The sequence below is a fragment of the Rhincodon typus genome, chromosome 20, assembly GCF_021869965.1.
Source record: "Rhincodon typus isolate 14 chromosome 20, sRhiTyp1.1, whole genome shotgun sequence".
In the NCBI taxonomy this organism is placed as follows: Eukaryota; Metazoa; Chordata; class Chondrichthyes; order Orectolobiformes; family Rhincodontidae; genus Rhincodon; species Rhincodon typus.
The window spans coordinates 48,418,413-48,490,501 of NC_063351.1; the positions used below are offsets into that span (position 1 = coordinate 48,418,413).

The window sequence follows — 72,089 nt, forward strand, 5'->3', positions numbered from 1 at the left end:
GTCTCAGAAATCTGTATCTTAAACAGACGTCCTTCACCAGGGATTACTCTGGCCTACTCAGAAATAGCAGTGGAACATTGTCATTGTCCATTGGCCACTGTATTTAAGGTGCTGCCATCCTGTTTCATCCAAAGGCTGGAAAAGTCACTATGTTAATGTTAAGGGAAGAGTGTGAAATCCTCACTTAGGCAAGAATATTCACCATTTTGGTAAATTGGGTATTCATTTCATGTTGCTTATTTACTTCCAGCACTTCACCAACTCAGGAAGCTCAAAATTCTCACCAGCCATATTAATTCCTCGCAAATGCGAGATAAAACAACAAATAGTGATTAGAGACTTCATTGTTGCCAGTATTAACAGCTGAATGTATTTTAAATGTAAAACCAGTGGATAACTGTATGAAAACTTTTAAGATTTTGCCAGCTAATGAGGCTGCGACTTATTCCCAAATTTAAGCATTAATTACTTACAGGAAAAAGCAAAATAATTGAGAACTATAGAGTTCCATGCTTTTGAAGATGAATAGAAAATGTAATTTTGCTGACCGATTTCACACAACAAAGCTGTACGATTAGACTGAGGCACCAAATCAGCCTTTCCACTTCCACAAGGGACGACTGAGAGAGAAAAACAATGATAATGCAAGATGTGTCATTCTGAGGCACAACATGTAACAGGAAAATATTCTTCTGTAAAAAAGTCAGGACAGTTTGATGTTGGTTCGTCGGTTACTAATTATTTATCTTAAAATATCAACAGGTGGTGAACAATAGTGGGCTAGCCAAATTAAAATCATGATTTAAATGAAAGCAAAAGCAAAATACTACAGTTGCTGGAATGCTGAAAGAAAAACATAAAGTACTGGAGAAATGCAACAGGCCTTGATGCGGAGAAAAACAAAGTTAACTTATTGACTTAAATACATCTGTTCTTCAGAACTAAACATGAGACATGAGTTCTGAGGGAGGGTCACCAGACCTGAAATGTTAACTCTGATTTTCTCTTCACAGGTGCTGCCAGACCAACATTAAGGAGAGAAAAACCAAAAGAACTGTAGATGCTGTAAATCAGGAACAAAAACAGAAGTTGCTGGAAAAGCTCAGCAGGTCTGGCAGCATCTGTGGAGAATAAAATCAGTGTTAACGTTTCGGGTCCGGTGACCTGTCCTCAGAACTCCTCAGAGGAAGGGTCGCTGGACCCGAAACGTTAACATTGATTTTGATTGATTCTTGCTCAATTACATTCTTCTCAGTCATTACATATTCATGAATAGATAAAACACACAATTTGAAGGCAGGCAGGAGGTTCATTTGCAGAAACATGGGAGTTGTGCAGAATGTAAGTGCTGTGATAGGACCCTGGGAAGCAGGTGGAGACCTGAAGGAATTGTTCTCTGTGGTCACAAACGAGGTGGACATTGAGGGAATGAAATCTCTTTCTGTTCAGGAATCTGGTTGGATGGTGACTTAGAACCCTGAGCACCATGTGCATGCAGCTGATGTTTCCTTGTTGCTGAGGGAACCCAGCAATGTTGCTAATCTGACAGCTCGGTCACCTTGCCTCTCTTGGTCCTTGGTGAACTGGATAGAATCTGTTGCTTTCCTGCAAAGGACATCAAGGCGCTCATGAATGAGCTGCCAAATGGGAGATGCCACAGATGTCCCAAGTTGAGGTTTGGAAGGAGTTACGGGGAGGAAGTTCAATGCTGCTGTGGTCTTTGGCAGCACAGTAGGTAGAGTGTTCCCTCCCAAGTCAATGTGCCTGTAGATCTGTCTGCAGGAAATGACAGATGTAGCTGGGGGTTAACCTGGTTATGCAAAGATACCACTAACATTGCCTTTCATTCATCTGCAGGGTGTTTTCAGTATGTCCTCTCTCAGTGTACTTCCTGATGACCCTGGTTCACTTCTTCATATGCTGCTTGCTCGATCATCGCTGACCCCTGTCCCTGCAGGACTCATATCTCTGCTTCTGTTGACATTGTTCATTCCTTCTTCCCCTTTAATTGCCGTCAATCCAGCAGCTGGGCTATGTCAGGCAAACATCAGAGTTGGAAGCACTGATCTATGAGGAAATGTCAGAAATGAGATGATGTTTTCCATTTTCGATTTTGACATGGTCACTCATCTCTTTGGCCCTTATCAGGCTACTCATATCATGAGCAAAAACCTGCCCTACAGTCACCTCTACATGGTGAGGGGCAATATCCATGTCCGTTTTCCCCCTCCTGATGGTGCCGGTCTACAAGATATTTGATCTTTCCACACAAGTGGCAATTAACACAATTTGACGTTCAGTAATCTTCATTATTTCCTGCAACACAACATTACAGTCTGAAAACCCACAGGCTGTACAGAGGTTTCATCACCATGTCCCTACCTTTCATATATATGGGCCTGTGAATCTCCAGCATGGCTGAATGTGGAATAATTGACCCCTGCCCTCAGGTGCCTTCCTTGTTAAATGGTTAATGGATGATGGAACATAGCTGGTATGTTGGTGATTGGATGTGTAAGAGCTTATTCACTTGAAGAAGAAGTAAGGCTCTGAAAGCTTGTAATTTCAAATAAACCTGGTGTCGTGTGATTTCTGACACTCTCCACCCCTGTCTGGCACCAGCACCTCCATATCATCACTTTTATTTGGCAGTAAATGCTTCCTTTCAGTGCAAATTCTTTATCTGAGTGCTCACACTATAAAGAAAATATGCTGGAGATCACAGTGGGTTGGCAGCATCCATGGAGAGAAAGCAAGCTAATATTTTGAGTTTAGATGTCTCTTTATCAGAGCTGTAGTGAAAGGTGGAGGGGGCAGCATTTATGCAATAGTGGGAGGAGGGCAGTTGGAGTGCTGGGGGAGAAAGGGTGTTGATAGTTCAGATTAAGTGATGGGAATGTGAGAATGGCAGGACAATGGTGTGTCTAACTGCCAGACTGGGAAGAACAGACAGCCCCACTGGGGTGGGATTAGGGGACAGAGGGTGACAGAGAAGTTAACAGCAAAGCTAAAAGAAAGGGAAGGAATGAGTTCACAATTTGAAGGTGTTGAATTTTGAGCCCAGAGGGTTGTTAACTGCCTAGTCTGAAGATGAGATGTTGTTCCTCCAGTTTGTACTGTGATTCACTGGAACACTGCAGCATGCTGAGGACAGACAAGTGGGCAAGAGGCTGTGTTAAAATGACCAGCTACGGGAAGGTCGGGGCCAAGCTTGCCTTTTGGGCTCAATATTAAGTTCAACATTTTCAAATTGTGAACTCATTCCTTCTTTTCCTTTTAGCTTTACTGGTTACATTCTCTGTCACCCTCTCTTCCCTTCCCCACCCCAGTGGGACTATCTGTTCTTCCCAATCTGGCAGTTAGACACACCATTGTTCTGCCATTCTCACATTCTGCACTATCAACATCCTTTCTCCCCCAGCACTCCAACCGTCTCCCTCCTACTATTGCACAAGTGCTGCTCCCTCCACACTTCACTTCAGTTCTGATGAAGTGTCATCTAGACTTGAAATGTTAGCTTGCTTTCACTTCAAGAATGTTGACTGAACTGCTGTGATCTCCAGCAATTTTTATTTTCAGTTCAGATTCCAGCATCTGCAGTAATTTGTTCACACAATAACATTCTTCAGTTTGTATTTAGAATCTCCCAGTTGGGCGTGTTTGCACTGTGCAGGAACATGTCAAAAGCAGATCTGGGATCTTGCTATTTGCACAGTGCATTCTCTGAAAGGCCTTATTTTGACAACCAATTTAGAGAAAGATGATGGTTGTAAACTTTTCCTTACACCCTCCACCTTCGATTCTCCCAATCTAGAGGATAATTTAGCTCCGATAACTCGAGATGGCCTATTCCTTTCCTTTGGTATATCCTCTGTCCTTCTTCAATCTCCTCACGTGACTAAATAAAAACTGAAAGACCTGAAACGTTAGCTCTGATTTTTCTTCACAGAAGCTGCCAGACCTACTGAGCTTTTCCAATAACTTCTATTTTTATTTCTCCTGTGACTATCAGCTCTTTCACCATCTCCCTCAATGTGCCTGCTTTAGCCCCATCCCATTCCCATCCCAGATTTTCATGACCAGTCTAACCTCTGAATCATCCATAATTAGTTCATCTACATGTTCCTCCTCCCCAGCTCACTGAATTACCCCATCATGTTACCCACTTTTCATTTGCACCTCCTTCCCTTTATATCCCTCTTTCCCCTACCGCTGTGACTCTTACCTCTGCATTCCAAGCACACCCTCCATTCTCTAGGATTGTTCCAGTGTCCCTACAACCATACCCTTGAAGTTCCATTCAGGACTGTTGCTTTCCACCTGGCCCACCTTTCTGTGACTCTTTCCTGTTGAGCCCATTTTTCATTTCGGGCCCCTTTCCAGCTTTGGTTTGTTGGCATCAGTCACTTCCTTACTGATGCAGGCTTGTGGGCCTGGTCACCCTTCACTCTTTACACTGTAAGTCTTTAAATGCAACAACAAACAAGACCACATTATGACTGAGACTTCATTTGAATTGGTCGACCAAAAGAGGCTTCAGCCATTATACTGTAACCATGTACACAAAAGGGGCATTGGTTATGAATGGGGGATGAAGTGTACATGCCTTAAATATTTGCCAGGGTTGGAAGGTTTGAGCTATAGGGAGAGGCTGAATAAACTGGGGCTAGGTTTCCTTGGAGCATCAGAGGCTAAAGGGTGACCTTATAAAGGTTTATAAAATCATGAGGTACATAGATAGAATGAATAGCCAAAGTCCTTACCCCAGAATCTAAAGCTAGAGGGCACAGGTTTAAAGTGAGAGGGGAAAGCTTTAAAAGGAACCTGAGGTGCAACTTCTTTACGCAGAGGGTGGTGCGTGTATGGAATGAGCTGCCAGAGGAAGTGGTGGAGGCTGGTACAATTACAACATTGAAAAGGCATCTGGATGGGTATATGAATAAGAAGGGTTTAGAGGGATATGGGTCAAATGCTGGCAAATGGGACTAGATTAATTTAGTTTATCTGGTTGGCATGGACGGGTTGGACCGAAGAGTTTGTTTCTGTACTGTACATCTCTATGGCACTGTATAACTCCAGGTTTCTGAACACATGTTTCCTGTTTCTCGCTAACAAAATTGTAAACGCAATACCAGTGGGTGCGAGTGTCAATGAGTAAGCAGTTTTTGCTGGCACTGGGCAACTACACATGTGCGCCTATTTTCGGAACACATGGTTCCCAGCACTGACATCATCATGTAGACATTACATGTTACAAAGTTGAGGTCATCTCCCCCGTCCCCCGATAACTAAAACCCAAATGCCCAGATAGGCGCACCTCGCCCTATAATCTGTAAAAGAGACCCCAGTCTGTTAAAAAGGAATGGTGAAATGAAATCACCACCTGACACTCTTTTTATACTCAACAAGTAACAATTTATTCATCTAACTCTAACAGTGAATAAATTAACTAAATTATTAACAAACCAAATAAATCCCTTCTAACAATTAACTGTTCCCCGGATAAAACAGGATTCTAATGGTGTCATGTTCCAATAAATGCAAGTCCCACTTATATGAAGCAAAAAAAGGAAATTAGAATTTAGTCTCTCGAAATTACAGCCAAGTTATGTCTTCTGGAATGTTCTGTGTCTTCTCCAAAGAGTTCTTCCATCAAAAATGCCTTCTCGGTGAATCTTTCCATCGGGAATGCCTTCTCTGTCGAATTCTTTTGTCAGGAACATTAACTATTTGTGCTATAGGCATCTTTAAATTAGATGGAGCTTACTCTAAGCCTTAGAGAATCCTGTGAGAGCCAGTGATTCTTTCTTTTAGAGCTGAGAGCTATTCCCTTGGCAGATGACAGTTGGCTCTCCCCCAGTTTTCCAAATACTGTCATCTTTTATACCCTTGATGACATGTCAGTTTCTTACAATAGTATTGTTCCTATATAGAGATAGTAGGAACTGCCGATGCTGGAGAAGCTGAGATAACAAGGTGTAGAGCTGGATGAACACAGCAGGCCAAGCAGCATCAGAGGAGCAGGAAAGCTGACGTTTCGAGTCTGGACCTTGTTATCTCAGTATTGTTCCTATGTTGTCAAAACCATCAGGTTTAAATTTAATTGGTTTTTGGGATCTAAGGGCCTGGTTTAAATTAATTGGCTAAATCCAAAAGTCTGTTGTCTTGGTGAAAAAGCTGCTTTGCCTGCTAACAGTATAGTCTTTTGATACAAATGCTTCAATTCAGGTGCTCTATGCACCTGCAAACCCACAGAAATCCTTTTTGAATCTCTAAGCATAGAAAAAGCACATCATCTATTAAAGGGACCACACAATGCTTTCCCTATGGCTGTTAACTTGGGCCAGTCAGGGATCCCTGGCTAACAGATATAAACAGGAGATTCAGAAGGGCTACTCAGTCAAGCGACTATCTTTGAGCTGGCTTGTCACAGCCCATGTACAGAGCACATGTAAAGAAAGGCAGACTTGGTGATAGGAATCCAGCTTCTGCATTTATTTCAAAGCATTTTCTCATAGAATCATAGAATCCCTACAGTGTGGAAACAGGCCATTCGGCCCAACAAGTCCATACTGCCCCTCCGAAGAGCATCCCACCCAGACCCACACCCCTACATCTGCATTTCCCATGTCTAACTTAACCCACCTAACCTAAACATCCCTGGGCACTATGGGCAATTTGGCATAGCCAATCCACCTTGCCTGCACAACTTTGGACAGTGGGAGGAAACCGGAGCACCCGGAGGAAACCCATGCAGACACGGGGAGAATGTGCAAACTGCATACAGACAGCGTCACCCTGTAAATCTAAAGCATAAACATCAGTGACCCCCTTCCCATTCTGGACCCTTTCCCAGTCCAAAAATCTACTGGGGAAGAATTCAGAGCTTTGTGCACAGAGAAGCTCCTTGGTTGTCACACTTCTGCTGTTGGGAGCCTTGGGACCCACTTTGCAGAAGTTTTTCAGTGCTTTACACTCACAAAATGAGTAAGAGAAAAAATTGTTAGACCTGTTGTAAATCATGTGACAAAAAATCGTCAATACGCACGCTTGCCTAATCTAGTTTCAATTCCATGATTTGTTGGAGTGAGTTAGTTCTGGGTTGCATCACATTAATGATGTTATCACTCTTTCTGTACACCCATGAAATCACACAACTGGCTGAATCTAGATGATTTTTTTTGGCTAAGTGTCTGTTTCATCAAGTTCCATGAAGATTTTCTCTCTGTGAGGCTGAATGGGTTTACTCACCACATCTTACCAAATTTCTTAATGGTCTACACTGCCCCTGTGGTGCCTTTCTTGTCTGACTCTAGCCCATTCTACGACTCACCCAGAACAACTCACCAATGCTGGGAAATTCTCAAATGGACTGGCATCCCTGGCACCAGTGACATTGTTAAAACGCCATTGTGCACCTGGAGAAGCACTGTTAGTCTGGAACTGTCATGCATGTTCCTGGATATCTACCCCAGACTTTGTAGTCTGTAATTATAACTCATTAGATTGTGTTGGAAAAAGACAATCAAAGTTCTAAACTGGGGGGAAGGCCGATTTTAATGTGATCTGGAATAATTTGGCCAGAGTGGACTGGGAGCAGACACTTGGAAGTAAATTGGTGTCAGAGCAATGGGATGCATTCAAGAAGGAATCAGGGATACTACAGGGCCAACATGTTCCATCAAAGTTAGTGGATGGGAACATCAAGTCTTGAAGAACCCAGGTTATCAAGTGATATACAGGATTGGGATAAAAGAAAAAAGCTTACGGCAGATACCGAGGATTTGTAACAGCAGAAGTTCTGGATGACTACAAAATGTGCAACGGGAAACTTACAAAGGAAATTTGGAGAACAAAAAGGGCCATGAAAGACCAATGCCAGGCAAAACAAAGGAAAAGCCTAGGTTGTGGAGCTAAGTTTTAAATATAGCACCAGAGACAAGCACGTTCATTTCCGTTGTGGCATGATTCCATGACACAGGTGTGGGAGAGGATCATTGCATGATGAATAAACTGGAGACCAGAAACAGAACTTCCTCCAAACATTACACAACAATTAGCCAGTATTAGATTATTACATTTCACACTTGAATTCAATGAATGCTTTAACCTATTTTGTCCCTACCCACACATTACAGCTTTAACCTTATTACTTTAATTCCGAGAGTTGTGTGTTCAGATACTGTTATTATTGAAGTACATTATCCCTATGCCGCTATATGAATCCTAAATTGCAATTAAAGTGGAAGTGTATGATGCTATTTTCAAAATAGCTGATAATTATTGAGAATTTGCTTAGGGTCTCTAGTGTTTTAGTTTGTAATGTAAATGCACTAAAATGTAATTTTAAAATGATTCACATCAATGTATGCAACTGTTTTATTTATTTTTATTGTTGATAAATAAATTTAATTTTTATTGAGAGCATTCAAACATAGTTAATGATCTTACAATATAATGAATGGCATCTCAAACTATACCTCGTTGATGATTTTATATTAATTCAACATATTACCATTTACACAATGTGTGAATATATTGCATATATTTACACAATCAATGTTGCTGAGGGTTTTTAATTATGTCACTAACCTCATAATTTATGCCAGTTATCTTAAAGTTTTTCATCTTTCTTCTTAAATATATCTCTTCAACTTGCCAGAATTATCCACGAGTATTTAATGTTTCAAATTAACAAGCAATGTTGGTGCATACTGCAAGTTGTTCGAGCAATATTTATGCAAACCATTTCAAATAATCTAAATTTCTTTAGACCAATCCAAACTTGTCTCAAAATCAAAATGCAAGTGTGATCAAAATTATGAGAGGACTTGATAGAATAGATTGAGAGAAGCTGTTTCCATGAACAGCTGTTCAGGAACGAGAAGGCAGAAATTCAAAGAGATAGTAGGAACTGCAGATGCTGGAGAATCTGAGAAAGCAAGGTGTAGAGCTGGATGAACACAGCAGGCCAAGCAGCATCAGAGGAGCAGGAAGACTGACGTGTCAGGCCTAGACCCTTCTTCAGAAATGGGGGAGGGGAAGGGGTTCTGAAATAAATAGGGAGAGAGGGGGAGGCAGATAGAAGATGGATAGAGGAGAAGATAGGTGGAGAGGAGACAGACAGGTCAAAGAGGCAGGGATGGTGCCAGTAAAGGTGAGTGTAGGTGGGGAGGTAGGGAGGAGATAGGTCAGTCCAGGGAGGACGGATAGGTCAAGGGGGCAGGATGAGGTTAGTAGGTAAGAAATGGGAGTGCGGCTTGAGGTGGGAGGAGGGGATAGGTGGGAGGAAGAACAGGTTAGGGAGGCGGGAATGAGCTGGGCTGGTTTTGGGATGCGGTAGGGGGAGGGGGAGATTTTGAAGCTTGTGAAATCCACATTGATACCATTGGGCTGCAGGGTTCCCAAGCGAAATATGAGTTGCTGTTCCTGCAACCTTCGGGTGGCATCGTTGTGGCACTGCAGGAGACCCAGGATGGACATATCGTCTGAGGAATGCGAGGGGGAGTTGAAATGGTTCGCGACTGGGAGGTGCAGTTGTTTATTGCGAACCGAGCATAGGTGTTCTGCAAAGCGGTCCCCGAGTCTCCGCTTGGTTTCCCCGATGTAGAGGAGGCCACACCGGGTACAGTGGATGCAGTATACCACATTAGCAGATGTGCAGGTGAACATCTGCTTGATGTGGAAAGTCTTCTTGGGGCCTGGGATGGGGGTGAGGGAGGAGGTATGGGGGCAGGTGTAGCACTTCCTGCGGTTGCAGGGAAAAGTGCCGGGTGTGGTGGGGCTGGAGGGGAGTGTGGAGTGGACAAGGGAGTCACATATATATATATAAAACATATGAGATGAGGTCAGGAAGCAGCAGCCAATCAGGGGGCGGGCTCCGGGGAGACGCCCCCTCCCCGCCCTTCTGCCGCTCACCCTAAACTGCTGGCCACGCCCACGCCCCCGCGTCTCCGCCCCTCCCCACCCACAGAACGCGTTGATTGGCCAGAGTGGAGGGGGCCGCGCGGTGGAGTGGTGGAGAGGCCTGTCAATCAGATCACACCCCGCCCTCCGCGTGTGTTCGGTTGTCGCTGGGGCGGGCGGTCGTTTCCCGGAGACCGAGAGAGCGAGTGTGTGTGTGAGAGAGAGAGAGACCGGGGATCGGGGATCGGGGATCGGGGATCGGGGATCGGGGATCGGGGATCGGGGACCGGGGACCGGGGACCGGGGATCACGGAAAGAGAAACCGGAATCGAGACCCCGGGAGAGACCGGGCAGTGAGACCGAGTGAGCGGCCTCGGGGAGAGTGAGGGCCCGCCCGCCTGAGTGACCGACAGGCCCCCGGGGCTTGGGGGGTGGGGGCAGCCTCCCCACCGTCAAAGGTAGGTCAGTAAGTCCCTGCCTGTTCGTCAGGAACCGGCCCTGAGTTTCCCCCTGGGCTTTGACATCCTTTCCCCAGCCTGAGTGAGGGCTTGTCCTGACAGTGAGAGGACCCTGTATACAGTGATTTGTCCTCATTGCTGTATCCCCACAGCACTGTCACCAACTCACATTCAAGGTCACAACTAATGCCATGCCTTGCCTTGGTTCGCTATCGCGGCTGTGTTTTTTAATCTCAGGAATGGATTCCTACGTGCTGCAGGTTATTAACTTTTCCATGAAGCAAGGATGTTTTCATGCGCGCATTGCAGCATCTGACAATTTCCCCTTTCCTCTTACATACCAGCAAGCTTTGTACTTTGGTGCCCTTAGGGACCAGCAATATTGTGATTACAGTATCTCTCGTTTGTCTTGCTGGTAAACTTCCTCAAAGGCTGCCTGTGTGCATTTCTCCAACGCCCTAACGGCATAACCACTGTGTTGGCCATGATGCTTCTCTGTTCTGACTGTAACAAACAACTGTGGATGCTGAAGATCTGCTGAGTTTCTCCGGTGAACTTGTCTGAACAGCTTGATCAAAGCACTAAAGCGAGTGTTTCTCTGCAGGTCCACAAGACTGCGTTGTTAAAGTTCCCATATATATCAATCCTCTGAAGTTATTTGAATGGATGTAAACTCGTTGTGTAATATCCCATATAAAACTTGAAAATTTTAAGGATCAAAGACTTGTTTCTGGATTCTTGATATAATACTCACCCAGGCCACCCAGTTATAGGAACGATATTGTTAAGTTGGAGAGGGTTCAGAAGAGATTTATCAGAATGTTGCCAGGTATGGAAGTTTTGAGTTATAAAGATTTTTTTTTAACTGGACGGTAGGAGGTTGAGAGGCGACCTTATATAAGTTTGTAAAATAATAAGGGCATAGATAAAGTTAATGATAGTTGCCTTTTCCCTAGGATGGGGGATTTCAAGACTACAGGGCACGTTAAGGTGAGAGGCGAGAGATTTAAGAAAGACATGAGGGGCAAATTTTTTTACACAGAAGGTGGTTCGCACGTGGAATGAACTTCCTGGGGAAGTGGTGGATGTGGGTACACCATTTAAAAGACATTTGGATGAGTGCATGAATAGGAAAGGTTTGGAAGGATATGGGCCAGGAGCTGGCAGGTGAAACTAGTTTAGTTTGGGATTGCATTTGACATGGACTGGTCAGATTGAAGGGCCCGTTTCGATGCTGTATGACTCTGTAAGAGATTCGAAATTTCATAGGATCCAAGAATAGTACCATTACAATTAGCTGTTAGTATGATGTAATGTTATCTTGGGTTTTAAAAATTAATTTAACTAGGACTATAAATAACAAACAGACACTTGTACAAAATAAAGAACTGTGCACATCATAAATTTGAAACAACAAATAGAAATTGCTGGAGGAACTCTGTAAACCTGGCAGCACCTTCACCAGTTCTGATAAAACATTAACTCTGCTTTCTTGCCACAGATGTTACCAGACCTGCTGATTTTTCTCCAGCAATTTCTGTTTTATTGTTTCAGAAAGATACTTATTGATGATATTAAAGTATTAAGAGGGTGATCCTACAAATGGATACTGATATGCAGCTGGCATTCACTAAAACATTTTCACAAATGCCTTTTGATGAATGTTAGCTGAGTACATTTAAAGTAGTTTGCTTTTCATTTTATGTATTTTAATAACTGCCAAAAGGAAAATGGCAGCCACTTTAAATTTTAGTCACTGCCACATTCAGTGTTTAGCTTGAAATATAAACGCTGCAGCAGATCAAATCTGTAACTTTTGTATTAAGCTGGCAAGATATTTTGCCTAAATATGTTTCATTTGTATAACCTTCAAAGAGTAGATATGCTTAAATTAGCTGGCATAACTCATAGAATCCCTACAGTGTGGAAACAGGCCCTTCAGCCCAACAAATCCACACTGACTCTCAGAGCATCCCAACCTGACCCATCCCCCTATAACCCACCTAATCTACCTCTCCCTCAACACTATGGGCAATTTTCCATGGCCAATCCACCTAGCCTGCACATTTTTGGACTGTGGGAGGAAACCGGAGCACCCGGAGGAAACCCATGCAGACACGGGGAGAATGTGCAAACTCCACACAGACAGTCACCCGAGGGTGGAATTGAACCTGGGTCCCTGGTGCTGTGATAACTGTTGACTTTAATTGGCAGATGGTCAATTAATATGAAAATAATACTCATGTTAGTAACAGCTTTTATTTGATCTTCAGTATGTATTTGAAAAATGTAGCAGGCATCCTTGGCAGCATGTTTGTTTGATTGTCTTATTTAATTTTGTACAATTATGTACATCAAAGGGTGCCAATGCAATATCTTGGTTTTGCAGGTGCTCAGGGATTGTATCTCAGTTTGTTTTTCCAAAGTAGGTCAACATTGGATTATGAATATTCTTTTCTATGTTTGAGGGAAAATATTTACATTTCATTTCTACTGTAAACCTGCTATATTTTCTATGTTCCTGCTTATCTACCCTTAAGAAATCTGGCTCAAAATAAATAGCCAGTACCCTAGATTATTGTTTTCAGAAATATTGGAGACTGTAAACAAACCTATAATATATCAAATAGAGTATATACAGTTTCTCTTGGGGTTCCTTTTGTTTATTCCATTACAGAACAATTGGCTAGGAAAAGGGTATATCCTGCAATTGGGGATACCTTTTCTGCTGAATCTGCACAAACCATACTAAGTAGGTCATGGTTCTGGTTAATTAAGACATCACTTTCGTATTCCTACCCTCTTGATGTATAGGTCAGTGTTCTATCAATGTCTTTAACAGCATAGTAGCTTATAGTGTTTGAGCACGTAGACACGTGAATCCCTAGACTCTCCACATTAAGAAAATATTTCAGTTGTTCTTTACTTATATCCAGATGAACAATTTCACATTTTCCCATGCTAATGTTTAGCAATTTTTAGACTTTGTACTTAGCCTTTCTCTGACTCTCTGTAGCTCCTTGCTCCAAGACTTACTCAGCTTGTTGCGTTCATATCTTTGTGTCAGAAAGTTATGGGCTCAATTCCTGCTCCTTGAGCACAAAAATCTAGAGTGGCTTCTGTACTGCTGGAAATACCAACTTGATTGAACTTTTTGAAGAAGTAATGATGAAGGCAGAGCGGTGGACATAATCTATATGGACTTCAGTAAGGTGTTCGATAAGCTTCCTCATGGTAGAATGGTTAACAAGGTTAGGTCACATGGAGTACAGGGAGAACTAGCCATTTGGATACAGAACTGGCTCAAAGGTAGAAGACAGAGGGTGGTGGTGCTTTTCAGACTGGAGGACTGTGGCACACAGCTGGTCACAAAGATCAGTGCTGAGTCCACTGCTTTTCATCATTTATACAAAATAATTTGCACGTGATCATAGGAGGTATAGTTCGTAAGTTTGCAGATGACACCAAAATTGTAGATGTAGTGGACAGCGAAGAGGGCTACCTCAGAGTACAATGGGATGTGCCAATGGGCCGAGGAGTGGCAGTTGGAGCTTGATTTCAATAAATGTGAGGTGCTGCATTTTGGAAAGTTAAATCAGGGTAGGACTTATACTTAATGGTAAGGTCCTGGGGAGTGTTGCTGACAAAGAGACCTTGGAATGCAGGTTCATAGTTCGTTGAAAGTGGAGTCGCAGGTAGATAGGATAGTGAAGAAAGCGTTTGGTAATCTTGCTTTTATTGGTTAGGGCAATGAGTATAGGAGTTGGGAGGTCATGTTGTGGCAGTACAGGACATTGTTGAGGCCACTATTGGAATACTGTGTGCAGTTCTGGTTTTCCCGCTATAGGAAGGATATTGTTAAATTTGAAAGAGTTCAGAAAAGATTCCAAGGATTTTGCCAGGGTTAGAGGGTTTGAGCTATTGGAAGAGGTTGATTAGGCTGGTGCTATTTTCCCTGGAGGTCCAAAGACTGAGGGGTGACCTTGTACTAGTTTATGAGGGTTATAGATAAGGTGAGTAGCCAAGGCCTTTTCCCTGAAGTGGGGGAGTCCAAAACTAGAGGGCATAGGTTTCAGGTGAGAGGGAAAAGTTTTAAAATGGACCCAAGGGGCAACAACTTATACAGACGGTAGTGCATGTACAGAAGGAACTGTCAGAGGAAGTTGTGGAGAATGGTAGAATTACAACATTTAAAGGGCATCTGGATGGGTATATGAATAGGGAGGGTTTAGAGGGATATGGGCCAAATGCTGGCAAATGGGACTAGATTAATTTAGGATATTTTGTCAGCATGTACGAGTTGGACCAATGCTGTTCAGCTTTATGACTCTTATGATGCTGGACATATGAATAGTAACGTATAGATCTGTGTGTGCATGCATGTAGCATGTTTTATTTATTATGTACGTATATAAATGCTAAAACAAGGCATTTACATCAGAAATTGAAGGTTGTAGAATTTGACAAACTAATAGTGAAATTTTAAATACACAGAAAATGCTGGAAAAGTTCAAGTCTGGCAGCATCTGTGGACAGAAATCAGAGTTAACGTTTGAGGCAACCCTGAGTTTTGAGGAAGGTTCACTCGACCTGAAACATTGACTCTGATTTCTCTCCACAGATGCTACCAGACCTGCTGAGCTTTTCTAGCAGTTTCTGTTTTTATTTCTAATTTATAGCATCTACAGTTCTTTCAGTTTTTATTTTGTGAAATTTAAGAATTGAGATGTTGTATTTTGCTAAATCAAGTGACTTACTGGTGTTTAATAATGGTAGAGCCCCAAGTTTTGAACTACTTGCCTTAAAGCTATTGTGCACTTCACTGGAATCATTTTTGCTCCTGACAGTTTTCCACTGACCTTTTAATTTCAATTTTCTTTTCTCAGTAGAAATGTCTGAAAAGTTGAGGTCAAATATCAATTTAAAAGAACCACGATGGGACCAAGGAACCTTCCTGGGGAGAGCCAAGCACTTCTTTATGGTGACGGACCCCCGCAATGTTCTACTTTCCAGTGAGGAGTTAGAGGCAGCGAGGACCATTGTTGAGAACTACAAGTAAGATTGTGGACCATAATATTGCATGGTGTCATTTTAATACTTCTCTTTATCAGCTTAAAAAAATGAATATCACATCACGGCCAATGCAATGGAATTCTAGTTAGCTTCCTGTTCTATTCAACGTTCTTTTATCCTTCTGTTTTGTTATCAAGGCTGTACGTAGATTATTTTAGTAATCTGGATGGATATATTTATAAAGCAAGCTTTTGTTGTCACTGTCTTTTAAAAAAGAAGTTGCAGCTCCTTTTTTGGACTTGTGTGCTTTACTGCCAGTATGGAGCTGTCCTAAAACCGTTGTAATACTGCTAACTGTAGAACACACTTTACTCCTCTCCCATCTGTGCCTGAATTACAGCCTCAGGTTGTTACCAGGTCAGATTTTCCACTTGGCACATCCATCTTGAGATTAACAGTATTCTGCTACATCGGGGTAGCTTCTGCAGTATCAATCATTTGCCTACTAGCAATTGGATCCACACTACTGAAGCTTATATTTGGTGTAGGATACTTGTTGTTGGACTTTCGTCCTATCAATTTGGGAAAAAAATAAAACTTATAAACCTAGGTGTGTTCCATGTTGGAGAGCCTATCTCTTGGCTAATCTTAGGAAATCCCAGGCCCTGGTGCCAAAACCACATTTCCCCTTTGGCTGGGGTGGGTTTAGAGTCTGCTTGTAATTCGCGTGTGTTTTACGGAAGTAGATGGCATTTAAATCGTCTCCAATCCTGTGAGATTTTTGGTGATAGGTGTCTGAACCCAAAGTGTGCAAATCAGACCAAGTGAAAGCAAATAGAGTCATAGAGGTTTACAGCATGGAAACAGGCCCTTTGGTCCAACTTGTCCATGCTGCCCAGTTTTCACAATTAGTCTACTTCCATTTGCCTGCATTTGGTCCATTATCCCTCCATACATATCTCATCCATATACCTGTGCAAATGTTTCTTAAAGGACAAAATTGTACTCCCCTTCACCACTATCTCTGGCAGCCTGTTCCAGATTCCCACCACCCTCAGTGTGAAATAATTGCCTGTCTGGACTCTTTTGTAATTCTCCCGTCTCACCTTAAACCTATGCCCTCTAGTTTTAGATTCCCCTGTTGTGGAGAAAAGCTGTTGGCTATCCACCTAATCTATGCCTCTCATGATTTTATAGACCTCTATTAGGTCACCCCTCAGTTTCCTACGGTCCAGGGGAAAAAAGTCCCATCCTATCCAGCCTCCCCTTATGACTCAAACCTTCCAGACCAGATAGCATCCTATTAAACTGAACTCTTTCTGGTTTAATTATAGCCTTTCTGTAGTAGGGTGGATTTGTTTGGCGATTTAGGGTACCATTTTGGATAGATAAACTAGATCCATTTAGATCTGGTCCAGGCACATTTTTGGTGCAGGTAAGGAAAAAGTAAGATGCCTCTTTGGAAGAAGTTGGGTGCTCTTTTGGTCTGTTAAAAGACAAGCTTGTGTGTAAATAGTGCATAAACAAATTTGGATTTCAAGCTGTTGGAAATGTTCAAGAGGTCAAATGAAACTCTCAAACATTTAAATCTCCAGGCCCTTTAATCTTTGAAAAGAGAGTCTGGAGAGTGTTGAAAATGGTCCCTTTGATATTTCACTCTCTGTTGACATTAGCCTGAGAATTTCCATTATTAAATTAGTTCCACACAACTGATTCCACAAGGATCTAATATCATAGTGGGTTGCCTTTATTTGGCAGATAGGTTGACAATTATAAGTATTATTTAGACTTTTTATTTGGGAATATGAATTGTGGTATGTAATATATTAAATTTGCATGAATTGTTTGTTTCAATAAGGCTTTATTGAGGTATTAAATGTAGTCAATGAATGAGTGTTTTTCTTCAGTATAGTGAGGTCTGCAGTACACTTAAATAAAAACAGCAAGTGTTGGAGAAACTGACCAGGAGTGAATGAGAAAAGCAGAGTAAGTGTTTGAAGTCCAGTGTGCTTCTTCTTTGGAACAGAGTTTGACAGCAAAGTCAGGGTTTGACCTAAGAGAACAGAGATCAACAAGTTCAGAGGAAGAAAGGTTAGATTGGATGGTGGCCCTGGTGAAGAAAAATTGAGGCGGCTGTTGTCACACTGACTGTCCTTGATGGAATGTTCAAACATGAGTAAAAGGCCAGACCAAACAGTGGAGATGGTCTGCGAAAATGTCCATGGAGTAGTGAGGTGACTCCTTCCCAAAGAAGTGGGCACAGAGGCAGAGAAGATGAAAGAAGAGTTCACCATTGTGTCAGGCCTAAAATTTATTGAGGAGGGTGTGAATTGATAATACTGAGTCCTTTGCACAGCACATATTGTTCTGTGTCGGAGAGTGGAAGGTCAGAGGGTATAATGAGTGCATGATGAGAAGTGGAATTAGAGGAAGGAATGGGACAGAGGGTGGAAGATAAGTTCTGGAGGGGCATCAGCACCTATAAGTGCTTGGAGCTTACATTCCTTAACACCTACAAAAGCGTACTTCGCATCAGTATTCACCAAGGAGAAGGACATGGATGATGATAAGATTAGGGAGAGGTGTGTCGATATTCTAGGGCATGTGTATATTAAGGAGGAGGAAGTATTGGGTGTCTTGAAAAACATGAAGGTAGATAAGTCCCCAGACCCGGACAGGATTTATCCCAGAAAACTGAGGGAGGTGATTGCTGGGCCCTTTACAGAGATCTTTGTATCCTCTTTACGCGCAGGTGAGGTCCCCCCAGTAAACTGGAGAGTCGCCAATGTTGTTCTTGTCTAAGGGGTGCTAACAGGAATACCCAGGAAATTATAGGCCGGTGAGCCTCAGTAATAGGGAAATTATTGGAGAAGATTCTTGGGGACAGGATGTACTCGTATTTGAAAAAGAATGGACTTGTTAGGGCGGTCAGCATGGCTATGTGCAGGAAAGTGCTGTCTCACCAATTTGATTGAGTTTTTTGAGGAAGTGACAAAGATGGTTGAGATTAGGGAAGTGGATGTTGTTTACATGGATTTTACTAAGGCATTTGACAAGGTCCTACATGGTAGATTGGTGCAGAAAATTACCTCAAATGAGATCCATGGTGAGTTGGTAAACGTAGAACTTGAAATAGTACAGCACGTGAATGATGTTGTGCCGAACATGATGCCAAATTAAACTGATCCCTTCTGCCTGCCCTTGGTCCATATTCTTCCATTCCTTGCATATTCATGTGATTATCTAAAAGTCTCTTATATGCCCCTATCGTGTGTGCCTCCACCACTACTCCTGGCAGTGTGTTCTAGACTCCTACTACACTCTGTGTAAAACAAAAACCTGGCCCTCACGTCTTCTTTGAACTTACCCCACTCTCACCTAAATACATGCTCCTTAGTATTAAACATTTCACCTCCTGGAAAAAGACTCTGACTGTCAACCCTATTTATGTGTCTCATAATTTTATAGACTTCTGTCAAGTCTCCCCTCAGCCTCCACCACTCCAGAGAAAACAGTCCGAGTTTTTCTAGCCTGTCCTTATAGCTCATACCCTCTAATCCTGACAGTATCCTGGTAAACCTCTTTTGCACTCTCTCCAAAACCTCCGCATTCTTCCTGTAATCTGGTGACCAGAATTGAACGCAATACTCTAAGTGCGGCCTAACCAAAGTCTTATAAAGCTGCAACATGACATCCAGACTCTTGTACTCAATGTTGCTGGTAAGTTGAAAACAAAATTAACTTGGTCATAAGAGATAGAGGGTAGTTATGGAGGCATTTTTATTACTGAAGGTCTCTGATCAGTGGTGTTCTACAAAGATCAGTTCTGTGAGCTGTATTGTTTGTAATTTTATATATGATTTGAATGAAAATGTAGGTGGTATGATTAGTAAGTTTGGAAACGACACGAAAATTGGTGAAGCTGTGGATAGTGTGGAAAGTTGCTAAAGGATACAGCAGGATATAGATAAGTTGGACAGTGAAAGGCAGACAGTGGTTAATCCACACAAGTGTGAGGTGATGTATTTTGGGAGGTCAAATCCAAGAGGAAAGTATACAGTAAATGGCAAGACTGTCAGGAGCATTGATTTATGGACGATATTTCAAGATGACGGCAACAGCAGGGTAGGAGGTGTTTGGGCTCTGTGCCAGAATGCTGCCACTCACCAGGCCGGCCATATTCTTCTCTGTTCTTTTGGATTGTTTTGTTTCTTCATTTCTGTTTTGTATCCAAGTTCGCCTTTTCTTCTCTTCTGGGGCTGCGGTGGAGGAAGGTGGTTGTGAGGACTTGCACTGGTGGCAGCAGCAGCATAGTGGATCCAGATGTTTGTTCCTTGTGGCCATCTTGGTTGCAGCTTTATTGAAAGCTTCATCATTGGTGGGTCTGGTCCCTTCCTCCTGGTGGCGGTGTGGCGATTTCAGCAGTGGCTATAGTGGTGGCAGTATGGTGGTTCCGGTTCGTTCCTCGTGGCTATGGCAGCAATGTGGTGGCCTTAGGCAGCAACTGAAGTGGTGATGGCTTCAGCATCAGTGACTTGGTGGGTCTGGTCTGTCCCTGCTTGATATGGCAATAATGCAGTGGCTTCAGTGTCAGCTTTGGTAGTGGCAGCGTGGTGGGTCTGGTCTGGAAATCCTTGCTTTGGTGGTCTTGGGGGCGGCTTCGGCAGCAGTGTCCCATAACCACTCCATAAACCTAGGAGCCATGGAGGAAACAAAAGATAAACTTTGTCCTAACTTGGTCACTTTTTAAAAAAATATAATTTCTGTAATTAAAATGGCGCCGAATGTGGCGACTTATATACATGTCACTGTATTTTCATAAATACAGAGTGACAATAAAGTACTATTCTATGCTATTCTATTTTGTGCAGAAGGATCTAGAGGCCCAAGTCCATAGCTTCCGGAAAGTGGCAACACAACTGGATAAAGTGGTAAAGAAGACACACAGCATGCTTGCCTTCATTGGTCAGGGCACTGAGCATAAGAGTTGGCAAGTCGTGTTGCAGCTGTAAAAAACTTTAGTTAGGTCACATTTAGAGCATTGTGTGCAGTTCTGGTCACTGCATTATAGGAAGGATATGAACATTTTGAAGAGAATGTAAAAGAGGTTTACCAGGAAGTTGGCTGGATGGGAGTGTGTTAGCCATGGGGAGAGGTTGGACAAATTTGGATTGTTTTCACTAAAGTGTTGGAGGCTGAGGTATAAGTATATAGAATTATGAGAGGCAGTGGTTAGGGTGGAGAGTTGGAGTCTTTTTCCCAGGGTAGAAATGTCAAATAACAGGGGGCATAGGTTTAAAATGAGAGGGGCAAAGTTTAAAAGAGGTGTTTGATGCAGATTTTTTACACTGAGGGTGGTAGGTGCCTGGAATGCGTTGCCAAGGACAGGTGGATGAGGGAGATACAATAGCAAAGTTTAAGAGGCATTTAGACAGACACATGAGCAGGTAGACAGGATTAGTTTAGAATAGCATCATGGTCATCACGGACACATTGTGCTGAAGATTCTGTTCCTGTGCTATACTGTTTTGTAGGCTGTGGTAAATAGTACACAGAGTCATTTTATAGTCACTTTAGTTTGTCTCTCTGCAGCCATCTGAGGTGTTGTTAAGTCCTTTGCTTTTGCACAGGGGTGGCTGAAAATTGGAGTTGATTTTCTGTTGGAACTCCTGCATTGTCTCACTGGCCTTTTGCATTCTGTAGTGTGTTACATCATGTTCCTGTAGCAAGTGGCCCAGACAAATGCCAGCGATATCATTAAATTATTTAGACACATTATCAGTGACTGTAATCATTAAATATCCATGGGCACAATTGTGACAGCTTGTCCTTGCATAATGTCAATGGAAAACTAGTAATTATTAAAAAGAAACTGGCATTTATACCAAATGCACATTTATATAGATTCTTTCACATCCTTGGAGGTCCCAAAGTGCTTTGCTGCCAATGAATCACTATGAAGTATAACTACTGGTACTTTAAACATGACTTGCAGACTTGCAGTAGCCAATTTTCATACAAAGATCAGAAATCAACAATTAGATAAATCACCAGATAGTAATTTCAATGTTCATCACAGGATAAATATCTAAACAAGACTTCAGAAGAATTCTGAGATAGTAGGAACTGCCGATGCTGATTCTGTTCTTAATCTTCAAATAGTGATCTTCATTTTCACATATGGTTTCCTAAGCAGATCTATGACAATGCAGCTGTCCTTCAGTCCTACCCTGAAATGTCAGCTTAGATTATGTACTCCGGTCACTTAATGGGATTTGAACCTATTACCTTCATGTTCAGTGTTGAGCTAGTTATCACTGAGCAAAGGTGAATGCTAAGTAAAATAAAAAAAACACCAAATTACTTCCCTCTACACTAGCTCATTTAGCTATTCAGCACCTCAAATAGATGAGCCATTATTTGATCTTTGCAAGGTGGTAATTGGAGTCACAACAAGTACTCTCAGCGTCCCCTTGGCAGTTTTAGGGAGAATGGCTTAAAAGTTTCCTTTTCTGTTGGCTATGTAAACAGTCCAACTCAAAGTATGTTAGTTCAGTGCAAAATTTTGATTTCCCCAGCCAAATTGCCTGTCAACATTTCCTGTATAGACTTTCATAAATAGTTACCTTGGCTATGAACCAGAGGGTAACCAGCACTAATGTAACCATCTCTCAGTTGAGGACATAGAGAAAGGCAGGGACAACATTGGGTGAAGTGGATATGAGTTACCATGTCAAATGACATCAGATATGTCTGCTAAGCCACTATTCGTACTCCAACCCCTCTGCTGCCTTGCAGAATTAAGATAATTCAATCGTATCACAATGCAGTTCGGGTATCTTTTGTCACTGTTGTATCTCTTCGCTAGTTGGCTGATAGTAAGAAATTTGACATAGTGAGCATGTGCTATTTTACCAGTTATTAAATATGTGACAGAGTGCTAATATCTACCAATGAGCTTAAGGCAGTAATTCATGTCTCTAGAACTGTCTTGCATATTAGCCAGTCTTTCCCTGAGGAGTAGCTGCGTACATTAATGATATTTTTGGAAGTTAACATTCATTAATGGAGATTTCCATTATTTGTGGAAGCTATGAACAGATATCTTAAAAGTATTTTGCACACAAGTTTCCATTATCTGAAACCCTGCAGTTGGCAGTATTTCACAGTCCTGTCACTTAGAATTATACAACGTCCTTTTTTTTTAAATAAAGTCACTAGGCTTAATTTCAGTAATTATTTAAGAGAGAAAAAAAAATTCCTGGAAGAAGAATGTCAAGCCAGTCAGCTTAGTTTCAATTTCAGTAAGATCTGTTATCTAGCTTTATTTTATTCCAGTTTCACAGCAGCCACTAAAAGATGCTATAAAGTGGAGCTATCATATTATAGCATATAGTACTGAAGGCTTCTACAATTTCGGGATTGGATTTTGCTAGAACAGATGAAACAATTGTTTTGTTTTCTTGGATACATTAGTGCATCATAACCCTTTATTCCACAGAATGCAGGGTAAACTATACCTTTTTACTCAAAAGTGACTGAGCATGTGAAAAAGGAACTGTGTCATAGTGACACCAGATCACATGGAGCTGAACCTGGCCAGTAATACTGTGGAAAGATACTGCTCTTACTTTCTGTTGTATATTGTTATGCTCAGTAAAGCCTGTAATTGTTTACTCATCTGAGTGTATAACCTGAGCTTATTACATGGTGGCGACAGTATTCAGACCTGGGGGAACAAGAGAGAAATGACAAGGGACACCTGAAGTGGTCCAGCAGAGTGCAGTGCTATGAGTGAAAGGTGATGCCTGCCCAGCAATCTGACCAAGAAAGTGGGAAAGAAACCTTAGCTGAAGCCCAGCAGTGAAAGGGAGGAGCAGGTGATGGATCCGATGGCCCATCTAGCTGCCCGACCGCAGAGGTGGAAAGCTCATGCAATGCTGACAAACTGTAGGAAAGTCTACAACAGGGAATGTGACAAATTGAAAAAAATATCAGTCAGCCACAGTGAGTAACAAATTGTAGATCAAAGGTCTTACAGAGAAGCGGAAGAACATGTGGGAGTCTGTCTGGTGATGGTAATGCGTGCTAAGAGAGAAACCATTTCAGAGCTCAAGCTGCAGAACAGAAACCTAAACTCAAAGCACAATAGTCAAAGTATTCAAGTATTAGAGGAGGATACTGGATACGGGAGAATAAGGTGGGCTTTTGTGGGATGCAACAGGCTCATTTAGACTTCCCTGAATTTGCAGACCCATAAAATGAATCCTGGCATGCTGAGCTGATGGTTAATGGCAAGTGAGCCTGAAACATGGACAGATGTATCTATTCTTTCAGATACAAGCAACTCAGCTGAACATGGAAGATCTGCCAGTGTTACAGGCTTAAGTGCAATGAATGTAAATGATGGATGCTTTAACACTTGAAGGACTATGAAAAAGACCCTCACAAATCACACATGAACACAAACAAAACTTCAAAATTCTCCACAGCTAGAAAAATGGCTGCAATATGTGATAAATTTTGGATTAACAGGCTGGAAAGGAATCTTCAATTATCCACAACATAGCAGCTGGAGTTTGCCATCTTACTCTTCACTGAGTTGTGATAGTTTGACTCCTGAAGAGTTGCCCTTCCAATCAGTTCTTTCCTGATTGGTCTTCGCTGCTGTACAGCTTAGGGAACTAGCCTGAGTGTCGATCTGATATTGTCGCACATTTCAAATGGAAAATCGGGGACAACAATCATTGAGAGTTCTGAAGAAGGGTCACTGGAGTCAGTATTAACTTTGTTTCTCTCTCAGATCTGCTGCCAGACCTCCTAAGTTTCTCCAGCAATTTCGATTTTTGCTTGTTCCACATTTATGCTGAATCCAAGCTGTAGCAGACCATGTTTTACTGGGTCCCTGGTGTATATTAATTCTGTGATGACTTAATTTAGTATTGCTTTGCTCATAATTCTAGCATTTTTGATTTTTCAGGCATGGTAAAGTCCAACCAGGCCTAACTGAAGATGAACTTTGGAAAGCGAAGTACATCTATGATTCAGCTTTTCATCCAGACACGGGTGAAAAAATGATTCTGATTGGGCGGATGTCTGCCCAGGTTCCAATGAATATGACCATTACTGGTTGCATGCTGACATTTTACAGGCAAGTTTATGTTAAAATTTACAAACGTATAAAATAAAAGTTAAAGTATGTTTTTTTTTCAATTAAATGTAAAACTGTGTGCCGGTGTGTTTTCATAAGCAGTTTATAATTCACTGATTGAACATACATTAGGAACAAAACAGCCCAATATTTACTCAGGAATGATGGTTCATGCAGTGAGCAGTTAGTCTGCAGTTTATTAACTATACGGCCCAGTGACATCAAATGCTATTGGCAGTTACAATAAATTGGACATAAATGAATCTAAAAGATCTTGCATTTTTGATAGTGTTTCAGAGGCCACCTCCGGATACCCAAAAGTGGCATACACCTGTACTATAGGTAAACAGGGCTGCCAATTTGGATGGAACTAAGTGCCACTAATGGTAGGAAGATAGCTGATTTGGTAATCATTTTTGTAGTTTTGGATATTGGGTTCTGAGAGAATATTTCCAGTTTTCTTTAATTAGTACCATGAAATCTGTCACATCCAACTTGGAATACAGTTGGCTCCTTTAATGTAATATCTGATCCTGAAGACATTGCCTCTAACAATGTTGAATCCCTTCAGTATTGCAGTGCAGTGTCAGCATAGATTGTGCTTAAGCCTCACAGCACAATTTTTTTTTTCATTTTGAAAATTCGGCTTTCTTAATGACCTCCGGTGAAGGTTGAATATTGTCTTCCCTGTGCTTATTTTTTGACTGGAAATTTAATTCTAAAAGTGCTTTGAACTCGTTGAGGCCGAAGATTCTTGTGATTTGTTTTGTTGAATAGCCAAAACCCAGAGCATTTTTAATGCTTGTGTTGTCTTGAGTGAGAATGAGATGTGTATTGAAGAGTATTTGAATAAGTAACTTGGAAAATGGGCTGTTTTATGTTAGTCTTCTTTTCCTTTGAACACTCGGTTGAAAAGGAGAAGAGATAGTTGTGTGGATGAAGGAGCTATCTATTTGCCTTGCTTATTTAATTTGAAATTATATTATTCAAAGATCTAATATGAATAGATTCCTTTTGTCATTTGAGCTAGATCTTCATGACTTGTTTCTGATTAGTCAGAAGTCAAATTTTTAGTCTTACTACCTGCAGAGTGCTTGCTAAAACACAACTGGGCTAAGTCCAATACATTTGAAACAGGCCAGGATTTATATTTTAGTCAATTTGTCTGGACAGGATGTGACACATCTCCATGGCAGCTGGGACCTGAACCCAGGCCTTCTAGCCCGGAGATAGAGACACTACCACTGGTACCACAAGAGCCTACTTCTTTAGTCTTTGATGATTGTTTAGGAAATATCTATTCAATCCATTCAGAGTTGTTCCACATCCCTGGAGCAGGCGGGATATTCTGTCCCAGAAGTAAGGACGCTACCATTACACCACAAGAGCCCTTGTTGTTATCATATAGAAATTTCCTAATCAGCTTGCTCAGAGATGGTATGACATAACATGTGCATACTGCATTCAGGTGGTGGACATGAGTCTTACTTGTGTGAAATATGAACAAGAAATGTGCTTGGTGGTTTGGAGGTACACGATATAAAATGTATGACTCTTTAAATTATGTACTGCCTCACTATGATTCACTTTCTGCCTGAGCTGAAACAGCATCATAGAGAGAGTCACACATGAACCATAATGAAATAGAGCATGTACTGGCTGGTCTTCCTGTCATTTGTGTCTGTGTATTAAGCCCACTCCTCTCCCAGTGTGGAATGTTGCTTGATTCTTTACTTTTCTCTTTATTTGACAGGACCACTCCAGCAGTAGTCTTTTGGCAGTGGGCTAATCAGTCCTTCAATGCAGTTGTTAACTATACCAACAGAAGTGGGGATGCACCACTGACAGTGGGGTAGGTAACTCTGGATCAGTTCCATGGACAGTCATGAATCATAATTAACTTATGAGGGTTTAGTTCAACTCCTTGGAGACTGGTTATCAATGCTCGTGAACCACTGTAATGAGTTATTTATCTATTTGAAATAAATGGCTTAAAGTGTATGATCAAAGGAAATTAAATCTTATTAGATGCTTCTGATGTTTTTGGAAGAAAAATGCCCTAAATTCATGTGGGCAAGTTTGCACTTTGCATTCTTTCTATTTTCTTTCTTTCTTTCTTAGTCTTCACCAGTCTGAGCAATTTCAGCCCTATTCTCTAATTGCTACAGTCCTGTCAATATTTCTAGGTTGTTTGTGAGAAAAGCCATATATTAGTTCTATCGCATGAAATGGCTGTATCGCTGCCTCTGATCCAGAGGCTCTGTGTTTGGGTCCTAGTCTGAGACTTTATGGTCAAGGAAGGTGCATTCATAACACAGCTATAAAGTTTTAGTATCAACCTCAAAGTCTTCCAACACATACAAATGGCAGGTGGTAAGAGTGGGAGGGATTACTGGTCAACCATATGATGGATAGAACATTGGAGCCTCTAACATGACCATCCATTGCTCCATGCTGAAACACCATACCATAGAAAATGTTACCATAGCAACTTGGACCCTGAGTGAACTGTTACATATGCCGTTCAATGAAAAAAGTGGAATGCTGAGTAGTGTGATTCTAAGGTTCGCCTGTAGTTTTAAGTCACTGTTGTTTTTTCCTGCCTGAATTATAAGATAGAACATAGAACAGTACAGCACAGTACAGGCTCTTCGGCCCATGATGTTGTGCCGAACTTTTACCCTAAACCTAAGCTCTATCTAACCTCCACCGCTACCTTATACTATCATCCATATGCCTATCTAATAGCCGCTTAAATGCCCCTAATGAGGCCGACTCCACTACCCACTCCGGCAATGCGTTCCACGCTCCTACCACGCTCTGAGTAAAGAACCTACCTCTGACGTCTCCCTGATATCTAACTCCTTACACTTTAAAACTATGTTCCCTCATAAAAGCTACCTCCACCCTAGGAAAAAGCCTCTGGCTGTCTACTCTATCTATACCTCTGATCATTTTGTACACCTCTATCAAGTCAACTCTCATCCTTCGTCGTTCTAAAGAGAAAAGCCCGAGCTCTCTCACCCTTTCCTCGTAAGACCTTCCCTCCATTCCAGGCAACATCCTGGTAAATCTCCTCTGCACCTTTTCTAATGCTTCCACATCTTTCCTGTAATGAGGTGACCAGAACTGGACACAATACTCCAGATGTGGCCGAACCAGGCTTTTGTATAGCTGGAGCATAACTTCACAGCTCTTGAACTCAATCCCTCTATTAAAGAAAGCTAACACACCATATGCCTTCTTAACAACTCTATCCACCTGGGTGGCAGCTCTCAGGGAACTGTGAACATGAACCCCAAGATCCTTCTGCTCCTCCACACTGCCAAGAATCTTTCCGTTAACCCTGTATTCTGCTTTCAAGTTTGTCCTTCCAAAATGAATCACCTCACACTTTTCAGGGTTAAACTCCACCTACCACTTCTCAGTCCAGCTCTGCATTCTATCAATGTCCCTTTGTAACCGAGAACAGCCCTCCGCACTGTCCACAACGCGACCCACCTTTGTATTGTCTGCGAACTTGCTAATCCACCCTTCCACTCCTTCATCCAAATCATTTACAAAAATCACAAATAGAAGAGGACCCAGAACAGATCCTTGTGGTACACCACTCGTAACTGAGCACCATGTTGAATATTTTCCGTCCACTACCACCCTTTGTCTTCTAAGGGTCAGCCAATTCTGAATCCAATCTGCCACATTTCCCCCTATCTCATGTCTTCTTACCTTCTGTATGAGCCTACCATGAGGAACCTTATCAAACGCCTTACTTAAATCCATGTATACCACATCCACTGCTCCACCTTCATCCACGTGTTTGGTCACCTCTTCAAAGAATTCAATAAGGTTTGTGAGGCATGATCTACCCCTCACAAATCCATGCTGACTATCACGAATCAAACTGTGCCTTTCCAAGTGATCATAAATCCTGTCTTTCAGAGCCCTTTCCAATAATTTGCCCACCACTGACGTAAGACTAACTGGCCTGTAATTTCCGGGGTTATCCCTGTTCCCTTTTTTTGAACAAGGGAGTGACGATTGCCTCTTTCCAATCTTCCGGCACTATAACCGTGGACAGGGAGAACGAAAAGATCATTGCCAAAGGCCCTGCGATCTCGTCCCTAGCTTCCCATAGAATCCTTGGATAAATCCCATCAGGCCCGGGGGACTTATCTATCTTCAACTTCCTCAGAATTCCTAGCACATCTTCTTTACTAACATCAACCTCCTCTAGCCTACCTGCCTGTTTCACAATGTCCTCCTCTACAACTAGGTCCCTCTCAGTTGTGAATACTGAAGAAAAGTATTCATTAAGGACCTCTCCTATCTCTTTTTGGGCTCTGTGCACAAATTCCCTTTACAATCCTTGATCGGCCCTACCCTTTCTCTGGTCATTCTCTTGTTCTGCACATACATGTAAAAAGCCTTGGAGTTTTCCTTGATCCTATCCGCCAAGGTTTTGTCAAGCCCCCTTATAGCTCTCCTAAGCCCTTTCTTCAGCTCCTTCCTGGCTAACTTGTATCCCTCTAGAGCCTTTTCCGTTCCTCTTTTCCTAAACCTTACATAAGCCTCCTTCTTCCTCTTAACCAGTCATTCGACCTCTCTCGAGAACCATGGCTCCCTCACTCGACCGCACCTTCTCTGCCTGCTAGGGACAAACATATCGAGCACATGCAGTATGCATTCCTTAAACAATCTCCACATTTCTGTGGTGCTCTTCCCTGACAGCATCTGTTCCCAATTTATGTTACCCAGTTCTTGCCTAACTGAATTGTAATTACCCTTCCCCCAATTATAAACTTTACCTTGCCGTATGTACCTATCTTTATCCATGACTATCGTGAAAGAAACAGAGTTATGATCGCTACCGCCAAAATGCTCTCCTACCAACAGGTCTAATACTTGGCCCGGTTCATTGCCAAGCACCAAATCCAAAGTGGCCTCTCCTCATGTTGGTCTATCTACATACTGTGTCAGGAATCCTTCCTGAATGCACTGGACAAAATCTGCTCCATCTAAACTATATTACAACTAAGATGTTTCCAATCAATATTTGGAAAGTTGAAGTCACCCATGACTACAACCCTGTGACTTTGGCACCTTTCAAGTATCTGCCTCCCAATCTGCTCCGCTACTTTTCTGCAACTATTAGGGGGTCTGTAAAAAAAAAACCCCAACAAAAAGTGACTGCTCCTTTCTTGTTCCTGACCTCAACCCAAACTGACTCTGTAGATATATCATTCCCGAACTGCCTTTCAGTAGCTGCTATACTAGCCCTGACTAGCAATGCCACTGCCCCACCTCTTTTTCCACTCTCCCTATTTCTTTTAAAGCATCTAAATCCCGGAATTTCCAACAACCATTCCTCTCCCTGAGTTACCCAAGTTTCTGTAATGGCCACAACATTGTAGTTCCAAGTACCGACCCATGCTCTAAGTTCATCCGCTTTATTTCTGATACTTCTTGCATTGAAGTATACACACCTCAAACCATCTCGGTGTCCGCAATTACGCTCCGTCAACCGCATTTCTTTATAAACCACCTCACTCCCTGTTGTGTCTGTTGGAAGGCCGAATACCTCATCCTCTGAATTATAAATCCGGTTCCCCACCCCCTGCCAAACTAGTTTAAACCATCCCGTACAGCTCGAGCAAACCTCCCTCCCAGGATATTTGTGCCCTTCCGGTTCAGGTGCAACCTGTCCTTACTGTACAGGTCCCACCTTCCCCAGAATGTGCTCCAATTATCCATATAATGGAAGCCCTCCCTCCGACACCAGCCCTGTAGCCATGTATTTAGCTGCACTGTCTCCCTATTTCTTACCTCGTTATCACGTGGCACTGGTTGTAATCCAGAGATAACTATCCTGTTTGTCCTGGACTTCAGCTTCCAACCTAACTCCCTGTGCTCGTTTTTCACATTCTCAGTCCTTTTACTCCCTATGTCATTGGTACCAATGTGTACCATGACTGCTGGTTGCTCACCCTCCCCCTTAAGGATCTTGAAGACAGGATCCGAGACATCACAGACCCTGGCACCCAGGAAGCAACATACCATCCTTTCATCTCATTCGTGTCCACAGAACCGCCTGTCTGTGCCTCTTACTATCGAATCCCCCACTACAATTGCTCTCCTATTCTCTCCCCTTCCCTTCTTTGCCACAAGGTTAGGCTCAGTGCCAGAGACCTGTCCACTATGGCCTTCCCCTGGTAGGTCACCCCCCCTCCCCAACAGTATCCAAAATGGTATACTTATTATTGAGGGGAACGGCCACAGGGGATCCCTGCACTGTCTGCCTATTCCTTTCCCCTTCCTGACAGTCACCCAGCTACCTTTTTCCTGTATCTTGGGTGTGACCACCTCCCTGTAACTCCTCTCTATCACCCCCTCAGCCTCCCGAATGATCCGGAGTTCATCCAGCTCCAGCTCCAGTTCCCTCACACGGTTTTTGAGGAGCTGGAGTTGGGTGCACTTCTCGCAGATGAAGTCAGAGGGGACACCAGCAGTGACCCTTACCTCCCACATCCTGCAAGAGGAGCATGCAACTGCCCTAGCTTCCATTCCCTCTACTCTAGATTTCCAGAAGAAGAATAAAAAAAAAAGGCCTTACCTTACCGAACCTCCACACAGTCTTTTTGGTTAGAGGAGGAGGACGGGTGGGAGATACTACACGAGTAGCGTTTCGCGTTTAGCCAATGCCCGAATTTATCTGTTTCTTCCTGGCTCATGTTCCCTCCACACACCCGCCGCTGAAAACAAGAGGGCTGCTTGCTGCACGAGGTAAGTTTTTATACAGGGAGAAAAAAAACCCCCTTACCTTCCTCGGCACTCTGGCTTGCGCTGCTGCCGCTGAAAACAAGATATGGCAGGAATGGTGCAAATTAGAGAAAATAACTTGCAGAAACACCATCAATTTAGATTTTTGAAAAGGGACTGGACAGGAAACAAAATCCTTAAAGATCTGTGCACTGCCAAGTTCAAGTGAGCAGATTACATGAGGAGTTAAACCCATCCATACTAATACTACCCTTTTACCATTAAATCTACAAAGGACACGGGCTCAGAAGGTAGCATGATGGTTCAGTGGTTAGCGCTGCTGTCTCTTGGTGCCAGGGACCCGGGTTCGATTCCAACCTCGGGTGACTGTCTGTGTGGAGTTTGCACATTCTCCCTATCTCTGCATGGGTTTGCTCTGGGTGCTCCAGTTTCCTCCCAAAGTCCAAAGATGTGCAAGTTAGATGGGTTGGCCATGCTAAATTGTCCATAATGTCCAGGGATGTGCAGGCTAGGTGGACTAGCCATGGGAATGCAGGGTTATAGGGATAGGGTAGGAGGTGGGGCTGGATGGGGTGCCCTTTGGAGGGTTGGCATGGGCTGAAATGGCCTGCTTCCATGCTGGAGGAGTTTTATGATTCTGTGACAGTTTCTAATTTATGCATAGTTACGGCATCTCATGCTAAAGTTGCTTGTTAGGACTGAATTTGGATGATTTTGTGCTCTGGCTGCTCTGTTTATGGAGAACTGAAAAGGCACCTACTCTGTATTCTGGGAACTGAATTAAAGTTCAGGTTTGAGACTATGGTATACTGGTTAAATGTACCTCTTGATTCCAAACACCAAGCTCGACTTAAATAGATCTTGATCTGATATTATCTAAGTCTGAAAAGTTTAAATTATTCTATCTTCATTCTAAATATTTACTTTTCTATGGACTTTTGTAGCCAGCTGGGTACCGCATATGTCAGTGCAACAACAGGTGCTGTTGTCACAGCCCTTGGGCTAAAGTCACTCACGAAGGTAATCATTATTAATATATTGATTTAAAACTTTTAATGTTATTTGCAAATTTAGCTAATGTTTCATTTTAATAATTATTTTGTTCTATGTCATTTTTTAATGTTTTACTTGCCACTTTTGCATAACCTAATGACTCTGTCCCTCATAATCATTGGATCAGAAGTTGCAACTCAGCACAACCATGGGGATATTATATCACAAGGTCTGCTGCAAATCTTGGGCTAACTGAGAACATGCAATCATTGCCGTCTTGTCAGCATCACCCACATCTTGAAACGAAATGCTTTTATAGTTAGAAATGATATGGCAATGATTATTAAAATAGCACAAATAGTCATTTGTGTGACCCTGTTAGATTAAATTAGATTTAGACTTTATTGCCATGTGTATCCAAGTACAAAAGTACAATGAAAAGTTTTCAACATCGCCACACACGGCACCATCTTAGGTACAAATACCTAGGTACGAAAAGTTAAGAACAAGGTAGAAAGAAATAAGGAGCAAAGTTAAAAGTTAACATTTCAGTCCTTCTTAGTGTTATGTCAAAAAATAAAGAAATAAAGCTAAAAGTTCAAACATTGCAGTTACCTAATCTGTTACACCAATTACTGATAAGATTGTTTGGTGCGGATAAGCCAACTTAAGGTTTGTAAAAACTTGTCAATACATCGAATAACATTAATGTTGATTTATTTTAAGCCCTGTGTGTAGGTTGATAGATTTAAAAAGTACTTCACCTTGCAATTGTTCCATGCACCCAATTGAGTAACAAGCCTCAAAAAGGAGAAAGATGCAGTGTTAGTATGGTCTTATACACATTGGCAAATAGGTCAGAAACATTAATGGCTGGTTATGAGAGGGGGCAGAGACTTCATTTTACCTTTTAAGTTTAATCACTCCCAGGTCAGGACAGATTCAGTATTTTGAAACAGATGTACTTGCTATCAATTCCAGTACAAGTCTGATATTTGTTGTTTACCTGTATCAAACTAAAATTAATCCTTTAGGTGAAAACAGAGAAAGAGATCACTTTTCTCTATAATTACCTAACACAATCATAGGAATGTGCATTTTTGAAGTTTGGTTTCTGTGGAGAGATGTGATTTTGTTAAAGAGTTTGAAATTAAATGGAAAAACTAATTACTCCAATTTTTGGGATTACTAGGGAAGTTTAATTATGTTATACGATGATGCAACTAGTTGAATTTTGCGTGCTGCACGTGGCATAGTAGAACATGAAATTATACATAGAGTTCCTTTTTGTCAGTTATGTCATATTGAGATATTTTGTATTGAGGCTGAACACTTTCTTGCAAAGAAGTTTGGAAATGAGAGGCAGTCAGACTGAAGCATAGAGAAAACAATTATGGAGCAATCCAGACAGTGTTTTGGGAGCAGCTTATTAATAGTCTGCTTTTGCCAGACAAAATGACAGAGTACAGACAGAGAAGCAAAAGCCGTAAACAAAAATACTAGAAAATGACAAAGCATGTGACTGATGTAATTCATTTGGAATCCATTCAGTAGTACCACAGTTATGCACACAGACTGGTCATTAGGTCAGACCATTAGCCATTATTCCTAAAAGAGTCATAGAAATTTGATGACACAGAAAGAGGCCACTTTGTTCAGACGGTGCATTCAAAACAGACCATGAGCCACCTAGCCTAATCCTACTTTCCAGCATTGGCCTGTGGCCTAAAAGGTTATTGTACTTGAGGTACAAACCCTGAAACCATTTAAATGATCTACTATGTTTCTCTGGAAGTGAGTTCCAGCCCTTCACCACCCTCTGGATGAAAATCTCTTTCCTCATCTCCCTCTTTCAACCAATCACTTTAAATCTATGCATTAATTCTCATGCAAGGGTAAGGGTAAAGAGGCCCTACCCATCCATTTTGTCCAGGCTCTTTACAATTTTGTACATTTCGATGAAACCTCCCTTCAGCTTCCTTATGGTTGCATTTCCCAGGCCCTGCAGCTCCTCATAAATCTTTTTTGTACTTTTTTTTCTTGCGCAATTACATCCTTTCTGTATTGAGGTGACTGGTACCCAAGTTATGGCCTAACCAATGACTTATATTATTTTGGTATAACCTCCTTGCTGTTGTATCTCAGCTAATAAATGAAAGTGTCCCATATGCCACCTTAACCAACTTATCAATTGTTCTGCTACCTTCAGCAATCTGTGGATATTTAATCCAATGCTTTTCACTTCCTCTGCACCTCTCAGTATTCTTCCATTAATTGTGTATTCCTTGACCCTATTTGACCTCCCCAAATATGTCACCTGTCATTACTCTGGGTTGATTTCCATTTTCCAACTTGACACACTTGACCAGTCCATTGACAAATTACAGTTTTGATCCTCCCTTTCAACCATTTGGCTATTATTGACGTTTTATAGTGTCTGTAGGTTTTCTAGATCTTTGTGAGGTTTTTAACAAGACCTTTTGTTACAATGGTGTGAAGATGCAAAGTCTTCTTTCAGTTGCTTTGGCAGCTAAAATCAGTGATGGGTGTAAGTGTTTCGTGCTCTTCAACTGTTGATTACCATTCAGCACCTATAAATTATAATTTTAGAGATGTCAATGCTATGGAGAAAGTGGAGAAGAAGATATTTACGAGAATAGTTGCGGGGATAAGGAAGTTCAGGCTTGTAGAGACTGTTTTTATTTTAAAGATTGAGGGGTATTTAAGGGGATATTTAATGGAGATATTCAGCATTTATGAAGTGTTTGATGGAGCATATAAGCTATTTCCATTGGCAGTGGAGACACTATTCAGAGAATATAAAGATAATTGATGTAAAAGCTGGGGGAAGATGAGTGTGTTTTGTGCAGCAGGTTTTGATGATCAGGAATCTACTGTTGAAAATTTGGTGCTAACTCCGAAAGTGAATTGGATATGTAAATGAAAGGAAAACATGTGGAATCCAATGGGAAAAGAGCAGACAGTTGGGAATAATTGGTTAATCTTTCAAAGAGTGAGCAGAGGCACAAAGTGCCAAATTCAGTCCTTATCTAATATATGACGCTATGATTGTAACTTGGTTGGAGCAGAGTGAGGATAAGAGATGCAGACCAAAGACTCCCAGGAGATTCCTCCTTGAAGAACATACTGAATGATCATAAGTTTCTTGTAATTGAAGCTTCCAGATTTGATTTACCATAGTTAGTGATCCATTAAAGATTAATGATGTTCCTTTCTTCCTTCTTTTCTGAAGCATTTGCCCTCTCTGATTGCACGTTTTGTGCCCTTTGCTGCAGTAGCTGCTGCCAACTGTATCAATATCCCTCTCATGCGGCAGAGGTAAGATCACCACAAAATGCAGGTAGTGACAAAGTGCTAGAAAGTGGGCTGATGGGGAAGACACTGAAAATGCTGGAAATCTGATGCAAAATCAGAAAACATTGAAAATGTTTAGAAGTTCTGAAATTATCTAAATGAAGAAATGGCTGTACTCTGACTCTGTAAGAGCTGCAGGCTGGAGCAAGAGACAGTTCTTTGCTAATCAAGCACTGAGGAAAAACCAGAACAAGTAGCGATTAAGAGTCTAAAACGGCATCTATCATCACTTAGATACAATTTAATACTTGGTCAACTTCTTAGTTAAAAATGGTGAAGATTACTTGATGATATAAAAACAGATCTCTGTTTATACTCAAATTTCTAATACAAAATTGCCGCAATTCAGAATATTTTAAGGAGATAAAAATTATTCTTAAAATTAGAACCTAATGTTGTTATTTGGATATCTTACAGCACAAGAAAAAATTACATATTATTATTATTTATCTCAATAGCTTAAATTACTTTCAATCACAATGTGCAGTATCCCATAGGTGACAGAATTGTCACAGCACAAAGAAACCATTCAGCCCATCAAGTTTGTGCCGGCTGTCTGAGCAATTTACCGAGTGCCATTCCTCCACCTCGTAACCCTGCCTACGCTCCTTTCGGATGGCGTGTTTGAACCTTCCTTCATCACAATCACAGGCAGTCCATTTGAGAACTTAACCACACCCTGTGTGAACATATTTTTCTTCATGTAATTTTTGCTACTTTTGACAATTACAACAAATCCAGACCCTCTTGTTCTTGATTCGTTCATGAGTGGCTGAAGTTTCTCCCTATCTATCCTTTCTAGGCCCCTCATGATATTTAATGCTTCAATAAAACCTCCTTTCAGCTTTCTTTTCTCCAAGGAAAACAGACCTTACTCTTCCAATCTATCTTCTTAGATCAGAGTCCTCATTTATGGAATGATCCTTCTGAATCATTTATTTACACTTTCCAGTACCTTCACATCTTTCCTAAATTGCGGTGCCCAGAACTGAATGTGATACTATATCTGAGGCTAAATGAATACATTATACAAGTTAAACATCACCTCTTGCTTTTTACTCTATACTCCTTTAAATAAAGATTAGGATTTAGTGCAAAATGTTGGTTAGGGCAAAACTAGAGTATTGTGTGTGGTTCTGGAATCCACTTTGTAGGATGGATGTTATAGTAGTGAAAAGGGTACAGAGGAGATTTACCAGGATGTTGCCTGGGCTGGAGGGCCTGTTAAGAAGAGAGATTGGACAGACAGGGTTTATTTTCCTTAGAGTAGAGGAGACTGAAAGAAGTCATGATTGATATGTATATAATTATGAGGGGCACAGATTACACTGGAAGAGACTTTTCTCTGTGATAGAGGGATCAAGGGAGGTACATTTAAGGCAAAAGACAGAAGGTTTAGAGGAGATGTGAAGAGAAATGTTTTCACCTAGAGGCTGGTGGGAATCTGGAGCTCACTGCCTGTAAGGGTGGTAGAGGTAGAAACCCTCTAATATTTAAGAAGTATTTAGATGTGCACTTGTGATGCCAAGGTATACAAGGCTATTGGCCAAGTGATGGGAAATGGGATTAGAATAGTGAGGGGTTGTTTTTGACTGGCATGGACACAGTGGGCCAAAGGGTCTTTTTCATGCTGAAGATCTCTGTGGTCTTTGTTGTAGTTCTTGTCTTGTCATCTCTGCATATTTGAGAGAGAGCCTAGAAGAGGAGTGGCAGATGGAGTTTAATTCAGATAAGTGTGAGGTATTGCATTTTGGTGAGATGAACAAGCACAGGACTTATACAATTAATGGCAGGGCGTTGGCAAGTGCTGTTGAACAGAGAGAACAGGGGGTTCAGGTACTTTGTTAATTGAAAGTTGCATCTCAGGTAGACGGTTGTAAAGAAGGCAATTGGCACGCATGCCTTCGTTGCACAGATCATTGAGTATAGGAGTTGGGTTGTCATTTGTGGTTGTACAGGATGTTGGTGAGCCACCTTTTGGAGGGAAAAGGACCAAACTTGGGCAAATGGGCCTAGTTTAGTTTGGGAAAACTGGTCAGCAAGGATGAGTTGGACCGAACGGTCTGTTTCCATGCTATGTGACTCTATAATACAGTATGCTTTATTAACTGCCTTCTCACCACGCCCTAGCACCTTCAATGGCTTATGCACCCAGCCCGCTCTATTCCTTTTAGAGTTGCATCCTTTTGTTTCAAATTGTCTCTCCATGTTCGTCATAGAAATTCACAGTTCTCTACGTTGACTTTTTGTCTGTTAACTTTCCATTTATTCCACAAACTTGCCTACGTCCTTTTGAAGTTCTGTACTATCCTTCTGGGTAGTTCACAATACTTCCAAGTTTAGTATCTTCCACACATTTTACGTTGTGCCTTGTATGCCGGATATAGGACATTAATGTATAGAAAGAAGAGCAAATGTTCCAACAACAACCCCTGGATAACTCCATTATGAACATTCCTCCAGTTTAAAAAACATCGATTAACCACTAGTTTCTGTTTCCTGTCATTCAGCCAATTTCATACCTGTGTTGGTTTTATTCTCTGATCTGTAACTTTGCTCACAGTCTGTTATGCAGTATTATATCAGGTGTCTTTTGAAGTCCATGTTTACCACATCAACACTGCCTTCACGAACCCTTCCTGCTTCTGCATCGAAAGCTGTGGCAAGTTGTGTAGTCATGAGTTTCCCTTAACAGATCCATACTGGCTTTCTTTAATTAGATTGCATTTGTTCATGTGACTATTAATTTAGTCTCATGTTACTAATCCTAGAAATTAATTTCGAGAAAGGAGTAGGCCATCCAGCCTGTGAAGCTTGCATAACCTTTCAGTTAGATCATGGTTGATTGTCAACTTCAACGCTATTTTCCTGTGCTATCTCCAAATCCCTTAATGTCCCTTTTTCTCTAGAAATATTTTCTGTCTTGAAGATGCTGAACAATTGAACGTGTACAGCCCTCTGGGTAGAAAATCCAAAGAGTTACCACCGTTTGAGTGGAAAAAATTCCTCCTCAACTCAGTCTTAAATTGCCAATGCTCATTTTGAGATTATGTCTGCTGCTTCTAGGCTCACCAACCAGGGGAAACATCCCTATTGACATCCACGCTGTCATGTCCTATAAAAATGTTGCAAATTTCAATGAGATCACCACATATTGTTAAAAAACTCTAGAGATTACAGGCCCAGACTCCTTAATTTCTGGGATTGTTTTATGAAAAGAGATTAATCTGGTGATCGTCCATTGCACTCTTGTTATGGTAGGTTTATCCTGTCTTAGATAAAGAGACCAAAATGATACACATTACACCAGTTGTAGTCTCATCAAGGCTCTGTACAGCTGCAGCAAGACATTGTTACTCCTGTTCTCAAATCCCCTTGAAATGAAGACCTACATCTGTTTGCCTTCTTTATTGATTGTTACATCTGCATGCTAGCTTTTAGACACTGATGAACAACGACATTCAGGTCCCTTTGGACAGCAATACTTCCCAACCTGTCACCATTCAAGAAATACTCTTATGTTTTTGTTTTGTCTACCAAAGTTGTTAACTTCACGTTTAATCATGTCACATTCCAATGTTCATGCTTATTCACTTAGCCTGTCCAAGTCTCTCTGAAACTGCCTTGCATCTTCCTATAACTTACATTCCCAACCAGTTTTGTATTATCAGCAAATTTAGAAATGTTACAACTAGTTCCCACATCCAGTCATTTATATAGATTACTAACATCTGTGGTCCAAGCTCTGATACTTGTGCAATCCCAGTAGTAACAGCCTATCTGCCTAAGAATGACCCATTTAGTTCCACTATCTGCTTTCTGTTTATTAATAAATTCTCAGTCCACATTTATGTTATCCCTGAACCCATAACCACTTCTATGTAGAAAGATAAGGGAACCGGATATATGGGAACATCATCACCTTCAAGTCCCCCTCCAAGCCACTCACCATCCTGACTTGGAAATATATTGTTGTTCCTTCTCTGTCACGGAGTCAAAATCCTGGAATTCCCTCCCAATGGCATTGTGGCAGGTTGACTGCAGTCTTCAAGAAGGCAGCTCACCACCATCTTCTCAAGGGTAACTAGGGATGGGCAATAAATGTTGGCTAGCCAGTGACACCCACATCCTACCAATGAATAAATTACAAAAAAACCCATTTGCTCTCATTTTATTTATTAACCCACGTGGGACTTTTTTAAAAAAGCCACCTTAAAATCCAAACTCATCACGTCCAATGGTTCTCCTTTATCTATGTTACAAGTAACAAGCAAGATTAATTCAATCTTTCCCATTGGGTGTTTGTGCATTAGAAGAATGTATTTTCTATAGGAGACCATTTAGATTTAAGACTTTAGATTCAGAATGAACCATATCACGTTGGAACTTAATGTGCAATTCTGAAGCCATTGCCAATTGTCAGAAAAACCCATCTTGTTCACTGATGTCTTCCATGTTAGAGGTAATTACTGCCCTTTGGCTAGTGTTAATTCAGTTCTATAATGAGCTTAACTCTGTACTTTGTTACTCCCAAGTTTATATTTTTAATCAGCAAAATGTTTGTAGAAATTTTGAATTTTTTTGTACGGAGAGTGTTACTGATAGTTCTGGTGATTTGGGCTTATGATGCTGTTAGCAATTCTGTCTCAGCAGTAGTACCTGAGTCATTGTGTAAGCCTCACTCCAAAGACTTGTGTACGTGATCTGAGCTGACAGCTTGGAGGAGTAATAAGATAATGGGGTAGTAGATGCTGTCCTGCACATGAGGCCTTAAACCAAGGTCCAAGCTATTTACACAGATGGAGGTAAAGATTCAACAACAGCATTTGAACAAGAGCTGGGGAACTCAGCTGGCAAACATTTGTCTTTCAACCAACTGCATAAACTAATTATCTGGTGATATTTTGTCTTGTTGGCTGCCATATTTTCTACAATGCAACAGCAACTACACCTCCAGGTGCACCCTTGGCTGCAAAGTGTTCTGAGGTTGTGGAAGGTGCTATATAATTGCAAGTCTTTTTCTTTCATTTGGGGTCATCTTGTGAGGTGAGTTAGCCAGTATCAAACTTTGAAGTGTAAATTTGCCAATATTTGAATAAGAATTTGTCTTCAGTGAATGATTTCTGACAGCTTTTAGGTCAGTATGTTTATGTGACACTGTGCTTTGCTGTTGCTTACACATAGTAAATATAGATTTGTGCTACCTCATTGTACTTAGAATCTTGCACCTAATTATTTTATGATTTCTTTCATTTGCAGGGAACTTAAGTTTGGGATTCCAGTTGCAGATATCAATGGGAATCGACTTGGGGAATCGCAAAAGGCAGCACAACAGGCCATTGCCCAGGTGGTAGTCTCTCGGATTGGTATGGCAGTACCTGCAATGGGTACGTTGGGACCCAATTGTAAGGGTTATTGTTCTTCCTTTACATTGAAAAATTGATGCTTAGCTTGTAGGATTTATTCCTGAGCAGGTGTAAATTTTGGGGAGGAGTACTTTCTCCCTGGTAGCTCCATTGCCCTGTATGGAGTTAAATCATGCATTCTTTTTCATCTTTTTGATGCAGTCTCCCTCTGTGAGTAACACTGCTTTACACTGCTGGCAAATTGACTGCAGCAGGCAAGTTACCAGCTGTGTACCAATACAGGAAAAGAGCCTGACACTGACGTTATGCTCAGAATTTGCATAGGAAATGGGCTCTACCCTGGTCTTTTTACCTATTTTTCTAATTAACCTGTTCACAGATGTGGAGCAGGTGGGACTTGAACTCGGGTCTCTTTACTAGTGCACCACAAGAGGGCCCTCTCTGGTAGAATCATAGAAACCCTACAGTGTAGAAGCTGGCCGTTCAGCCCATCGAGTCTACACTAACCCTCTGAAGAGGATCCCACTCAGACCCCCACCTCTATAACCCTGCATTTCACATGGTTAACGCACCTGGCCTGCACGTCCCTGGACTGCGGGAGGAAACCCAGACAGACAAGGGGAGAATATGCAAACTCCACACAGACAGTCGCCCAAGGCTGGAATCGAACCCGGTTCCCTGATGCTGGTGAGGCAGCTGTGCTCAGCACTGAGCCACCATGCCACCCTAAATGGATCTCTGGTCTTTGTGTTTTTTTTTTTAATGAACCTATTTTTCTAATCGATATGACCAGAGATGTGATTACACACCTTTGGAGCAGGTGGGACTTGAACCTGGGTCCCTTGGTCCAGGGGTAGGAACACTGCCACTACACCACAAGGGGGCTCCCAAACCTCTGTATGATTTATTTTTGCATTGTTGATGATCCCTTCTGTGAATCTGCTTATTGCTAATTTTTTAAAAAAAGTTACTTAACATATTTGTCTATTCAACCTGTTCAGATATGTTATTACATACTTCTGGAGCAGGTGGGTCTTGATCTAGATCTCTCAGTCCAGGGGTAGAGACTCTACCACTGCATCACAAGAGGGCCCCTCTGGTCTGATTTGCACCTTGGCAGATTCAGGACCCCTGAACCACTTTGACTTGCAGCACTGCCTTGGCATGGAGCCAGCAAAAGTACTTTAGCTGTCAAATGGAGATCTAGCCCCCTCTATCCCACTGCAAAATACTTTGTAGTGCATACTCTTGCCATGAGCAGGAACTGAGTGGTTCTTTGTTTTGATTAATGAGTGGCTGTATAAAGCACTTGCTTTATGGATCATATGACCGGATACAGAGTAAATCTGTCTTCATTCTGCTCCAGCAATGTACTTGTAGTTTCCTGTGGTTCCTGCTATTCTAGTGATTTTCTTTTTCTTTTTCCATTTCCTGTGACCACAATCCTGGCAGCAGTGAGTTTAATTCTGTTTGTGGATGCCATTTGTGTTGGCATACTGACAGGTCTCCTACTGATCAACCCAGAATGCCACTGCCAAAATTCAACCAAGCCCTCTGCAGAGTGTCTAATCTCAACTGAGAAGATAGAAAGGGGTTTGGCCAAACAATATTTTTTCTTTAGATTTTAAAGTTTTTATGACATGGATAGGTTATCCATTTAAAAACTTTCTGTAGCATGAAAAGTTGAAAAAAATCTCCATTTACTATTCAAAAATAGTTGAACTTGTATGGGTTTCATATCACAGTCATCAAAATATATCTTTGTAATGTATGCAAGTAAATCTAGACCAAGATAGAGTACTGTTTGTGATTACTTCTCGTGAGTCATTCAACCTTAATACAGCCCAGTGACACACTCTAATTTCTTTTCATCTGTGCTCATCTACTCGAAATTATCGTAAATAGAGGCATCTGCATCATCTTGTTCTGATACTGTTAATATAATCAAGGTAGAATTAACGCCAAAACCTGGTCCATTCATTATCTCTTTTATGCATCAGTCATTTTTTATAAGAGCAGGAGAACTTGACTGCCCTATTTTGAAAGTCATTTATTTACATGTGAAGGAAAAGAGCCTGTAGTCTTCCTTGCAAATGTCAGGAGGTTTTTCTCAGTATCTGAATGCTATCTGTATTTATACTCAGTGAGCCCATAAATATTTTGTAAAGGATTCCAATTTGTTCAAATTGAACCTAGAGATTCATTGCAGCTTTTCCAAAGTTAACATCTATTTATAATATATTCTATAACTTCAAGAAAAAGTTAGATATGGCAATTCATAGAATCCCTACAGTGTGGAAGCATTGGCCCAACAAGTCCACACCGATCCTCCAAAGGCCATCCTATCCCTGCAACCCTGCAGTTCCCATGATTAATCCGCCTAGCCTGCACATCCCTGGACGCTATGGGCAATTTAGCACAGCCAGTCCACCTAGCCTGCACATCTTTGGACTGTGGGAGGAAACCGGAGCACCTGGAAGAAACCCACGCAGACATGGGGAGAATGTGCAAGCTCCACACAGACAGTCGCCCGAGGGTGGAATTGAACCTGGGTCCTTGGTTCGTTGAAGATATAAGACCTGACTCCTTAAACTATTTTCATACATCCTTTTCTGAAGTTCTTTTTCAATTGCTTTTTTAAATTCCCCTTTAAAAGATGATTTTGCTTCCATCACTGCTTTTTGATAGGGCTTTTCATTGGCTAATAACCTGCTACAAAAATACTCCCTTTGACCATTGTCTCAAACTTAAACACCTCACTTGTTGACTTGACATCAGTGAAATTAGGTTTCCCCTTCCTCAGAGAACCCCTCCAGTGTGAAAGCAAGCCATTCAGCCCATTGGGTCCACACCAACCCTCAGAGGAGCATTTTGCTCAGATCCACTCCCTATATTTCCCCATGGCTAATTCACCTAGACTGCACATCTCTAGACACTACGGGCAATGTAGCGTGGCCAGTCTACCGTAACCTGCATGCCTTTCGACTGTTTGAGGAAATTGGAGCGCCTGGAGGAAACCCACACAGACACGGGAAGAATGTGCAAACTCCACACAGACAGTCACCTGAGGGTGGATTTGAACCTGGCTCCCTGGTGCTGTGAGGCAGCAGTGCTAACCACTGAGCCACCATGCTGTGTCAATGGGCCTTAAGGGATCAAAGGATATGTTAAAAAATGGGAACAGGCCAGTGAGTTGGATGATCAACTATGATTGTAATGAATAGCGGAGCAGGCTCAAAGGGCCAAATGACCTACCTTTGCTCTTATTTTCTATGGTTCTATGGAAAGGCCACATTTGAAGACAGTGTATCATTTGCTAATCTTTAGCACCACAACTCCTTCGCAAGTCCAAATACAGCCTCCAAAGAACCCACTAAAGTTTAGATTTTACTAATTCGCAATTATCAAAACCAACTCTCACGATGAAAGATGTTAAATGTATTCCAAAACACTTCTGTAAGAATGATGACATTGACTAAGTTACATAACAAATTGCTGATTTGATGATCTGGACTTCACAGGTAGTACAACCATTGACCTACCTTCCATTAAAACCAATAGTTTTGAACTCCCCTATCTTGGGGAGAAGACCTTTGCCTTATCTATGCCCCTCATGATTTTATAAACCTTTTTAAGGTCACCCCTCAACCACCTGTGCTCCAGTGAAAACAATCCCAGCCTATCCTTATAACTCAAAACCTCCAGTCCTGGTAACATTCTTGTAAATATTTTCTGAACCCTCTCCAATTTAATAGTATTCTTCCTATGGCAGGGTGACCCGAATTGTATGCAGTATTCCAAAAGTGGCCTCATGAACGTCCCATATATCCTCAACGTAACATCTCAACTCCTATACCCAATGATTTGAGCAATGAAGACAAGTGTGCTAAATGCCTTCCTAGCCACCCTGTCCACCTGTGATGCAACATTCAAAGAACTATGTACCTGAACTGCAAGGTCTCTCTGTTTGACAACACCACCCAGAACCGCACCATTAACTGTATAAGTCCTGTTGTTGTTCGCTTTACCAAAATGCAATACCTTGCATTTAATCAAATTAAACTTCATCTGCCACTCTTCAGTCCATTGGCCCAATTGATCGAGACCCCTTTGTAATCTTAGATAACCTTCTTCACTGTCCACTATACCACCTGTTTTGGTGTCATCTGCAAACTTATTAATCATACCTCCTAAATTCTCATCCAAATCGTTTATATAAATGACAAACAAAAGTGGATCCAGCACCAATCACTGCGGAACACTGCTGTCACCGTCCTCTAAAACAACCCTCCACCACCACCCTCTGTCTCCTACCATCAAGCCCATTTTGTATCTAATTGGCAAGCTTTCCCTTAATCTCATGTGACCTAGCTTTACTAATCAGTCTACCATTCAGAAGAGAGTTCCACCATTCTTTTTGTGTGTAGAAGTGCTTCCTAATATCTCTGCTGAATGGTCTGGCTCTAATTCTCAGACTATGTCCCCCAGTTCTACAATCTCCAACCAGTGGAAATAGTTTATTTTTATCTACCCTGTCTTTTCCTGTTAATATCTTGAAGACCTTGAACAGACCACCACTTGACCTTCATCATTGGGTGTCCTGCCACCAGATGTCATGTTTGGGTTTGATCTTGTGCCTTGAGCATTACTATTCCATTAATTACCACCACACACCATTTTACCCCACTTATGCCTGCAAGGTCTGTGACAGTCTCTTAGATTAGTACAAAGGTAAAGCAATGGCTAAACAGTTAATTTTGAGATTATATGATCCTAGTGTTCTAATAGAAACATTTTCTAATGAAGCATTTAGCCCAATAAATAACAAGTGAATATACAGGAGGGCCTTCCAAATACCTTAACATCTGGTTTCAATAACTGAATAAATGTTTAGTTTAAATGTACAGTGATTTCAGTTCCATGCATTGCCTGTAAATAATCCTGTGTTCTAACTTGCAGCAATACCTCCAGTTATTATGAATGCTTTGGAAAAGCGAGCGTTTTTAAAGGTAAGGTTTTCAATTACATGTAAATGGCAAGTGAAACTTCTTTTTTCAAATAGGATTGAATTTATTGAATGCATTGTGGTAGCAAAAAGGTGAAAGAAACACATCCCGTGAGCTGCCAAATTAGTCGATTGGTTTCCTGCAGGCTTTTATACTGTTCGACACTGCTGTTTCTAATTTTTCATTTGTTAAAATCCAGTTCCAAATACACGGTTAAAGCTCCAGCAGTTCAAGAATTGGTAGCTGCAATAAAATATTGCTGAGCTTCAACTTGTCTGTGGTACATTTTATCCCCCTAATGATCATATTAGCTAAACATGTCCTAGGGCACTTATCATCTGTCTTTACATGTGTTTTCACCAAACTCGCAGGTTATTTTTTCACCCCACACAAGTCTGTTACATCTCTCCCTCTCTCCTAATGGTACTTGTGCTAGTGATACTGAACATAATTAATGTTTTGTTTGAGGTTTTTCTGAAGTGGTGAAGACTGAATTTAATTCCAGTGGCAAATGTGATGTATTTGTACTTATTTTTTTCCCCAGCGTTTCCCATTTTTCAATGCTCCTATTCAAGTTGGCCTAGTGGGCCTCAGGTGAGCTGAATTCCTAATGAATCATTTTCAGTTTAGAAATGTTGATGTTTGGTAATCTAATTGTTCACATATAAATTGTTTGCTATAAGCAATAAAGGGTATATAAGAAATCAGGGTAATGAGACTAGCTTTGGCTGGCTCTATCAGAAACTCAGAAAAGACAAAAAGGCCCAGTTGGGCTTTTTCTGTAAATTTATGAGCTGATAATAAGTACTTGTTCGATCAAACATGGAAACAAAGAAAATAGGAGCAGGATTACACCATTCAGCCTTTGATAGAGTCATTGAGATATACAGTATGGAAACAGACCTTTCGGTCCAACTTGTCCTTGCTGACCAGATATCCTAAATTAATCTAGTTCCATTTTCCAGCATTTGCCCCATATCCCTCTTAAACCCTTCATAATCATCTACCCATCCAGATGCCTTTTTAAATGTTGTAATTGTACCAGCCTCCACCACTTCCTCAGGCGGCTCGTTCCAAACACGCACCACCCTCTGCGTAGAAACGTTGCCCCTTAGGTCCGTTTTAAAACTTTGCCCTCTCACCTTAAACCCATGCCCACTAGTTTTGGATCCCTTACCCCTGGAAAAAGATCTTGGCTATCACCCTATCCATGCCCCTCATGATTTTATAAACCTCTTTAAGGTCACTCCTCAGCCTCCAATGCTCCAGGGAGAATGACCCCAGCCTATTCACTACAGCTCAAACCCTCCAACACTGTGGCTCAAACCCTTCAGGACTGCTCCATCGTTAAATATGATCATGGTCGATGACCTTTTCCCCCTTTCTCCCCATACCCTTTGATCCCTTTAACCCTATATCGAACTCTTCCTTGAAAATATTCATGCTTTGGCCTCAATTAAACGCAAAAGCAATCTTTGAATTATCCATATGTTGCCCAGAAAAAGCTTCTGTAAGGATTTTTAGTTACCAGGCTATAATAGGGATCAGAATTATGAATATGTGCTTAGTTTTAGCTGGTTGCTTTTCTGTTGCAACACCTAATTTATAAGTAAATGGAAACACTATAAGTAAGTATATGATATCAGTTTGAAATAAAAAAAACTGACTGTAGAATCTCTACTGCAAAAGACCATTGTAGTTGATATCATAGAGTGATAACTTTCCCATCTGCTATTTTAATGAATGCAAGATGATATTTGTTATAATATTGAATTAAGGCTTTTTCTATTAATATGTTAACAAACTTGTTATCAATATTGCACAGTGCACCACCTGCTTCACTATTTACAATGCAGAGCCCTCTTAGCTAATATTCACACTGCAGGTGAAATCTAATAAAATTTCTTCTACTCAGAATTATCACTGTACCTACTGGATGCTATTCTCTGATATTGGCGTTTTATTAAATCCATTCCTGAGAGTAATTTTTCTTCTGAATTTCCTCTTTAGAGTGATTTTCATGCAATTACTGATAGTTAATTGTGAATATTTTAATTTGGTATTTAATATCAAATTAAATTTCCAGTGCTGAGCTGGTGAAGTTGTGCCCTCTGATTAGTTGTGGAAGGTGGTAATGCAGAAATGATACCCTCAGGATTACAGGACTGTTTGGTGATGCACTTGAAGCCAACTGAATCAGTCAACTATTTTTATTGAATTGTTAGTGCATTGCAGTCAATATTTGTGTTATGTTTATGTTATGCTGCCATCATTAGCAATGCAATAAACACTCAATAAATTGCATGATTAACACATTAACACACAGACAGTGACATGAACATTGCCTAAAATTTCCCCTGTTATATTGTTGCGCAAAGCCAGTGTTGTCCCTCCAAAAGGAAATTGTACACATGGTTCCACATGGGTTATTTTCCTGGAAATATTCATAGATTGATTTGTATACAAAGTGGAACACAATACAGTACAATATAAAATAGCTGATCATAATATAAGCACACATTCGCATGTCAGATCATTAATATTAATTATACACTCCTGTTTGGGATCTTGTTTGTAAGTCAGAATTTCTTAAATCAAAGACTGCCTTTAGGTGATGATAAAAGTAGTCCCCAAGTAGTGTCCAAATATTTAGGAAAATGTCCCACTGTAGCTCGGAGCAAATCACATTTGTAGAGACAGGGTGACCATAGGGTGACCATTTGACCCATCCTGTCTGTGCCAACTCCTTGAGAGAGTTATCTACGGAGTTCCATCTTCTTGTCTTTCTCATGTGTGAATGTTTCCTATTTTTTAATTCATTCATGGGATGAGGGTATTGTTGGCCAGGCAGCATTTATTGCCCAACCCTAATTGCCCAGAGGGCAGTTAAGAGTCAACCATATTGCTGTGTGTCTGGAAGGTAGGTCAGACCAATAAAGGATGGTAGTTTCCTTCCCTAAACATTAGTGAACCAGATGTGTTTTTCCGACAATCAGCAATAAGTTCATGCTCATCCTTAGACTCTCAACTCCAGATATTTATTGAATTCAAATTCCACCATCTGCCATGGTGGGATTTGAACCCAGGTTCCCAGAACATTGACTGGGTCCCTAGATTAACAGTCCAGGGATAATACCACTAGGCCTAGAGGGGATTTTGCATTATTTCCTTTCCAGCATTGTTCACATTACACTTCAAACACTTTTTATTGTATAGCATTCCATGTTCTTGCAATCCTCCACACTCTTCCATTCTCATACTTCTTCATCCATGCCATCAAATTGATTATAACTCATGCAAGCAATTTATAATTAGTAGTAACCTATACTTTGACTGACTTGCCTCCATGAGTAGTACTCAACACTGCAGGGCTTAGAGAAAAATTATTGAGTGTAGAAATTTCTTGATTTGTTTGTGAATATTGCACCAAATGTTTACTATAAGTAACCAAAAGCTGTAAACAAATACAGAAATTGCTGGACAATAGCTGTCTGGTAGCATCTGTGGGGGGAAAAAATGCAGAGTCAACGTTTTGAGTCCAACATCTTTGAAGAAGGATTGCTGGACTCACAACATTAACTCTGCTTTCTCTCCACAGATGTTGCCAGACCGGAGTTGCTCTAGCAATTTCTGAATTTGTTTCAGATTTCCAGCACCTGCAGCTCTTTGTTTTGTTAAATGAAAAAAAGGTAATTTGTTTTTGCATGACATTTTGGAGTTGATCTAAGAATTAGCAGTCAAGTGATCTGAGGCAACTTCTGGAGACTCTGACTCAAATATCAAAGTTTGCCTAAAGTATGAGTATGGTTCATGAGCTCTGACAATTCAACCGTGAATCACAGCTGATCGTAATCTTTTTGTGCAATCTTTTTTTTCTGGTGATTTGGCATGGATTTCCAGTATGTTTCAGTGCCGATATCTAATTGGTAGATAAATCCTAAATCAAAACACCAATATCTATTGGTGTAATCCATGTGAATTCAATACAATTGACACAGCATGGATTTATTTTTAACTTCCACAGAGACAAAGAGCTAGGATACTCTTAGGCTATGGCGCCTTCCAGGGAAAGAAATAAATTCTTTGAGGTTCCATCAGCATTCTGTGGTCATCACAGTAAAGAAATAAACTGTTCATTTAGTAAGCTCTAAGTGACCTACGTTAATATAAAGAAACATTGAGCTGTGGTTGCCGAGTTTTGAGGATAATCCTAACAATAATCTGTATTTAAATACTAATGTCCTTTTAGGGAAGGAAATCTGCCATCCTCATTTGGCCTGGCCTGTGTGTGACTCCAGACCCACAGCAATGTGGCTGACTGTCAACTGCCCCCTAAAGTGGCCTAAGAAGCTACACAGTTGTGTCAAGTGCTGAGAACTCTCAGCAAAGGAATGACCTGGACTGCAGCGGTTCAAGAAGGCAGCTCACCACTACCTTCTCAAGGGCAACTAGGGATGGGCAATAAATGCTGGCCAGGCTGCTAATTCCCCATCCCACAAGTGAATTAAAAATCTCGACATCTTTACTACTTGCAGATACTCTGCACCTGTGAAGTTCAGGAATACATGTAGTAGCTATTTTTAGCTCTGTTTACATTGCCAGTATAAATTTTCTAATGAATTTCATAGCTCATAAAGATCTGAAACATTATTGCCCATCTAAGACTTCTCTTCACCCCTTTCCTAACTTAGCCACACTTTGTCTAATTCTGGCCTCTTGTGCAATCTTGATTTTCACTGCTTCACCATTGGCACCAGTGCCTGGGCACTAATCTCTAGAATTCTCTTCCGAAATGCCTCTGCCCCCTTCTCTGTTCTTAAGATGCTCCATTGAATCTATCCCTTGACGAAGCTTTAATCACCTGTTCTCATATCTCCCTGGAATGAATTCTACAGGAGGGGTTCACATTCCTTACTCCCTGCCATGTTGGCAAAAAGCCAGTTGTCATCCTGCTAACTGTAAACCACTTTGCCCCACTGTTTCTTTTTTATTTAATCATGCAGTTTCAGTGCCTCTGGCTTTGCCAGCATTTAATGCCTGTCCCTAGTTGTACCTGAGAAGGTAGTGGTGAGCTACCTTCTAGAACCACTGTAGGTTGACCCTCAATGCCTTTAGGGAGGAAATTCCAGGATTTTGGCCCAGTGACAATGAAGGAACCGTGATATATTTCTAAGTTAGAATGATGCGAGGCTCAGAAGGGAACTTGTAGGTGGTGGTCTTCCTAAGTATCAGCTGCCCTTGTCCTTCCAGATGGAAGTGGTTGTGGGTCTGAATATATTGGATGAGGTGGGGGCTTGAGGTGAGATTGGGACTTCCCCTTCTCAGGCACAGAAAATCCCGGCAGTCTTGAGCAGTTGGTTGGCAGCTGAGCAGTCCTGGTAACTCCAGGACACAGTAATAGCTGTCACTGTACTTTAAGGAGGCCCAGTGAAGGAGAACGATGGATATTGGACTTCGAGGTAAGTCCAGAGCATCTGGTAAGGATTGATTTTGCACCTTAGCGAGGTTTGTGGAGAGTGGTAGGGAGAGTTACTGTCTTGTAACCTGATCTGTCAAAGTTCCTTCCCTCACCTTTAATTCGCTATTTACCAACCTCAATTGAACTAAGAGTGAATGGGCTGCCTGATGCTTTATTGCCTGTGTGTAATACAGAGGAGACAGCTTAGGGGGGCTGGGCTGGCTACCTGCTTAACAGTAAAATCCCCTCCTTTATGTCACTCACCATCAAGTTTAGTTTGTTGTATAACCTGTTAATAAGCACGTTGAGATGTTTTACTAAGAGAAAGATGCTATATAATTTAAACTTTTGTAGAATGCACTAGAGACAACTGGAGGAAACTGGCAGGCTATTGTCATCAGGTTACTTTAGCCTTAACCTTCTCAAAAGTTCTCAAATCCTGCTTTAATGGAAACTTGGGAATAAGTTGTGTGTCAATCAGTTCACGTCAGCAGCTTCAAAATAATATTGTTCACGAGGTTTCATTTCTCTTTTCAGCTTGGTTTTTGCCACTCCACTATGCTGTGCACTTTTCCCACAAAAAAGGTATGTAAACTTTCCACAGTGTATAGTTATTGTAGGATCTGTTGTAAGCAAGCTTTGATGTTTTAATCAGGAACAAAGTCAAATGACTGTTCTGTTCCATCTCTTCAGGATTTTGAAAAGAATTCCTAGGTACATAGAGAGGAAGAGGTTCACTTGCTGAGGGAGTTGTAAAGAAGGGGACTAAATCTTAAAATGAGTCAGGCTATTCAGGAGTGCATATAGGAAACAGTTCTTCACCATCCAAAGGGTGATAGAGGTGTCGTAAACTTTATCCCAAAGAATATTGATGCCAGCTCAATTAATTATGTTAAGAGCTCAGTTAGTTCTTGCTAGACTTTGTTGTTAGAGCTGGACATGTAGATACCTTTAATGGTAAACAAGCATAGCTCCAAAGTTGACTGAGGGCAGGTGATGCCTGTGTATTGAAGAGTTGGTTTCTTCTCCAGTGGGAGGTTGGGTTCTGGACAGGGAAAGCATCCAGAAGGGAAAGGTCGAAACTAATCTTTGTGCTAAATTGCAAATTTACAATAAAACCCTTATAAATCTCTGAAAAATGCATGCTGCTCAACAAATGGATGTTAGTCTGCTAAGCAAGGATTTTGAAGGATATGGAGCCAAGGTGGACCAATGAAATTGGGATGAAGATCTACCATTGAATGGAGCAAGTATGAGCAGCTGAATGGCCTTCCCCTGTTCCTGTAATTTATTTTTGGAAGTGGGTCAGTACTGGGCACATTATACCTTTTGGAAATATAATATGTATACCATGGATTGTATCATTCATCCATGGATGTCCAGTGTTCCTGGACAAATTCCTGTTGTCCCTCCATTCCTGGAGGATCAGTGAATTTTGGTACAAAGCAGTCTTGGTCATGCTCTTCCCGGTCTTAGCCAAGCTGAGTAGATGGTGTAAAATGCTGCAGAATGAGGAAATGGATGTGTTGTTGTCAATTTGGTTTCAATCAGTTATTGGAAAAAAACATTTCCAGAAGTCTGCTTACTTCAGCATTGGAATAGACGCTGTGCAGCCTTCAAAGGCTAAAACACTAAAGGTGCGTTTCCTTCACAGTAGGTCAAACTATCCTCACCTTTCCTTTTGTTTTTCGATATTTCAATTGCTGTGCAGGCATGTAACATTGTATTGGGAATTCCCATGTTAAACTGAGGGGAAAAGTGCTGCAGTATTGCTTCTACCTGTAGTGGTATAGTGATAGGTAATTTCCATTTGATATGCCAAGTGACCATAAGTAGAAATCAGAAAGGAAAATATTGCAAATGGCGGAAGTCTGAAATGAGAAGAAAGCATACTGGAATCGCAGCAGGTACGGTGAGAATGAAGGCAAGGTTAACTTTTTCTGGCTATTTCAATGAAGGACTATAAAAAGGAAAATTTGGTTATTATCACTAGATTAGTGGATCCCCTGCAGTTTGTAACATGGCCAACTGATCACTCCATGTGACCTGTTCCCCGTAACAGCCTAGCTGTGTTGTGTAGCTAAATGTGCCATTGCCAAGGACTCAGGGTAAGAGATTCTAGAGGTATATTCCAAAAGAGCTCATTCAACTCTGGAAACATCAGTGTTACAATCAGACCCTTACATTTCCAGATGGAATATGGCAAATTGTGAGGCTCTTGGATGAGGAGAGACGCACAAGCTCCCCTGCTTTATTCACCTGCTCCCTTGGTTGGTTGCAACAAGATTAGTTTAGCAAGAATCCCCTCCCCTTTCTCCCAGATCAAATTTAAAAGGAGCCAATTTGACCAGGCTTACTTGAGTTAACAAAAAGCTGAGCTTACATTCCCTTGCATTTAGTAATTAATAATACTGTAACACATACATATAGACTAGAAATCAATTTAAAAAAAAATAGAAGTTTAAAAGTGTACAGATCAGTCCCTGTAGGTTGTTTGTGAAAAGTAGACTGTGGAATGCTGAGTGTAGTAGATAGTTAAACAGTTGATCTCTGGTTCCTTGGCTTTGCTGGTTGAATGAGTTGCATTTGTCCTGATTCCTCTTGACTGGCTAGTTGGCTTCTAGTACTCAGTAGATAGGCATTCATCTACAATGCAGGGGTGACTAGTTGGTAGTCCTTCAACTGTGACTGTCACTACACAAACTTGTGCTTGAACCCATGCTCGTACACATGAGCACATTAGCTCACTAGTACACCTCCTTCTACCAGCGCACATACTATATGGTTAAATTCACATTTATCCTCTATTCTTGCACACTCTTGAAAAAGGGAATATACAAAGCATGTCTTTTTCTAACACTGTTGTCTTTTCTGCTGTCATGTTCACAGTCTGAGTTAATTCCCAGGAGATTACTTTTCAGATTGTAGTGCAATTCAGTCCATCCCTTTAAGGTTTACTTGACATCTCATCAGGTGTGATATTTCAGGGTCTTTCTGTCCTTGAATTTACATTCACAGTCATTTATTTGGCTGCAGTAGTTCCTGTTTATGTTGGAATTAAAGCTTTGTGTATCCATCGATGATCTGGTGCGATGGTCCGTGGTTATAACACCATCAGCCCATTCAGGAACATTCATTGTTGAAGCTCAGCTTGCTCACTGGGAACATTTCTACTCCCTGTATGATTTGTTCACTTGGCCTACTCCCAAAAGCTTGGTTCAATTTCTTCCAGTTGCCTCAGGCCTTCCCACCTCCTCCCAGTAGGCAATTCTGTGCTGATTACTGATTGTGGCAGAGGAGCAAAATGAGAGAATGAATCAATTTGATTATCTCTGAAGCATTTCTGCTGATTCCACTTGGCTGAAGCCCAAGAGCTGTTTGCCCATGGCTCATTTAGCAAGTTTTATGTCATGAGATGGGATTAAAACATGAAAAGGGAAGAGGGAAACTTTGTCACTGTTGATTTACATTGTGTGCTTTTTCTTCTATTTCATAGCTCCATGAAGGTCTCCCGCCTGGAACCAGAGCTTCAAGCTAAGATTTTGTCGAGTAATCCTGGCATCAATGTAGTTTACTTCAACAAGGGCTTATAGACTATTCTAACCAAAGCAAATGGCCAAAATAGTTACAATCCAACTCCGCAGCCGTAACCTTCTCTCAAGGTGTATAATTGTCCTGGAATTTGCCCATTTCACAGAAACTGTTTATTAGTCTTGGAAGACCAGATGAGTGCTGGGTAAATATCTTTGTATAGGTTTAGGAGGTAATTACACTAAAACAGGAAAAAGAACACGATTTAGACATTCACTCTCATCAATCCTACCCTTTTTGGGATTGGTTATGACTTGTAAAGGTGTTTGCACACTGGAACATGTTGGTGCGTGATGAAGTGGAATTTAAAATATAGATTAGTTAGAAACCAAGCATTACTTTTGTGATTTTATGGATCTCAAATCTTGATTGATGAGATTTTATAATTCCAGTTGTTTAGAGAGGAAATAAGCTAATTCCACACCATGCCCTAATGGCTGTGCCCAATGCACATCTTCCTACCTCTACAGTCTCTCAGGGAATCCGTGTTTCTCCCAAACCAACCCATGATCACAGGAGATAACAAGAACTGCCGATGCTGGAATCAGAGTCAACCACAGTGCGGCGCTGGAGGAACACAGCAGGTGAGGCAGCATCAGAGGAACAGAGAAGTCCCGACCCAAAACGTCGACTTTCCTGCTCCTCTGATGCTGCCTGACCTGCTGTGTTCCTCCAGCTCCGCACTGTGTTGACCATGATCATAGACATCAAGTTTAGAAACTCTTCAATTTCCATCAGCCGTCCACACTCTGAGACCTGTTCAGCACTGTTAATTTCCTGCACTCCATTGCTTTTGGTTGTTCAGTGTCCGTATTGTAGTTTGTGATTGATAAACATATCATTTATAATTTTGCTCCATTTCAGAACGTGCTTGTCTTCCTGCTACTTTGGACTGAAACAACGTTCTGTGGGAGTTATCTGCCATACTAGGGAACAAGGTTTAAATAAAAATTGTGCCCCTCTACATCTGCTTTTAAATAGCTTCATAAACCATTCCAATAGAAATCTACCTGGAACATTTGCTTCATTCTATTATAGGTTGTGAATTCAAATCCAACACCACCTATCCCATTCTAAACACCAAAAATAAGACTTGACTGGCAATATAAATTTAGGTGTGCTTAGGCTTCTTCAGATGGTCCTTCAAATTGGAAGCTTTCTCGCATTGTAACATTACTAATGTTTTACACATTTTACGATTCATTAAACATTAAGATGTTTTGCAGATGATGTGATGAGCTATTCAGAGTACAGTGCTTGAAAGTGCATCAGCATTTTTTCTGTCATACTGCAGTTGTCAGACAAGGTTTCTTTAACCTTGTTGGTGTTTGTAATGAGAGCCTTACACTTTCATGTAAATGTCTCAAATCAAGATGACTGTTGTAATTTTACTAAAATTGTAAGCTGGGATTGTGGCAAGTACTGTATTTTTGTCTTGGCCCTTAGTTTTGCAACTCATAATTTTAATATATATAGAAGAGTGACTGGTCTAATACTGGCATAAACCCTGGTGATGCAGGAGACATGGATGACACAGACAGTGGTGAGTCAATTAATGCGCACTGATAGCTGATTTTCCAGTCATTTGCCTTTGACATCATCACATCATTTTTCAAAACCAGCTACACCATACTTCATTCTTAAAAGCTCAAGGAAAATGCTAGGTGTTCTCCTTTTGTGGCAATGCAAATTAAAACATTTTCAGATATTCTGTTTCTATAATTTGTGCTTTTACTTTCAGTGAAGTAGTAAAGGTTACAGTGTACTCTTTTATTTGTTATTTATGCCTTGTGAGCACTGAACGTCCCACGTTGGGCATCTTTTATTGGTAAGATGCTTGCAATTATGAAGTAACTTCTAAACGTTTTATGCGAAGGTGATGATTTCTATATTAAATGAGAAATTAGTGAAAACTGATCTATAACAGTTACTATCACATCTTCAGAATATGCCAAAGTTCTTTTAAGTGTGTTGAGTCACTGCCACAACTGTTGAAATCAAACTGTGCACAGCGTAGTCCCACAAACAGTAAAAGTGGTCAATAATGAAAACTTTCTAAACGTGTTGCAGAATTTATAATCGGCCTGTCAAACTGGAGATGGTATTGGGTTGGGATAGTTTGATACTTGAAGACCAAGATAATGCAAAAATCCTTTACCAATAGCCCAAAATTCCAAAATACTGCAGAATAGATTTCTACCAATGTTTTGGTGATGCAATTTTAAATTTTGTTTAAAATGATTATTCTCCAGTCTAACAATGCAAATTACAAATCTCAACAGTGGCAGATTGTATTAATAGATTTTCTTTCACTAAGACACTAATAGCCACCTGAAAGCCTTTGCAATCAGGGCAAGGTGGATTTTGTTCCTGAATTTCATGTATGTCAGGGATATGGAGTAATACCACCATAGAGTAAGTATTATACCTGGAATCACAGCAGAGCATCTTGAGAAGAATACATGTTTAGACATTCTGAAATTCATATGTACAATATCCATATATGAGGTCCCAAACTTCAAATGGGAATACCATTCTACTGGGCTCCATATCCTGGCTTGGACATTAGGCCCTGTTAAGGTTTCTGCCTATATCCCAGTGCATACCAACTATGGTATCTTGAACTGCATCTCCAAATTCTACACATGCTAGTTGGATGGAGAAAAAAGAAATATTGTATTGGTTAAAATTAGTCATTTGGATAATGAATGTGAATGACTTGGCATTTGCACTACTGGCTGTTTAGAATAGTTCCCATTATTGTCAGTATGAAATATTGCTTAAAAATGAATGATTTCTTAATTTTTACTATTCTTAAGAATATGTAGATAACATCAGTTGTATTGTAATCAGACATTTACTCCAGTTATGATTTAGGATGCTCATGGAAGGATGTGTGCCCTGAAACTGGCTACTTCATATTAGATTTACATCCTGGGCCATCAAAGTGACCTCTGACTTTAGTCTACACCTTTTAAAGGCTTTGAGTAAAATAAAGTATAATCCAGCTGAGAACAGCAGCAGTGGCTGTAGCAACAGTCTGAGATGATAGATGATGCATTTTTGAAGCACAATTCAGATACCTGAAAAATTACTTGTAAATGTCTTTAATTCAAATCACTACCCCTGGCTCAGCCAGTTAAAATCATCCACATTGCTGTTGGTCTGGAGTCACATGTGGGCCAAACCTGGTAAGGATGGCAGTTATATTCCCTATGGACATTAGTGAAATGGATGGATTTTTCTGACAATTGACAATGAATTCATGGACTCTTATTTCACGATTTTTATTGAATTCAAATTCCGCCATTAGCCGGGAATGGGGTTCAAACCCAGAACATGACCTGGATCTCTAGATTAACACTCCAGTCATAATCCCGCTAGGATAATCACCTCCCCTAAGTATATTTTGAACCATAGGTTATTTAAAGTATTAATTTTCCATACTTGTATGTTTTACAAAGCTTTTTTTAAGTACACTCCAACCTAATAAAGTCACTGCTGTTTTATGAGACTTTGTGAGACTAAACATTAAGAACTAATGAATAAAGGAAGAACAGCACCTCATATTCCGCCTGGGAACCCTGCAGCCCAATGGTCTCAATGTGGACTTCACAAGCTTCAAAATCTCCCCATCCCCGACCTCATCCCAAGACCAGCCCTTCTCGTCCCCGCCTCCTTGACCTGTCCGTCTTCTCTCCACCTATCTGCTCCTCTATCCACGTTCTATCATCGCCTCCCCCTCTCTCTCTTTATTTCAGAGCCTCCTTCCTCTCCCCCATTTCTGAAGAAGCGTCCAGACCCGAAATGTCAGCCTTCCTGCTCCTCTGATGCTGCCTGGCCTGCTGTGTTCATCCAGCTCCACACCTTGTTATCTCAGACTCTAGCATCGGCAGTTCCTACTATCTCCTAATGAATAAAGTGGCTTTCTAGGTTTTACTCTGAAGCTTTTTCTGACGTAGGGAACCTTGTCCTGCCTCCATTCCAAGCTGGTATGTTCTGGATCTACAGACTAAGAACCAAAGGGTCCCGCACTGATGGGTTAACAAAATTCCCCACTTTGGAAGACTGCTGCTTTTTGCACAGCTCAGGCTGATGTGAACCATCTATCTTTCTCTCTTGCTTGCGCTCTCTCGCTCTCTCTGAATTAATGATGTTCAGCTGTGGTTAGGAGTTCGCGGCTCCCTCCTTGCCTTTATCCCCCTCCATTTCTCAACGAAGAGGACTACTAGTGGGTAGCATTTCTCATCCCCAAAAAGACAGACTCGGGGACCAAGATCAAGCATTAACTTTTAGCCCATATCGTAATACAAGCATTGCCATGGCAAAGAGTATTAATTCCACTTTAAACATTATTTATTAAATATGTGAAAGTTCCTCTTAAAATACAACTGAAAAAAGCTAAATACTTTGGAGGATTTGAGGTTAAAGCTTTAAGTTAAAAAAAATGCAGATAAAATTGCAGCTGATCAAAGAGAAATGCAATATCTATTAATGTTGAATAATGATTTATTAAGCAGTTAGAACTATTCAAATGTCAGTAGCTCAGGGATGGCTCTCAGATTTTTGATTTCCACTAACGCCTTCCTTGCTTCTGGTCAGAAGTCACATGATACCAGGTTATTGTCGACAAAGGAGAATCGCTTCGAAACTTGTGATTTCAGATAAACCTGTTGGACTATAACCTGTGACGTGTGACTCCTGACCTTATCCACCCCAGTCCGACATCAGCACCTCCACATCATCTGTGAAGAATGGGTTAAGCTACTTAGCACTTTTGTCGCAGATCCTTATTTATAACTGATGGAAAGTTGCAAGGCCTGCAGGCCAACATATGCAAATATCATCACGGAGCTCTTTACCCTGAATTATTTTATGAGAATTTGAATGAAAACGAGAAAATTCCCAGAAGGAAGTTGAATGCAAAACTGTGTAGACAATCAGGAGAATGTTAATACTCCCTCTATAAACATTTTAACAATTATATGTAACACTTAATGTAAAACTTGCTAGAAATAAGTGTCAAAGACATACTGCTGTATTATAATAACCATCAACTGGAGCACTGGTGTTGAGCGTGTCCAGTGGAGCAGACTGGAGATCTGCTCAAGTGCAATATATGCTTGAGTGTTTTATTATTTGTGGATTGGATTTTGCTACAGCTTTGTTTTTATTCTTTTTCAACTCCTTCTGTGAGTGATTAAACAAACAATTCATGTCATGCTAACTGCCATGTTACCAGATGGGAGTGTAACTCAGTAACTCCTGAGCTGGGATATTTATCTATAAATGCAAGACTCGGAACTGCCGTGAAGTAGAAACTGGGTTTTGTAGTGACTGTTTCGGGATGGATAAGGAGAATTATTTTTTGTATATTTTGCCGTAAAGTTTTAGTCATGAGCTTGACCTTGCACTCCAAAGGCTAAATTCACTGATGGGATAAGTTCCATTTTACAGCATGTATTCCAAAGTAGAATCATGCAGTGCTGTGAAGGTTGGTAATTATTGCCCATCCCTCGTTGCCTTGAGTGAGTTTGCTAAGTCATATCATGGGGCGGCATGGTGGCACTGCTGTCTCACAGCTCCAGGGACCCCGGTTCGATTCCAACTTCGGGCGACTGTCTGTGTGGAGTTTGCATGTTCTCCCCGTGTCTGTGTGGGTTTCCTCCGGGTGCTCCGGTTTCCTCCCACAGTCCAAAGATGCGCAGGCTAGGTGGATTGGCCATGCTAAATTGCCCGTAGTGGTTTGGGATGTGCAGATTAGGTGGGTTATAGGGGGATGGGTCTGGGTGGGATGTTCCAGGGGTTGGTGTGGACTTGTTGGGGTGAAGGGCCTGTTTCCACACTATAGGAATTCTATGATATTAGAGGAGCAGTTAAGAATTTAAGGTTGATTCTAATGAGTATAATACCTGGTGTATTCCTTTATCCGAGGTTTTATTAAATCTCTGAAGTATTGTGTTGGATAATGAAACCTCCACTCTGTAATCCAGTTGATGAAAAATTAATGTTAATGGAATTACTAAGGTATACCTGGTTAACTAGCTATACAAAATTTCAACTGTTCAAGTAGAAATGTAAAATCTATTCCTCTTGAAAGTTCATTGTATTAAGAAGTGTTAGAACTATTCAAATATGAGTTATCAAAAACACGAATGGCTCAGGGACAGTTCTCCCATGAATTCTTACAGCATTTCATTTTGGAAAGTCCTGGGTTTCCACTCGGAACATTCTTCCATCCGGATAGATGGTTTTCAGGGATAATTGCAGAAACCTTGGAGATCCACCAGTCAACAAGACCAAGTATCTAAAACAGAAATTGCTGGAAAAGCGCAGCAGGTCTGGCAGCATCGGTGGAGAGAAATCAGAGTTAACGTTTTGGGTTGAGTGACCCTTCTTCCGATTCCTGATTTGTCTCCACGGATGCTGCCAGACCTGCTGAGCTTTTCCAGCAATTTCTGTTTTTGTTTCTGATTTACATCATCTGCAGTTCTTTCAGTTTTTTATTTAACAATATGAAGTATTTCTGCTTTAACTTAATGAATCATTGTTTTGCTGTGATGTGTCTCATGTCTGATTGGATTTTGATGGGGGTATCCTGTCATTCAGTTCATACAACTCTGTGCGTGAGATAGAGACTTTAATGTAATTACATATGTTACAGAGTGAAGTTGATTTCTGAATAGATAGGAAGTAAATTCTGTTTTAAAACTGATAGTGCTTGTGCCTTTTCTCTTAACCTATCCCTGCTCTCTTAAGGATGGTCTGAAGTACAATCCCAAATCTGTAGCCGTCCTTTTAGCACAAAGTGAGAATTCTACGATTATACAGGTGTCTGAAGTGTTGGATGGCACATGCAGACAAAGTGGACTCGAGGCACGATGCATTGCTGGACATTGCCTGGTTCACCAATCCATTGTCTCTACAGGTTGCTAAAAAGGAATTTGTTGCTTCAGAAGCAACCCATTAGGAACTCTGACATCACCCAATTTCAGAAACTTGTATTTTATGTTGGTTTCAGTTGCCGAATTTGTGATTTATAAACTGTCATTGGAACTGACCTGGCATTTTAGGGAAGATTATTGCCCAGCTTTCTTTGGAAGAACTTACTAATACATCTGCATGTTGATGCACTAGCCAGAACTTGAATGTTCTTTCGAAATGCTAAACCTCTCAGAGCTCTGAGTCAAAGCAGTTCAGTCAGTCTGAATAGTTGAAAATGCTTGTAGCAAGGACCCAGGTTCATGCTTAAGTAACATATAGCAAAACAGAAGGTTGAATGTAAATTCCACTATTTTCATGTTCCACAGACAAAAAAAAGGGGGATTATGAAAGGTGACATTGAGATTTCCTTGTTGACAACTTTTTACGTTCCAAGTGTACTGAATCTTCTTGTGTGTACTGAATACTACCATCTAGATTAAGCTTTAGTGTATACCTTTTGGAAGTTTGTTTCTGATGTTTTACCATATACAGCAGCTACTTCTGTCAAATTTGTACTTCTGTATTGTCCACTTTGTTAAAGATTGCAATGAAGAAGAAAGCTGGATTGCCCTGAATATTGTTGGTAGGTGGTGATGGAAATGTTTTAACTTCAAATCAAAAATAATTGAACAATGGTGCAAATTCTATAGGTGTATCCAGAAAAAAAAGGTGGTAATAAAATGTAGGTTTACTGACCTGCCATTGTTGAGGATGTTTTTATCCATATGCTCAATATAGGCTTTTGCTAGAATTTATCAGACTGGTTATATTGCTATGGTGCATAGGGTTGCATGCCATATCTGGAATGATGAAAAACTATAGGATTGATTCATCTATAGAATTATTACGATCTGATAAGGTAGGTACATGGCTATCATTCGTAGAATGAAGATTGTTCTACAGCTGGAGTTTTACACCCTTCTTCCAAGAATAAGTTCGTATTGGGTGACATGGTGAGAGAAGTAGGCTAACTAATGGACACAACAGCTTTCTCCCACCACCACTGGTATTCTGTGATGGTCTTGTTGGTTATTGGGGGAGTGTCCCTCATTCCTTTTGAACCATTGTGTGCAATCATCCATAGAGATGATTGAGATAATTGAGATAAGTAATACTTCATGATATTACTTATCTCAAAGGGTCATGGAATCCACTACCCCCAGAGTGTAGTGGACATCAGAACACAATAACTGAGGGGTTGGACAACTTTTCAATTAGTCATGAGTTAAAGGGTCATGGACGGTGGGAAGGAAAGTGGAGTTGAAGCCAAGATGAGATCAGCCGTGATCATATCAAATGGTGGAGTAGACTCAAGGGGTTGAAATGCCTACTTTTCCTAGTTCTAAACTTCAGTAATGCTGCCCCAGTTAGCTTGTTATCTAGCTACAGTGATGGTTGTTCCTGCGGAGTGCCTACATTCCCTGGAGGTGCTGCTGGAACTGAAGAGGCAGGAGCTTCCCCAGATACTTGGACATGGAAATGCTGGCTTGAGCCAATCATTCATGAATAGATATTACCCCTAGAATGAAGACTATCTCACTGGGAGTTCTATGGATATCACTCGTTTAATGGCAAAGCACCAATCAGGAAGGTAATTAATTTTTAGGTACCTTGCAAGTATTCTGAGTTTCCCAATGGCCATCTATTCATAGAGGAAAAGTCACCACAGTCCTACCAGACCATAACGCTGCTCCCTCAGGGAGAGAGAGAAAGAAAGCTGGCTGGTGGTGGTCTAACCTGAGGGTCACCACACCTCCAGTGAGGCGAAGAGGTTGGGAAAGTAGCCTCAGTTGGTGCAGGAATTGAACCCATGCTGCTAGCATGATTCTGCATCACAATCTTGCTTGCCAGTCAGCTAACTGACACCCCCAGGCCCCCCACCCCTTCATGCACCCCACTGATGCCTCAAGAAATGAAACGACACAGGCTGTGCATTGATTTTTTTTAAAACCATCTGGACAATATTTACATGGTTGAAAGTATGCCAGACAAATATTAAGACACTCTCCAAGCAATAGACTGCCTGATTACCAAAATCTTAACTCACATTCACACCGCTAATATTTGCATTCCGATCTGTTTGTGCCCTGAATGGGTTCTTTTATTAATAATTGTAGTACTTGCTCTCTTGACCATCTAAAAAACTTACATTTGGGGTGCAGTGCAGAAGAAGAGGATAATTTTTTTAGTTATTGAAGCAAATGTACTGCGTATTCCCAGTGATCAAAGGATATTGTTACAGATGAATCTGCAAGAAATTCAAGCATCTATTTGTGGAAGCTGAAAATCCATGGTGTAATTCTTTCTCCCTTTTGGTGTTGTGTACTTTCTAAATGTTTGTAAACCTTTTCATGTCTGGAGTCAGAACCCAGTCATTTGTGGAAAAAAAAGTTATCTTTTGTACATGCAAAACAAATATTATGACCTGGATGAAGACTGTCTTCTTCTAATGCAGAAAGCAGACAATGAATAGTCATTTTATTATTGTAGTATTATTGTGAAAGGAAATGAAATTTGAAAAACAAGTCCAAATAAGTATTGTAATATAAAACAACATAGCAACTGACATCAAATGCGTTAAAGGAAATTGGTTTATTTTAGGAAATATTTAATTAACACTTATTCCTATACATATATAATAAATAAATGTATACTCATTAAGATATAGACTAATACTAAAAGACCTTATAATGCAGCAATGTGTAATAATTGAAGAGAAGTTCTGCTTTTGCCTTCGAGAAGAACAGATGCTTGTAATTGTGTAGCTCTCATTCCAAAGATTGCATCTCCAACAGCCTATTTGTGAGGTACAGTGTGAACAGTGTTCCTCACACTAATGTTTTCAACAATGCACTTTGATTATGAGCAGAAGTAGGCCATTCAGCCCATCAAGTCTGCTCCTTCATTCAAAGAGATCATGGCTGATCTAATTATCCTAAACTCAACAGTTTACTCTGTAACCCCTGATTCCTTTACTGATTAAAAGTCTGTCTATCTCGGCCTTGAATATACTTAATGACCCAGCCTTGACAGCCTTCTGCAGCAAAGAATTCCACAGATTCACTACCCTGTGAGAGAAGAAATTCCTTTTCATTTCTGTCTCAAATATATGACCACTTATCCTGAAATTATGACCTTGTTTCCGTTTTCCATATACCCTGTCAAGACCCCTAAGAATATTGTTTGGTCAATTATGTCTCCTCTCATTCTTCTAAATTCCAATGAGTACAGGCCCAACCTACTCAACCTTTCGTCATAAGACAGTCTCTCTATATGTGGTATTAGTTGAGTGAACATTGACTGGACTGGACTGCTAATGAAAATGCTCAAATGCATTTCATACTGAGCTTGTACTTCTAGGCTAACACTATTTCAGCCTAGTTTTGTGTTCTGAAATCGTGCCAGCAAGAATCAGGACTGAGAAGCCTCACCTCAGACCTCTGATGGAACCTAAAAGTAATGTCAGAGAGGAGAGGCCCTTACAGAGTAGAAAGGATCAGTGTTTGAACACACTTCATTCCCTGTTTATGCTTCCAACGATTGTCACAGCCGTACCTCAATTTTCATGGAGTAGCCTTAAAAAGGAATGCCATCATTATGTGAGGCATGCACCTAATTCCACAGGAGCTGCCTTGTAAACAGACTGGAGGATCATCAGCCTAACAGTGCAGCAATTACAGCTATTGGATGCAGTTCTAACCATTACCTTGAGCACAATAAACCTATTAGGAGGAGGACTCCTGAAAGAGCCTGCATTGAAAACACTGTTCCTGACTCATTTATTTTGTTCTTGTATCAGCATTTGTGGCATATATATATATATATATATATTTGCCTACTGTGAAAGATTGCATGGTTATGAGCAGGTGGAAAATGCTTAGCTGTTGTGTTCCAACTGTATTTGTGTGGAGCAGGTTTGCTAGATAAGCTGCTCTTGTCTGCCAACCAGAACCAGAGCTGTCTAGTTAACAAAGAGATAAAGAGTAAAATGGAAAAATAAAAACATTGATATGACACATGTTGGATTGAGAAACAGCTGAATATAAAAATTCAGAGGGGTGGTGAGAAAGGAAATAAGAAAGGCAAGGAGTGAATGTGAGAAGAAAATGATGGCAAATATCAAAGGAAATCCAAAATTCTTTCTAGGAATATGGGTTAAATAGTTGTAAGAAGAGAGGTAGAAGATATTGGAGAAACATCTCTACAAAAGTCAGAGGGCATGACCAAGGTATGAAATGATTACTTTCTGTATTTATCAAGGATGAAGACCTTGCCAAAGTCATTGTGAAAGAAGAGATCATTGAAATACTGGATAGGCTAATACTTGATGCAGAGGAGATTAAGCCAGACTGTAATTAAAAACAATAAATCACAAGGACTAGAAGGAATTCATTCCAATATCTGAGGGGCATACAGGTGAAAATTGCAAAAGTGCTGCCCTTAATTTTCTAATCCTGCTTAGAGCCAAGGGTGGTGCCAAAGGTCTGAATAGTTGTAAATTTTATACATTTATTTTAAAGAAGGTTAAGAATAAACCTAGCATTGGGCAAGGTCAGTTTGACCTTAGTGGGTGAAAGGTTTTTGAAATGATAGTCTGAGACAAAATTAGCAGTCACGTTGACAAATGTGGATTCACTGTGGAATGCCAGTGTAGATATGTTAAAGGCAAATTTTGTTTAACTGTTGATGGAGTATTTTGATGAGGTAACAGGGAGGGTTGATGAGAGTCATGCGGTTGATGTGATGTAGACAGATTTCCAAAAGACAAGATAAAAAGCTGCGTAAAAGATTTCTTAGCAAAGTTGAAGCCCATGAAATAAAAGGGACAGTAACACCATGTATGCAAAGTCGGCCAAGTGACAAGAAACAGTTGTTTTTCAGACAATAGTAAAATATATAGAAAGATCTTTAGGGTTCACTATTAGGATCCATGCATTTCTTGATGTTTATTAATGATGTTGACTTGGGTGTACAGAGCATGTTGCAGAATTTACATATAACACTCAAATATGGTATGGATAGTGTGAATAGTCAAGGTCTTTTCCCCAGGGTAGCGGAGTCCAAAACTAGAAGGCATTGGTTTAAGGTAAGTGGGGAAAGATTTAAAACTGATCTAAGGGGTAACTTCTTCATGCAGAGAGTGGTGCATGTTTGGAATGAGCTGCCAGAGGAAGTGGTGGAGGCTGGTACAATTACAACATTTAAAAGGCAACTGGATGGGTGCATGAATAAGAAGGGTTTAGAGGGATATGGGCCATATGCTGGCAAATGGGACTAGATTAATTTAGAACATTTGTTTGGCATGGACGAGTTGGATTGAACAGTCTTTCTGTGCTGTATAATTCTGTGACTCTGTCCTCCCGACAGTTTATGGTACTCAGTGATTTGTCTCAATAGAAGGTTGGCAGAAAAGGCAGATTAATTTAATGCAGGAAAATGTAAAGTGATTCATTCTGCTAAGATGGGATACAGAAAAGATTTACAAGAATGGTTCCAGGATGAGGGACTTTTAGTTAAGATAACAGATTGGAGAGATTAGAGTGACTCCCTTTGAGAAAGTTGAGAGCGGAATTAATGGATATTCAAAGTCCCAACTACTTAGAGTTAGAAATTTTTCTCATTGGTGGAAAGGTTAAGAACCAGAAGAGACAGACTTAATGTGATTGGCAAAAGAACCAAAGGCAACATAACAAAAACAGTTTTTGCACATTGAGTAATTACAATCTAGAATGCACTGCCTGAGAGTGTGCTGGAGGAAGATTTCAACTGTGGCTTTCCAATAGGAATTAGATGATCTGAATTTGGCTGAATAGAAAATATTTTCAGAGCTTGGGTGAAAAGATGGGGACTAACCAAATTGCTTTTGCAGAGAACTGAATGGATTTCATGGACTATTTGTGTATATTGAAAACTATACAACGAAGGAAAAGGTGACAAGGTGTTGTACCTTTACAGTCTGATGTTCTGTTACAAGGAATTGCTCCATGTATCTTCCTGGTACTCAATCTAGTAATAATCCCTTAAATTCAGCTCCAATATGGGTAGTTTTCCTGACACCAATTCCATATGAGCATGGAATTACATCAAGTCTACAACATTTGGTCATTTGGTCTAACTGGTCTGTATCAGCAATTCTGTCCCAAGTGCTCTCCCATAATACGATTAGCTTTCAGTTATATTTATACAATTCCCATTTGCATTGCTCTAAATTACGTCCTGAAATCACACAAAGCTGCAGCTTTTCATTTATTTTCCATTTGGGGGAGATGGTGTCACCATGACAGGGAGTGCAGTGTGGGGAGGAAGTTCAAATCTCTCCAAACAAGCTGCCGAAATTTAAAACTTAAATTAATAAATCAGGATGACCATAACATCAATTACTGTAAAACACCCATCAGGTTTCCTAGATAACAAGGTGTAGAGCTGGATGAACACAGCAGGCCAAGCAGCATCAGAGGAGCAGGAAGGCTGACGTTTCGGGCCTAGACCCTTCTTCAGAAAATCAGGTTTCCTAATGTCCTTTAGGGAAGGAAATCTGCCATCCTTATCTGATCTGGCCTATGAGTGATTCCAGACCCACAGCAATGTGGTTGGTCTTCACTGGTGTCCGAGATGGGCCTAGCAAACCATTCAATTCAAGGGTAATTAGGGTACAAATGGGAACAAATGTGGCTCTTTTTGGGATACCCACATCCCTTGAAAGAACTAACAACAGGATTATTACTAGATTGAGTACCAGGAAGATACATGGAGGAATTCCTTGTAACAGAACATCAGACTATAAAAGGTACAATACCTTGTCACCTTTTCCTTCATTGTGTATTTTTCTTCAATATACACAAATAGTCCATAAAATCCATTGTTGTTTGGATGTGTGCAATAGAAGAAGCAAAAATCAGAAAACTTTAGGCATCAGATCAACTGTATCTCTTGTTTTGTTGAGAGGTGGAAATCCTATTAACTAAAAACAATTATTCCACATCTGTGGCAGCTCAATTAAAGAACTGAAATCAGATTTCACTCAACTTTGTCCATTAAGAATTAAATAATACGCTTAGCTTTCTTCGTGAAATAAGCTTTTCTGGATATGGTAACAAATTTAATGCAATTCTAATTGCTTTTCCAGATGAAATACAATTAAACTAAAGAAATTTGCTTGAAACAAAGAAAGAATGATTAATTTCTCACAGTCCTTTTTTCCCTAAGTATTCAGGTCTAGCTACAAATGCAGAAGGAGCATGTTTGGGGACTGTCTAACTTCTGAGGGCCTTGGTTCCAAAGTTTAGCCTTATGTGAAACAAATGAAGGTTATGTAACTGTTGTAACTGAAACTCTATATAATAAACACAGACATTAAAATGCAGGATTAATGTAACTAAATGATAGCACTCTTCCTTTTCCAGTTTCTTGTTCAAATCTAAAGATGTTGAATCCTCATTATGTTCTTTGAAGTTGATGAGCTGACACTTATGTCATCAATCACCCTGTAATTGTTTCCTTGGCTTCTTCTAATCTCGAGCTTGCTGTATTTTCCTGTGAGGAACTTTCTGGAATCACATTCTCCGTGGTGGAACCTGCCAAACCATGAACATTATATTTTGAATTCTATGATCTGACAATTCCACAGACAATGATTTAAGAAATGTGGTAATGGGTGCAGCATTGTACTGTGTTAGGAGGTCTGAGTTCTTAAAGTTCAGCTTGTCCACAGACAGAGACCTTGCATCCTTAATCAGGGACATTTCTCCCTGCTGTCTCTGTCTTATAAACCAAGCAGAAGCTTTTCAATGTTCTATTGGTATCATGTCTACATCCATGACTTTTAACACTTAGGACAAGGGCATCAAATATATGGGGCACCCATCACTTGCAAGTTCTCTTCCAAGCCATTTACCATCCTGACTTGGAAATATATTGCTGTTTCTTCACTCTGACTGGGTTAAAATCCTGGAACTCCCTTCCTAAAGGCTGACCTTGGACACATGGATTGCAGAAAGTCAACCTTCTCCATGGCAATTAATGATGAGCACTAAATGCTGACGTGGTGAAGAATAGGGAATTCTTATCAGGAGTGTGAATACTCTCCACTTGCCTGGATGGATGCAGCTCCAACAACACTCAGGAAGCTTGAAACCATCCAGGACAAAGCAGCCCCCGCTTGATTGGCACCACATCCACTCCCTCAACAACAGCTTCCATCTAGAAGGGAAGCAACATCTCCTGCAAGTTCCCTTCCAAGGCATTTACCATTCTGACTGAGAAATATATCACTGTTCATCACTGTCACTGGTTCAAAATCCTGGAATTCTCTCCTTAAGATTATTGGGCATATCTACAGCATGGACTACAGCTGTTCAAGAAGGCAGCTCACCATCACCTTATCAAGGAGTAACGAGGGACAGGCAATAAATGCTGGGCGAATCAGTGAGGTCCACATCCCACAAGTGAATTAAAAAAAAAGGTTGCCACGATCTTGAATGCACTCCCTGAAATTTGTAACGGATGCAAATTTAGCAGTAACTCTGAAAAGGGAATTGGGTAACGACTTGAAGGGACTAATTTATTGTGATATATAGAAAGAGCAGGTGAGTGACACTGATTTGGATAGTTCTGTCATAAGCTGGATAAGTATGATAGGCTGAATGGTCTCTCCATGCTGTATCATTCATTGATGTATTAGTGTTCCCACCCCCCCCCCCCCACCCCACACCCACCCACCCACACCCACCCACCATTTGTTGCAAAATTGTAAACACAAGTATAAAGTGTCATTTGCATGGTCACATCAAAACCATACCATTCCCTGTGCATCTGAATGGAGACTCCACTTCACCATGGGATAGGCTCGTGACCACTATCCTCTTTAGTGTAGGCATTTACAGATCCTGCTCACTTTTGTGGGGTAGAGGAATACCAGTTGGTAGTTAACAAGAAAAATGTCTTGTCAAAGAAGATGCAGGTTATTATGTTAATATGTAGTTACAGGTTACATTGATATGACAGCCATTATTACAGAGACTCTGAGGAGGACCTGAGTGGTAAGTATCACTCCTTTCAGATCTTGAACTGTTCTACCCACCAGTCCATTATAGTGGATGGCGCTTAAGGCATTGTTTTCAGATCCATGTACACTATAGAGAAAATATTTCTGACCTTACTGCAAATACTCAAAGGAAGAAAGGATAATGGGCAATGAGACCTAAAAATCCATAGTAACGCTTATCAGATTCATCGTCAAAATCTTCATTTCAATATGCCGCTCAGAAGAATTTATTTCCTAAATCATTAATTACTGATACTAGCCTTTGGAGTTGAGAATGCATTGGGCATTCTTAAAGCTGAGGATAATCAAACATCAAACATGAGGTGATTAAATCCTGCCTGTAGAAATCAATGGAGAAAACACAAAACCAAACTTCATGTCAAAATAACCCATTTCAAAATCACATACTGATGAATTTTTTTTCAAGTTGCTTTCCTACTTATTCTATGAGGACAATATTTATTTTTTTTCAATGTTGTTTCTTTTACTACTTTGTAGCTAAGTTTTTTTGTACCGAGGTACCTTTGAACCTAAGATGGCACTGTGTGAGGCAATGTTATGCACTTTTCACAGTACTCCTGTACTTGAGTACACATGACAATAAAATCTAAATCTAAAAAAATCTGGATCAAGCAACAGCTGACTAAAGTGCTTAATCCTTACCTCAGATAGGTTTAATTAGGACTATGTTAGCTCTCTTTCACTCTTTCAGCACAAAACCAATTGAAATATTCCCCATGGACTAAATAAATAGTGAAACATGATGAAGAAGGAGCGGACTCTGAATGAACCAGCTAGTTATATTCTGGGTTTAAATAACCAGTACACACTAAAGCCACTGCTTCCCAATTCATTGGTACATTATTAGTGAGTATTAAACGCAGACTCACATCATAGATTTCATCTGGGTCTGTTTCCACTGGAATGCTGGGTATATTTAGGTGGAGAGAAGCAGGAACTGCGTATGT

General features: G+C 40.8%; 1 protein-coding gene across 4 annotated transcripts; it reads left to right on the forward strand.

Annotated features, from left to right (window-relative positions):
- The first annotated feature begins 10,071 nt into the window (after positions 1–10,071).
- On the forward strand, positions 10,072–56,802 carry LOC109923046 (sideroflexin-1-like). Of its 4 annotated transcripts, none has more exons than XM_048609067.1 (11): positions 10,072–10,364; positions 15,254–15,419; positions 24,358–24,528; positions 26,282–26,380; positions 32,250–32,325; positions 35,552–35,637; positions 40,933–41,060; positions 45,999–46,048; positions 46,590–46,639; positions 52,041–52,088; positions 55,000–56,802. In XM_048609067.1, the coding sequence occupies exons 2-11, from the start codon at positions 15,256–15,258 to the stop codon at positions 55,094–55,096; spliced, it is 969 nt and encodes a 322-aa protein (XP_048465024.1). In that variant the 5' UTR covers positions 10,072–10,364; positions 15,254–15,255; the 3' UTR covers positions 55,097–56,802. The 4 variants fall into 4 exon arrangements, with proteins under 4 accessions (XP_048465024.1, XP_048465023.1, XP_048465021.1 ...); XM_048609066.1 differs by having other exon boundaries at positions 10,102–10,364; positions 15,251–15,419; XM_048609064.1 differs by having other exon boundaries at positions 10,189–10,364; positions 15,251–15,419; positions 40,933–41,078.
- Positions 56,803–72,089: the final 15,287 nt, after the last annotated feature.

Excerpts from the sequence above, each read along its gene's own strand:
- LOC109923046 (XM_048609064.1), top strand. The coding sequence starts at position 15,256 with ATGTCTGAAAAGTTGAGGTCAAATATCAATTTAAAAGAACCACGATGG. Across the intron at positions 32,326-35,551 it reads GGCTAAAGTCACTCACGAAG|CATTTGCCCTCTCTGATTGC; the intron begins GTAATCATTATT and ends TCTTTTCTGAAG. Across the intron at positions 41,079-45,998 it reads GGGTACGTTGGGACCCAATT|CAATACCTCCAGTTATTATG; the intron begins GTAAGGGTTATT and ends TCTAACTTGCAG.